General features: G+C 54.6%; 5 protein-coding genes and 1 non-coding gene across 21 annotated transcripts; 2 read left to right on the top strand and 4 right to left on the bottom strand.

Moving 5' to 3' along the window:
* Positions 1-11,731: 11,731 nt before the first annotated feature.
* On the bottom strand, positions 11,732-15,931 carry RING1 (ring finger protein 1). Of its 3 annotated transcripts, XM_009450849.5 has the most exons (7): positions 15,802-15,931; positions 15,546-15,681; positions 14,660-14,820; positions 14,316-14,531; positions 12,902-13,291; positions 12,447-12,720; positions 11,732-12,150 (listed from the first exon to the last, which is right to left on the bottom strand). In XM_009450849.5, the coding sequence occupies exons 2-7, from the start codon at positions 15,621-15,623 to the stop codon at positions 12,049-12,051; spliced, it is 1,221 nt and encodes a 406-aa protein (XP_009449124.1). In that variant the 5' UTR covers positions 15,624-15,681; positions 15,802-15,931; the 3' UTR covers positions 11,732-12,048. The 3 variants fall into 3 exon arrangements, with proteins under 3 accessions (XP_009449124.1, XP_016810147.1, NP_001074951.1); XM_016954658.4 differs by lacking the exon at positions 14,316-14,531; NM_001081482.1 differs by lacking the exons at positions 15,546-15,681; positions 15,802-15,931 and having other exon boundaries at positions 12,049-12,150; positions 14,660-14,811.
* Positions 15,932-16,503: 572 nt separating this feature from the next.
* On the bottom strand, positions 16,504-16,611 carry MIR219-1 (microRNA mir-219-1). The gene has a single exon (NR_035717.1). It is a non-coding gene; the product is annotated as a microRNA mir-219-1 (primary transcript).
* Positions 16,612-17,619: 1,008 nt separating this feature from the next.
* HSD17B8 (hydroxysteroid 17-beta dehydrogenase 8) lies at positions 17,620-19,829 on the bottom strand. The gene is made up of 9 exons (XM_001169236.6): positions 19,733-19,829; positions 19,330-19,547; positions 19,112-19,228; positions 18,910-19,002; positions 18,724-18,809; positions 18,537-18,621; positions 18,275-18,317; positions 18,002-18,076; positions 17,620-17,813 (listed from the first exon to the last, which is right to left on the bottom strand). The coding sequence occupies exons 1-9, from the start codon at positions 19,782-19,784 to the stop codon at positions 17,797-17,799; spliced, it is 786 nt and encodes a 261-aa protein (XP_001169236.1). The 5' UTR covers positions 19,785-19,829; the 3' UTR covers positions 17,620-17,796.
* A 186-nt stretch (positions 19,830-20,015) lies between these two features.
* On the bottom strand, positions 20,016-23,627 carry SLC39A7 (solute carrier family 39 member 7). Of its 2 annotated transcripts, NM_001279850.1 has the most exon segments (8): positions 20,016-20,912; positions 21,347-21,543; positions 21,753-21,893; positions 22,026-22,190; positions 22,325-22,378; positions 22,537-22,705; positions 22,794-23,208; positions 23,512-23,607. In NM_001279850.1, coding segments are annotated over 7 exon segments (1,410 nt in total). In that variant the 5' UTR covers positions 23,205-23,208; positions 23,512-23,607; the 3' UTR covers positions 20,016-20,639.
* Positions 23,628-23,780: 153 nt separating this feature from the next.
* On the top strand, positions 23,781-30,852 carry RXRB (retinoid X receptor beta). Of its 4 annotated transcripts, none has more exons than XM_001168893.8 (10): positions 23,785-24,208; positions 25,034-25,281; positions 25,985-26,141; positions 26,508-26,687; positions 27,843-28,015; positions 28,412-28,541; positions 28,746-28,878; positions 28,994-29,085; positions 29,398-29,503; positions 29,619-30,852. In XM_001168893.8, the coding sequence occupies exons 1-10, from the start codon at positions 23,974-23,976 to the stop codon at positions 29,764-29,766; spliced, it is 1,602 nt and encodes a 533-aa protein (XP_001168893.1). In that variant the 5' UTR covers positions 23,785-23,973; the 3' UTR covers positions 29,767-30,852. The 4 variants fall into 4 exon arrangements, with proteins under 4 accessions (XP_009449280.1, XP_063668943.1, XP_001168893.1 ...); XM_009451003.4 differs by having other exon boundaries at positions 23,974-24,208; positions 28,982-29,085; XM_009451005.5 differs by lacking the exon at positions 25,034-25,281 and having other exon boundaries at positions 23,781-24,208.
* A 325-nt stretch (positions 30,853-31,177) lies between these two features.
* Positions 31,178-61,705, top strand: COL11A2 (collagen type XI alpha 2 chain). 10 transcript variants are annotated; one of them, XM_063812868.1, is made up of 66 exons: positions 31,288-31,416; positions 34,966-35,115; positions 35,247-35,457; positions 35,911-36,073; positions 37,617-37,808; positions 38,647-38,724; positions 39,371-39,433; positions 40,101-40,280; positions 43,256-43,315; positions 43,421-43,462; positions 43,696-43,758; positions 44,094-44,168; positions 44,621-44,707; positions 44,939-44,995; positions 45,142-45,195; positions 45,300-45,353; positions 45,453-45,506; positions 45,694-45,747; positions 45,938-45,991; positions 46,074-46,118; positions 46,241-46,294; positions 46,720-46,764; positions 46,952-47,005; positions 47,192-47,236; positions 47,372-47,425; positions 47,652-47,696; positions 47,931-47,984; positions 48,114-48,158; positions 48,348-48,401; positions 48,741-48,848; positions 49,845-49,898; positions 50,207-50,260; positions 50,370-50,414; positions 50,499-50,552; positions 50,680-50,724; positions 50,870-50,923; positions 51,023-51,076; positions 51,311-51,364; positions 51,788-51,895; positions 52,047-52,136; positions 52,321-52,374; positions 52,605-52,712; positions 52,851-52,958; positions 53,101-53,154; positions 53,258-53,311; positions 53,507-53,614; positions 53,814-53,867; positions 54,048-54,101; positions 54,327-54,380; positions 54,543-54,596; positions 54,937-55,044; positions 55,419-55,472; positions 55,669-55,722; positions 55,856-55,909; positions 56,578-56,631; positions 56,897-57,004; positions 57,113-57,166; positions 57,307-57,360; positions 57,602-57,709; positions 57,863-57,916; positions 58,223-58,258; positions 58,445-58,498; positions 58,613-58,880; positions 59,465-59,577; positions 59,930-60,136; positions 60,585-61,705. In XM_063812868.1, exons 6-66 carry the CDS (start codon positions 38,695-38,697, stop codon positions 60,723-60,725), a joined length of 4,365 nt encoding a protein of 1,454 aa, XP_063668938.1. In that variant the 5' UTR covers positions 31,288-31,416; positions 34,966-35,115; positions 35,247-35,457; positions 35,911-36,073; positions 37,617-37,808; positions 38,647-38,694; the 3' UTR covers positions 60,726-61,705. The 10 variants fall into 10 exon arrangements, with proteins under 10 accessions (XP_063668940.1, XP_063668938.1, XP_016810736.2 ...); XM_016955247.4 differs by lacking the exon at positions 31,288-31,416 and adding an exon at positions 31,971-32,282; XM_016955248.4 differs by lacking the exon at positions 31,288-31,416 and adding an exon at positions 32,299-33,950.
* Positions 61,706-65,645: the final 3,940 nt, after the last annotated feature.

The following is a 65,645-nucleotide window of genomic DNA, read 5'->3' as shown; positions in this document are numbered from 1 at the left end:
TCACCCCTTATCAGATGTATGGTTTACAAATATTTTGTCCCTTTCCGTAGGTTGTCTGTTGATTGTTTCCTTTGCTGTTCAGAAGCTTTCATTTGATGCAATCTCATTTGTCCAAAAAAATTATTGCCCAGACCAATGTCAAGAAGCCAAGATCGCGCCACTGCACTCCAGCCCAGCAACAGAGCGAGACTCCATCTCAAAAAAAAGATCTGAAATTGTAAAAATACTAGAAGAAAATATAGGAGAAAAGCAATTCTCCTGCCTCAGCCTCCTGAGTGGCTGGGACTACAGGTGTGCACCACCACACCCAGCTGATTTTTGTATTTTTAGTAGAGATGGGGCTTCACCATGTTGGCCAGGATGGTCTCAATCTCTTGACCTCATGATCCACCTGCCTTGGCCTCCCAAAGTGCTGGGATTATAGGTGTGAGCCACCGCACCCAGCCATTTCAGATCTTATGTTTAAGTCTTTAATTCATTTTGAGTAGTTTTTTTTTTTTTTTTTTTTTTTTTTTTGGAGACAGTCTCTCTCTGTCCTTCAGGCTGGAGTGCAGTGGCGTGGTCTTGGCAACCTCTGCTTCTCAGATTCAAGTAATTCTTGTGCCTTAGCCTCCTGAGTAGCTGGGACTATAGGTGTGTGCCACCACCCCTAGCTAGTTTTTGTGTTTTTGGTAGGTTTCACCATGTTGGCCAGGCTGGTTTCGAACTCCTGGCCTCAAGTAACCCATTGGCCTTAGCCTCCCAAAGTGCTGGGATTACAGATGTGAGCCACTATGCCTGGCCTGAGTTGATTTTTGTATATGAGGTGAGATACGGTCAAATTTTATTCTTCTACATGTGGATATCCAGTTTCCCCAGGACTGTTTATTGAGGAGACTGTCCTTTCCCCATTGTATGTTCTTGGCATATTTGTAAAGGATCAGTTGGCCATAAAATGTGTGGATTTATTTTTGGCCTCTATTCTGGTCTTATATGTCTGTTTTTGTTCCAGAACCATGCTGTTTTTATTAGTATAGCTTTGTGGCAGCTTCTGAAATTAGGTAGTGTGATGGCTCTAGCTTTGTTCCTTTTGTTCAAGATTGCTTTGGCCATTTTGGTCCTTGTCTTTTGTGGTTCCATATGAATCTTAGGATTTTTTTTCTATTTCTGTGAAAATGTCATTGGAATTTTGATAGAGGTTGGATGGAATCTACAGTTTGGGGTAGTGTGGACATTTTAACAATATTAATCTTTCCAATCCATTAACATGGAATATCTTTCCATTTATTTGTGTCTTTAATTTCTTTCTTCAAGGCTTTATGGTTTTCAGTGTACAGATTTCTCACCTCTTTGATTAAATTTATTCCTAAATATATATTTTTGATGCTATTATAAATGTGATTGCTTTCTTGATTTCTTTTTTGGTTGGTGCATTATTAGTATACAGTAATGCTACTGACTTTTGAATATTGATTTTGTATCCTGCAACTTTACTGAATTTATTAGTTCTAATAGTGTTTTTGGTGGTATCTTTAGGGATTTCTCTATATAAGATCATGTCATCTACAAAGTGACAATTTAACTTCTTTCTTTCCAATTTGGATGCCTAGGGAGCATCAGTGGCTCAAGCCAGCTGTCCTGGTGCACAGGGAGGCAAGGCTATGCGTTCGAGGCCAACCTGGTCAACATTGACCAATTTGGATGTCTTGTATTTCTTTCTCTTGCCTATCTGTTCTGACTAGAACTTCTAGTACTATATTGAATAGAAATGGTGAGAATGGTTATCCTTGTCTTGTTCCTGATCTTAGAGGAAAATCTTTTAACTTTTCATGATTATGTATGATGTTAGCTGTGGGTTTGTCATATATGGGCTTTATTGTGTTGAGATACACTTTTTCTATACCTAATTTGCTAAGAATTTGTATCATGAAAGGATGTTAAATTTTGTCAAACGCCTTTCCCCCATCTATTGATATAATCATATAGTGTTCTTCATTTTGTTAACTGCTTGTACTTTTGTACTTTTAAAATTTTGTATAAGAAATCCTTCTCTATTCTGATATCATCAATATGTGATCTTATATTTTCTTTGAATAGTTTTCAGTTTTGCTTTTTACTCTAGCTACCTGAAATTTACTTCTGGGTAGGATGTAATGTAGAATTTATTTTTTGTGTGTTTGTTTGGATAGCCAGTTAACTCAAAACCATTGAACTTTCCCACTGATTTATGTCACCTCCATTATATGCCAAGTCTCATATCTTTGAGGGTCTGTATTAGTCCATTCTTGCACTGCTATAGATAAATACCTGAAATCAGGTAATTTATAAAGTTTAATTGGCTCATAGTTTCACAGGCTGTATAGGAAGCATGGCTGGGGAGGCCTCAGGAAACTTACAATCGTGGTGGAAGGTGAAAGGGAAGCAGGCATGTCTTACGTGGCTGGAGCAGGAGGAAGAGAGGGAAGAGGTGCCACACACTTTTTTTTTTTTTGAGACAGAGTCTTGCTCTGTTACCCAGGCTGGAATGCAGTGGCACAATCTCAGTTCACTGTAACCTCCACCCTCTGGGCTCAAGTGATCCTCCCACCTCAGCCTCCTGAGTAGCTGGGACCACAGGCATGCATCACCATGCTCGGCTACTATTTTTGTATTTTTGTAGAGATGATGTCTCAGCATGTTGTCCAGGCTGGTCTTGACCTCCTGAGCTCAAGTGATCCTCCTGCCTCAGCCTCCCAAAGTGCTGGGATTATAGGCAAGAGCCACTGCACCTGGCCTCCACACACTTTTAAACAACCGGGTCTCATGATAACTTACTATCATGAGAACTGCACCCAGTGGGAAATCCATCTCCATGATCCAATCACCTCCCACCAGACCCCATCTCCAACAAAGGGGATTACGATTCGACATGAGATTTGGAGGGGGAGGGACACAGATCCAAACCCTATTAGGATCTGATTCAAAAAAGTTTTGTTCTGTACTGTGGTCTATTTATGTGTGCATATACCAGGACTAGACTGTTTTAATCACTCTAGGTTTCAACCAGTAAACTTGTGACATATGGTTAGGCAAGGGATCTCATATTCTTCTGCTTCAAGTTTTGTTTTTTCTTGGCCATTTACTCTTCCATAAGAATTTTAAGGCCGGGTGTGGTGGCTCATGCCTATAATCCCAGCACTTGAGGAGGCCGAGGCGGGCAGATCACGAGGTCAGGAATTCGAGACCAGCCTGACCAACATGGTGAAACCCCGTCTCTACTAAAAATACAAAAAAATTAGCCGGGCGTGGTGGTGCGCACCTGTAATCCCAGCTACTCAGGAGGCTGAGCCAGGAGAATCACTTGAACCTGGGAAGTGGAGCTTGCAGTGAGCCGAGATCGTGCCATTGCATTCCAGCCTGGGCAACAGAGTGAGACTCCGTCTCAAAAAAAAAAGAAAAAAAAAAATTTTAAGAACAGTCTGTCAAGTTCCATAAAATATCTGATAGGAGTTTTGCTTAGAACTGTACTGAATTTTTAGATTTGAGAAAAATTATCAGCTTTATATCAAACTTCCGTCTTTGTGAGTAGGGGATCTCTTCCTATTCTTTTATATCTTCTTTATGTTCTCTAATAAAACTTTATAATTTTCTCCATAAATATCATACACAGACTTTGTTATATTTATTCCTAAGTATCTTATGATTTTTGTTATGACAAATGGTATTTTCTTTTTTTTTTTTTTTTTTGAGACGGAGTCTCGCTCTGTCGCCCAGGCTGGAGTGCAGTGGCGCAATCTCAGCTCACTGCAAGCTCTGCCTACTGAGTTCACACCATTCTCCTTCCTCAACCTCCCCAGTTGCTGGGACTACAGGTGCCTGCCAACTCGCCCAGCTAATTTTTTGTATTTTTAGTAGAGACGGGGTTTCACTGTATTAGCCAGGACGGTCTCGATCTGCTGACCTCATGATCCGCCTGCCTTGGCCTCCCGAAGAGCTGGGATTACAGGCGTGAGCCACGATGCCTGGCCTAAAATGAAATCTTTTATCTGTTTATTGCTGTGGTGTAAGGTATTGATGTTTGTGTATTCTTCTTGCCCCCGGCAAGGAAATTGTTATTTCTAATAGTTGGTAGGTTCTTGTGAATTTTCTTTGTATAGTAAGCAATCTATGTATAGTAATAGTCTATGTATAGTGATGGCTTTATTTCTTCTTTCTCTTCTTGTGTCACTTCAGACTTCTTGGCAGAAAGGTGAATAGAAACAGTAAAAACTGGTATCCTTGTCTTGACTTTGGAAGTTACTTTCTATTCCTAGTTAGCTAGATTAAAAAGATTAAAAAAGAAATAGACAGGTTCTCACTATACAGTGGTTATTCACAGCCTCAATCATAGAGCACTACAGCCTCAAACTCCCAGGTTCAACGAACCTTACCACCTTAGCCTCCCAAGTAGCTGGGACTACAGGCACAAGCCACCACACCTGGCTAATTTTTAAATATTTTGTAGTTCACTACAGCACTATTCACAATAGCAAAGACATGGAGTCAACCCAAATGCCCATCAATGAAAGACTAGATAAAGAAAATGTAGTATGCAGCCAGGCGTGGTGGCTCACACTTGTAATCCCAGCACTTTGGAAGCCTGAGGCAGGTGGATCAGGAGTTCGAGACCAGCCTGACCAACATAGTGAAACCCCGTCTCTACTAAAAATACAAAAAAATTAGCCAGGTGTGGTGGCAAATGCCTGTAATCCTAGCTACTCAGGAGGCTGAGGCAGGAGAATTTCTTGAACCCGGGAGGCAGAGGTTGCAGTGAGCTGAGATTGTGCCAATGCGCTCCAGCCTGGGTGAGAGAGTGAGACTCTATCTCAAAAAAAAAAAAAAAAAAAATGCCAGGCACGGTGGCTCATGCCTGTAATCCCAGAACTTTGGGAGGCCGAGGTGGGCAGATCACAAGGTCAGAAGTTCACGACCAGCCTAGCCAACATGGTGAAATCCTGTCTCTACTAAAAATACAAAAATTAACAGGGCGTGGTGGCACTCGCCTATAGTCCCAGCTACTTGGGAGGCTGAGGCAGAAGAATCGTTGAACCCAGGAGGCAGAGGTTGCAGTGAGCCGAGATTGTGCCACTGCTCTCCAGCCTGGGTGACAGAGCAAGACACCACCTTAAAAAAAAGAAAAAAGAAAAAAGAAAAGAAAATGTAGTATGCGTACACCATGGAATACTATGCAGCCATAAAAGGGAATGAGATCATGTCCTTTACAGGGATGTGGATGGAACTGGAAGCCACCATCTTCAGCAAACTAACACAGGAACAGAAAACCAAACACCACATGTTCTCACTTATAAGTGGGAGCTGAACGATGAAAACACCTGGACACATGTGGGTGGGGGGAACAATAACCCACTGAAGTCTGTCAGAAGGGGAAGTGGCAGGAGGGAGAGCATCAGGAAGAATAGCTAATGGATACCGGGTTTAATACCTAGGTGATGGGTTGACAGGTGCAGCAAACCATCATAGCACATGTTCACCTATGTAACAAACCTGCACATCCTGCACTTGTACTCCGGAACTTAAAATAAAGGTTGAAAAAATATTTTGTAGAGACGAGGTCTCACTATGTTGCCCAGGCTGGTCTTGAACTTCTGAGCTCAAGCAATCCTCTTGCCTTGGCCTCCCAAAATTCTGGGATTTTAGCAGTGAGCCACTGCACCTGGCCTCCAGTTCTGGATCCTGGGTCTTGTGACATTATTCCATGCTGGCTTCTGAAGTCAATGAGGCAAAACCAGAAAGGGGAACTAAAAAGTTAAAGAGGGAGAGGGTCTCACAGGCAAGATGGAGGGAGCCTGGGATGAAGGCAGGGCTGTGGAGCTGAATGATGCCAGGAATTAAGGAGGAAGTAACAGTGTTAGGTAATAGCACATGGGATTCTTGGGCTGCAGCTACAGGAGGGAGAATCATGGCCTTAATTCATCACCTCTGAAATCCTGAAATATCTAGCCTCCTGCCCAGATCCTGCCATGAATGCATCTATTCAACCACTATTTATAAAGTATCCAGTGCTAGGTCCAGGGAGTGGCAAGAGTGAGCATCTGCAGTCATAGTCCCTGCCCTCAGGGAGCTTACATTCAATGGGGCAGACAGACATCAATCTGTACATAATCATCAACAAATGTAGAACTCCAACAGGGCCAAGTGCCTCTGAGGAAAGGTACACCTTAGTGTGAGCGCTCATAACAGGGGAATTTGACCCTGAAAAGAAGGTCAGGAAGCCTTCCCTGAGGCTGTTGAGAAGGTGAGGCCTGAAGAATCAAGAGGAGCTAAGAGGAGAGGAACAGAGGAAGGAGCCTTTCCACAGAGGGTCCAGCCTCCCTGGAGACTCTGTGCAGGAGGAAGCACAAGGTGGACAGCAACTGGAGCACACGAGTGAGGGGGAGTGGTGGGAGATGAGGCTGGAGAGGAGGGGCCACCCCTTGCAGGGCCTTAGAGGTCAGGTTAAGGACTTGGGTCTTTAACCTAAGATCAATGGAAAACCACTGAATAGGTTTAAGGAGGCTGACTGAAACAATCAGATTTGCATTTTTAAAGGATCCCTCTTAGGTGTGTGTCATACTGTAGAGAAGGCCATTCCCAGCCTCTTCAGCTACCGCAATGACTCAGAGAAGGCCACATGGTCCACATGGTGGCTAGCTCAGGGATGTGGAGGGATGAAAGCGAGTGGACAGACTTGAGATATATTAGAGCAGATAAAATGGATAGGACTAGGTGCTGGATTCAATATTGAGATGCTCATTCTAAACCGCCCCTACATCAAATCCTTCGAAGGCAGGGGCCATGCCACATGACTATGATACCCAGGTCCCAGAACAACTCCTGACACATGGTAGACTCAATACACATTTCCCGAAAGGGTGGAAATGATTAGCAGTCTCTCAAGTAACCCTTTGACCACTAAGGGTATTTAATTTCTTCTAGCATGTGTCAGTAATCAACCTCCTTGGTACATCATAGGGAGAAATATTGCCGAGTTCCAAAGAGTATACTCTGGGGCAAGTTAATACAAGAATAAGGTCTCACTTACCCTGTAACATGAAGAGTAACAGTAAACTCGTAAGAACAGGGCCTGGTGAAGCAAGGAGTAGGCACAGGAAGATGGCTCATCAAATAGGGGTGCCGGATGTAGTGTGAACAACTGAGGCAGGAAGAACCCAGTAGCCTCTGGGGGTTGGGTGGGATTAGTTGGGGGACTAGGATTTGATGGTAGGGGGTTGTCATGGAGATCTCTGGAAATTAAGTTATCCATTTTTTTTTCTATTTTTATTTTTATAAAAGAACTCTTAAGGGCATTTTTTTCTTTCTTTGTTCTGTTTTGAGATAGAGGTTCACTCTGTCGCCCAGGCTGGAGTGCAGTGGCGTGATCTCGGCCACTGCAAACTCCGCCTCCCAGGTTCAACTGATTCTCATGCCTTAACCTCCTGAGTAGCTGGGATTACAGGCATGGGCCACCACGCCTTGCTAATTTTTGTGTTTTTTGTATAGCCAGGGTTTTGCCAGGTTTGGTCAGGCTGGTCTTGAACTCCTGGCCTCAAGTAATCCACCTACCTTGGCTTCCCAGTGTTGGAATTACAGCCATGAGCCATCATGCCCAGCCTAAGCTATCTCTTTAAAATGACCCTTCAAGAAAGTCCCAAGGAGTCTAATCCATCCATGACAACAGCACGTCTGAGACAGCCTAGTGAAATTTCTCCGATGGAGGACAGGAGATGGAAAAGTGCCCCAGGACCTCTTATTTATATAAAAAACAAAATTTTTTAAGACCCTGAGAAGTATGGATTCTTCTCCAGAGAAAACTTCCTGGCTTAGGAGCTCCCTCAGGACTTGGCACTTTGGTCTAGAGTGAAGTGGACCTGGCCATTCCAGCTTTGAGTGGGTTCAGGCGAGACACTCGAGCTACCCCTTGTGGTTGCTCTGAAGGTCACCCTGGCTGGGAGTGGGTGGATCTCTGCTCTGTTATGCCTCCCACAGGTGGAGGAAGTCTGTCTCAGAGACTGCCCTGCCACCCTCATAGAGCGCTGCAGATTGGGGGTGGTGATGCAGCCACAGGGGCTCTGATTCCCTGCCTCCCCACTGTGTTCATCTCATTCCTCTCCACATATGAGGCCTGGTGTCATGGCAGGTGGGTGTTCCAAGTGAAACCACAGCCACAGAGGCAAGCAGTAGAGCCTGTCCCTGATGTGGCCCTGGTGATGCTGCACCAGCCTGGGGCTGTATCAGAAACCATGCCTGCAGCCTTTGCTTCTGCAGACTTGCTGGTGCTGCACCAGCCCTGAGCAATGTCCATAGCCCTTGCCTCACTGGTCACTGTGATGGGGACGCCCCCAGGTATGGTTCTGCTGCTGGTGTTGCAGGTTGGAGTGGGGGCCAGCACCCTCATCTACCACAAGAAGGCTTAGGTGGCACAGACGTAAGGCTGCTTGCCTGTGTGTAGAGTGGCAGGCTGCAACGGGCTGGAGCTCTGGGGAGAGGCCCTTGCCACGCTGGTGGCAGTGATTGGGTTCAGGCAGGTGTGTGCCGCAGTGCTGGGCCAGGTGTGAGCTGTGGCAAGAGCTGTGGCCACACTTTCTGCAGGAGTAGGGCCTATCACCTGTGTGAAAGTGTTCGTACAGGGCCAGGTGGGCCCCTTGGCTGAAGTACTTCCTATATTAGGGGGAGGAGAAGGGCCCCTTGCCCAGGCTGTACTGAGAGAGGGGAGAGCAGTGGGAAGAGACTCCACATTCCAGGCAGGAAATTTGAGTGGATTTGTGGGTGGAGATGGGGGTCCCGGGTAGGGGAGTTGGGGAAGGGTTGGTTGTGACAGCTGGCAGGTAAAGGAGTGCCATAGTAGGTAGAGGGCTGGGTCTGTCCTCTCTTCTCCTCCTCCTCTCCCTTTGCTCCCAGCCTGCAGGGAGAGGGGAGAGAGGTGAGAGCAGCATGGGGGAGGAGGAAGCAGAGGAGACAGAGGTGGGAGAGGAGAGGCTAAGCCCCACACCCAACTGAAGAAGTGGTTGGCGGTTTCAGCGGCACCTCCCTCCTCGCTGAGGTGGACTGTGAAGGTGGAGAAGCCCAGAGCACAGCCTCCTGTGAGCAGCTTCCCAGGGTGTTGAGGGCTGCCAGGCAAGGACAGGGCCCTCAGAGTTAGGCCTTGCCTGGGCAGGGGTCTCCTGGGGGAACCTTCCCTCAGGGCCCTGAGGCTCTGGGCTCCAGAGCTCAGCTTCCGCGTTCAGATACATGGTCTGCTCTGCTTTGGAGACTGAGAAGCCTGAGAGGTAAAATCGTGCTGGGTGGTAGGTAGGGTAAGGGAGAGGGAGCTTCCCCCCATCTCCCTCACCCACTGCAGAAAGGCTTCTCTGTTTCCTTCCCCAGCCCAGTCCCACCTCCTCTGTGAGGCTGCTCCTCACCTCCCTACTGGCCTGCAGTGATCCTCCTGCTTGGGAGTCACAGAGCACCCCTACACGGGCCCTTTGCCATTCTTTATAGTATAAGGCAAGGCCGTAACATTTTGTGGGGCATCTTCTTCAGTGTCCTCAGCCTTGTGTGAACATCAGAAGCACTTGGGGGCTTGGGAAAATGCAATTGCTGGCCCCACCTCCAGTTTCTTAAACAGCAGATCTGGGGTGGGGCCCAAGAATTTGCATTTCTAACAAGTTCCCAGGCGATGCTGATGCTGCTAGTCTGGGATCCACACTGGGAGAGCCACTGATCTGTTAGGCGTGTAACTTTACTTGTATTATCTCTAAATTCTCAGGGCAACCTGTTACTCTCCCCCATTTTGCAGGTGAAGAAACAGAGGGAAGACCCAGTGCCTTGTGCAAGGTGGCTCAGTTTGTAAGTGGCAGAGCCGATTTGAACCCAGGTTTGTCTGACTCTAATACTGTATGAACCCTCTTTCCTCTACCCTGTTCCTCTGCATTGTCAACTATTCCACATGTATCTTGTTCCTCAACAAAATAGTAACGTTTTCTTTTGCATACTTTGTATCTCTCACCTTGCCTGACCCAGTAACATAGGCTTGGTTGGGAGGGACTGAAGGACTTGGAAAGGAAATGCCCCAGTGGAGCCAGGATGGAAATGGGTTCCTCTGTGTCTCCCACATGGTGTCACCTAAATAAACAGCCATGTCTGTGAGGTTCAGTCATGGGGAGAGGAGGGCAAGAGAGCACTCGCACCAAGCGATGGGGTTAGGGGGACACGAAAGGAAATGTGATAAATAGAGAGGGGGGCGTGTGGGGCGAAGGTGAGGACTGGGGACCCGGGAGGGGGCAGGCTGTTTCAGAGTGAAGGCAGGACGGGCAGCAGAGACAGAGAAGAGGCTGCCGGGTGGTTAGGGCTGGGGAGGACAAGGAGGGTGAGGACAGACGATCCCGGCAGTCCCTGGAGCCAGAAGAGAAGTCAGGTTAACTCCAGACTTTTGGCTTCCACCTCTGTATCTCACCCGACTCCTCCCCACCTGCTTCTCTACCCTGAAATTCCAGGAACAACGCCCACCTGCCTCCCACTACAACTTCCCCTTATACCGTACACGTCCTGGATGCTTGGGGTCCGGGAGGAGGGGAGTCAGGATCACGGGTTCCAGGGAAGTGAGTGTAGAAAGGGGCTCCTACGAGGGTAGAAGTGGGTGTTGTCTGCTTCTGCAGGAAAGGGACCAGCCAGCCCAACTGGTCCGCAGTACTTGCTGGGGCTGGAGGATGCCCACCTGCATCTACGGGATTGAGGGTACCGGAGAGGAGGCGAACAAACGAGAAATCCCAAGGGCGGAGAAGGGAGCCATGGGATCGGCGGGCGGGCCGCGCAGCTGCGGAACTGGGAGGGCCAAGCGGGCTTTAGGGGGAAACACGGCCGGCTCCTCTGCCAGTGAGACAGAGAACTGAGCAAGGGGGAGGAATTTGGGGCCAGAGGGGCTGGGGGTACCCAGAGCAGAGGAAACAGGAAGTGAGGGGCAGAGAGGTTACGGGTGGTGGAAGGAACAGCAGTCGGTTCTGGAGAGGCGATTCCTCTTCCCCGAATACCTGCACTGCCCCGGACCGGGAGTGCAGTCGTGCGCCCCTGTCCCCCCAGCCTCAGACTTGGTGCCCAGCCCCGCTCGCGGAACTCGAGGCCAGTAAGGCAGCCGCGGCTTTCCTTGATGCCCCCACTCCTCTGCTCTCAGCCGCTGCCTGGACGAGCACAGAACTAGTGTTCCCAGGCGGCCCTCCCTCCGCTCAGCCCCGCCGCCCGGCGGGCAAAGGCTGTGCACTCACACTCCGAGTCTGCAGCCCAGCCTGCCCTTTTTTGGGAGGTGGCCCGGGGACTGGGATGTCGAACAGGGAGCTTCTCCGCAGTCCTCTCCACCTCCCTCCCTCTTTCCAGCTATAGAAACCGGCTGCTCGCAGTGACTTCCAAACATCACGGTCCTTCCCACATCTACACACATCCTTTTTCTCTTTTGAGCCATTTTCCTGCTTTCCCTTTGGTGTTGAAACCCTGGATTTCAGCCTGGGCGACTCAGGTTTTAGGGGGAAAGTTTGGGGTCTAACTTGGCACCTCTGTTTTTTATCCTCTCTTCCAGCTTCATAGATGGTTCCTATTTTCATACATATTTGCTAATTTGGAGTTTCCGACGACATATCTCGAATAACCCGACATTTTATCCCCATTTCCAAGGCTGATTTTACATTATTTCTAGGCCTCCCTCCCCAATCTATTTTCCTTTCTTTTTCTTGTACACCCCTGATAAACAGACACACAGAACTGCAGGTTTCAAAGAGGAAAAAAGCACGTTTGTTGTTGGTAGGCGGGCGTGAATGGGAGGGTTCTTCACCTTCTCCAACACCTTGTATAGATGGGACGTTGCAGGGCAATAGAAAAGGCAGCAGATGGGGGCGTGTTTTGCCCCACTCTGTACAATATAGAAGAATCTCATATAGATACTTTGTATAAAAGCCACGTGTCCTCATTTGTGTCCTCTTGTTGGCTGGCTGGGCTGGGGGTACTGGGGGACAAAGAAGCTGGGGTGATAGACCAGGACACAGGGATACCCCATGGTCCCCTTCCTCTGGCTGTCCCCTGGTGGGGTCACTTTGGATCCTTGGTGGGAGCATAGCACAGCTCCAGTGGCCGGGACACCTTCCAGAATTTCTCATTCACCAGCTCCAGGGTCAGCGAGCCATTCAACGTCTGAGGAGGGGGTAAAAGGGCGAGAGGGGGAAAAGAGAGAGGAAAGTTGGAGAAGATGGAAAAGGAAATGAACGAGAGGCAAAAGGTGACCAAGGGAGGAGGAAAGAAAAAAGGAATAATAAAAGGGATAAGGCAAAAAAGGACATGGATGATGGGAAAGGAGAGGGGACATAGAAAGAGATAGAGGATGTATAGGGGAAGAGTGCTGATGAGTTAGACCAGGCTCATGGTTCTATGTGGTCCAGACCACCCTCCCTCCTCTCCCTTCTTCTACCACTGCCCTCAGAAGCTCTCACCGTGAACGCCCCGCCTCCAGGTGCGATGTAGATGGTGTACTGCTTTTCACTGACGCCCTCCAGGCTGGGCAAAGCAGGCTCCTCAGGACCGTCACCTCCTCCGGCACCCCCACCCTCCCCGCCACCCCCATCAGGTCCTCCGGTGTCAGAGGCGCCCCCTCCAGGCCCTCCTGGCTCCCCTGCTTCCTGCTGTTGCCTCCGCTCGAGGGCAATGCGCAGGGCCAAGTACTTGGAGAGATGGTCCACTGTGGCATTCCCAGTTGTCTTCACATACCTGGAATGGGAGGGAGGACAGGCTTAGAGCCAGAGCGCCTCAGATGGGGACTGGAGGTAGGGGCTTTCCAAAATGGATTCTGGGTTGGGGTGGTATTTTGGGTTTGGGCAAAGCCCACTTCTGATGGAAATCTAGGTGATCTTTGGTTTCTCAGTGGCTGGGGAAAGACAGGGCTCCTTACCTCGTCTGGCAGTATTCTCCCTTCTCCACGAGCAGGGGGTGGGGCCGGAACACGAGCTCAATTTCTCCACCTGGCTCTGGGGGGCTGGGGGCCCCAGGAGGGCTTGGGGGGCCCAGCGTTCCCCCTCCCAGAGTCCCTCCCCGGTCACCAGAGTCTTCCGAACCGGCACCCCCACCCACCCCACCAGTGCCGCCTCCCCCTGTCCCTACACTGCTCCCCCCTGCGCCCCCTCCACGGGGTCGCTTGGGAGCAGGGCCTGGGGCAGAGTCAGGGGCGGAGTCTGAGCTCACATCTTCTCCATCCCCTTCTCCCTCCCCGGGCTCTCCTTCCCCCCCGCTCATCGTTGTGGTCTGATCTGACCCTGGTATCGGCCGCCTCACACGCTGGGCCCTGTAGAAGCAAGTGGTTAAGGTTAGAAGGCATCCAGGATAAAGGGCTTAGACTTTAAACTTCAGAGAATTAAGAGATAAGAAAAATCCTAATGACGATACCTAATATTTATTAAACACAATGTGCTGAGCACTCTACTAAGTGTTTTGCACCAATCCCCTTACCTAATACAATGAATCCTATGACACAGGTAATTATATTACCTCTATTTTATGGCTGAGGAAACTGAGGCTTAGAGAGGTTAAGTAACTTGTTAGTGATCATAGGCTGTCACCTCTCAAAGTGCGGTAGCAGCATACACATCCCCTGTGAGCTTGTGAAATGCAGACTCTCGGGCCCAACTCTAGACCTACTGAATCACAGTTTGCACCTGAAGATCTACAGGTAATCTGGATACACATGAAAGACTGAGAGATGCTGGCCTAGGAGGTGATTTAACTTCCAGCAGTATGAATCCGGGGCTTATTCTCAAAATCGCTCTACTGTTCTAACTTCTAGAAAGTCACGGGGTAAACTACATTTTTCCTTTTTTTTTTTTTTGAGACAGGGCCTTGTTCTGTCGCCCAGCAGGCTGGAGTGCAGTGTGCAGTGGTGTGATCATGGTTCACTGCAGCATCCACTTTCTTCCCAGGCTCAAGTGATCCTCTTACCTCAGCCTCCCAAGTAGGTAGGACTACAGGCATGTGCCACCATGCCCAGCTAAATGTTTAATTTGTTGTAGAGACGACATTTCCCTATGTTATTCAAGGTGGTCTCAAACTCCTGGGCTCAAGTGATCCTCCCATCCTCACCTCCCAAAGTGCTGGGATTACAGATGTGAGTCACTGTGTCCAGCCCTATATTTTTCTTAAGAATAGCAGGGCCAGTTGTTTACTAAGAAACTGCAATTTACACCCATGATTTCCAGCCCTAATGATCAGTCTGTGGTCAGCTCCTAGGATGCCGAGGCTTAGAAGCTAGCAGGCAACAAGGACTGACCCACGGACCCATCCCATCAGTTCTGCTTCTCTCCTGACCCTCACACCTGTGCATGGCCTGCATGCGTAGCCCCTCCTCAATGCTGGAGCTCAATGCCTGCTGGTTGTGCAGGCGGCTCAGGCGGATAAGCACTCGGTCTTGATGGGCCTCGTATTCCTCCCGGCTAGGATAGATCTTAGAGATCAGGGCATCAAAGTTGGGGTCTGGCCGTAGGGATCGCTTGGACACCAGCTTCTTTCGGCAGGTAGGACACTCCTTGTTCCTGGGGTAGGAGAAGGGAAGCCCTGAGTGGTCAGTCAAGGGAACTGAAGCCTAGGCTGAACCAAGACCAGTGAGAGGGCCCTAACTTTGTACCCCTTCATCTCAACTCAAACATGTCTCTCCTATTACCCGCTCCGTAGGGCTGTGACAATGCAGTCAGAGCAGAATCTGTGGAGGCACTCCTTGGTGGTCATCGTATTCTTCAGCATGTCCAGGCAGATAGGGCACATGAGTTCTGAATGCAGTGACCGAGGGGAAACAGCAATCTCTGTGCCATCCATTATGGCTTCCTGAAGGCATCAGTGAGTAGAAAGGTGGTGTGGGTTAGAGGGAAAGGGGTTTTAGAAACAGCAGCCCATAAAATAAGAATTTTGAGAAATACAGTGAGAAGACCCATGTTGGTCTCTATAGGAGACAAGAATTCTGAGAAAGAGAAGGACTGATGACTTGGAGCAAATGGAGAAAAGACAGACTTTAGTGTCCATTAACTAAGAGTAGGAGCTTTGGAATAGGAGGATCTAAGGTGGCTAAGTGGCCTAGGAGTGAAGATGGCACAAATCTGTGGTTGGGAAAAACTATTCAACAAAATTTTTTAAAGTCCTGGTGCTACCTGTATTAGAACCCCATAGGGTGCCTGTTAAAAATTCAGATTCTGAGAACCCAATTCACTACTGAATCAGAATGTTGGGGGGCATGAAGCTCTGCTTTTAATAAACTCCCAAAGTGAGTCTTATATGCACTGACTTATGACACTGAATGAGGAACAGGGAAGGTAATTTTTGTGTTTGTGATCTTTCAAATGAAGATAATAATACTTGTTCCACCTCTCTGGCAGGGCTGTTTTGAGGATTAAATGAGATAAATGCGAAAGTGCTTTGGAAAGATTAAGGTGATTCAAAGGTAGGGCCAGGCAGGGCAGAATAGAGCAAATTACGGAAAAGAAGCTGTGTGATGCGGTCTGTGGATATAAGCGTTTGGGGGAGGGGGTAAGCCTGAAAGGGAGAATGCCTGTCACCTGCGGGGTCCGGTGCAGCTCATACAGACTCAGTTCCCACGTTTTGCTGGCATTCTGGGCATTCGCCGGCGTCGTCATGGTGACCGGGCGCAGACCCCCCACCAGGGCTCCACAGCCGAGGAGAAGGCGAAGAAGGCTGGGGGTGGGGGGAAGGGGAGGAGGGCGTCAGGGGGGCCGCCCCTCGCGTAGACCCCGCCCCTCCAGAAGCGCCCCTCTCCGCCCCCGCTCCCGCCCCCGCGCCGGCACTGCCCCTCACCCAGCTCCAGCCGTTCGCGCTCCCGCCGCCGCCGCGCCTCTCCCTAGGCCCGGGCTCCTGGGCCAAGTTCGCTCGGTCCGCAACCGCCGCTCAGACAGCACCTCCCGCCACCGCCGCCGCCATGGCCCGGGCGCTGGGGCCCTACGTCACTTCCGCCTGCTCCTCCGCTACACCCGCTCCCCCCGCCGGCGGAGACGTCACCCACCATTCGCGGCGCGGGTGGGACGGGACGTGGACGCCGCGGTTCTCCCGCCCACGGGACGGGCTCGTCCCGCGTGAGGATCCTGCGTCCCGGGAGTTCTGCGCCACTTAGGGAACCACGGTCTCCGCCCCCGGCCCAGCACCGTCGCGCGGCCAACAACCTTAGCCTCGGTTCCCTTCCAGAGGCCCCCACGCGGGGCCTCAGCTCCGGGGGGGCGGGGCCTGGAATATCTGGGACCCCAGGAGGGGACAGAGGGCTCGTGAAAAGGGCTACCTCCCCCACTCTGCGTACCCTGGCGACTCTGGGGATCAACCCCCCTCACTTCTCCGTAACCCCCATTCCAGGATCCCGGGGGAAAAGGCTGCAAAAGATCTGCCGCTTTAGCCTTCTAGTCCTGAGAACACACCTAGGTCCCGATGTGCCCGGGATTCCCCCTTACCACCCTGGGGACTCCCTCCACCCTCTGCTTTGGCTCTCCCTAGACCCTCCGACCCGCTCTTCCGCTCGAGGTTTGGGGGCGGCGGCTCGGGACGTCCAGACTCAACTCTCAGCCGGAGCCATAGACTCGAGAATTGCGTTTGGACAATCAGGAGCCGCGGCCCGGGGCGGGGAAGGGAGGGAGGCGCACGGGAGGAAAGGGGGAATGGAGACACCACGCGGAAACAGGGACATACACAAGATGGGGCTCCCATTGGGAAGGGGGGGTGCGCGTGTGGGTGGGGTACACAGGGGCAGAATGTCTGGAGTGGGAAGTGGGCAGAAGCCTCTTCGAGGACTCTAGAGTAAACGAAGGGGATGGGGAGGAAAGAGAAGAGGAAGGGGCAGAGCGATCCCCATTGAGTGTAGGGAATGAGAGGGATACAGGGCGAGGGGGTGGGGGGCAGTTAGAGACCCTGATGGGCATCTTGTCCCCGCCCGAGCTGAGGCTCCCGGACTTGGGCTGCGGCTGCCAGGGGGTGGCCTGTCCCTGGGACAAGGCAGCAGTGGGTGCCCTCGCCCCCCCCCCCCCCCAGTTCCCCCCTACTTCCCTGTCCTCTCCTTCAGTCCGTGGCCAGTCCTTATGTGGGCGCCAGAGTCGATTAGCGCAGACCCCCCTCCCCTTCCTCCTCCTCTTCCCAGCCCCCTCCCTCCTGCTCTCTCCAGCCCCTTTCATCGGCTGGTTCATTCCCCTAATCCTGGCCCCCTCCCCTAATCCCCCCCATCCGACCCCAGGCCGGCTGCAGCTATTGTAAGGTGGAGAGAAAGGGGAGGGGGGGACTCAGAGAAAGGAGAAGGGTGGGGGAGGGCCACCTGTTCCAAGACCCCCTTTCAAGGCCAGACTGGACACCAAGATGGGGCCATGAACAAATCACCCTTGGGGACCATAAGAACCCAGGGAGTTGGGGGGAGGGGACTGGTGCTGCAGAACCAGTGGAAAGGGGTGACGCACGAACCCCTCCCTCCAAAAAGACCCGGAGTGTCACGCATACACAGTGACACATACTCTTTCCTCTCACACCCGGCGGCGGGGGTTGCCCTGGGAGACCAGGCAGAGAAAGGGAACAATCCTTTGGGAAAGGGAAAGGAGGGGGAGGTGGGGAAGGGTCTGAGGGCTTGGACACAAGAAGAGCCGGAGGTGGCAGGGAAGAGGACTTGGAATTTATTAGGGTCACAAGCACCCCTGCTTCCCATATTCAGCATTCCTGAACCATACACTGCCACCCCTTTTGTAGCCTGGGAACTTAGAGTCCTCATCAGCAGGAGGCCAGGCAGAGTGGTGCGGGGGTGAGCAGAGTCCAGGGTCCTTGAGGCAGTTACATGAAAAGACCTCCTGGGAGGGGCAGAAACATTTGGACAGATGCATGGGTGGAGACACAAATGGGCTAGGGGGTACCCACTTCTGTCCCTGGCCTTGGGAACCTCTGCCCTTCCCAGTGGCTCCAGACTCCCCTTACTGGCTTTCTCATATAGTCTGGGTTCTACTTCTCTGCCCTCTCCCTCCCCATGCTGGCCTCATACCAGTGACTTCCACTGAGGTCCCTGTGATGTATCCACTATCTTCAGATGCCAAGAATGCGACCACATCTGCCACATCTATGAGAATGGTGGGGAGAGGGCAGAATTCTGCTCACTCCCATAGACCCAAAACAGCCATAATCTCCCACCAAAGACATCCCTCCCCACAAACCTCTCCACAGACACCAACCACCAGTCCCCTAGAAAATCCCAAAACCTTGGGGATGTCTTCATTCAGGCCCCCTTCCCAGGGACCCCACTACATTCAGTGCTCACCCTCAGGGTCCCCCAAGTGTCCCATCGGGATCATTTCAGTAATCTGTAAGGAAATACTCATGTGGGTGAAAGCTTCTTTTATGGATTTTTTTGAAGACTGAGTCTGTGACCCTTTTTTGTCTTCATTCCTCATACATTCATTGAATATTTAATGTTTGCCAGGAACTGTGCCCAGTATTCTCTCTCTCTCTCTCTCTCTCTCTGTGAAGCCCAGAGAGATTGAGTCTCTGAATGATTCTGCCCTCCACCCACAGCCTCCTACCTTGTCCACCACTTTCTGTGGCACTTTCTGTGTCATGGGTGTTGCAATGAACCCTGGGAGGACAGAGTTACAGCGGATCCCATGTCTGTGGGAAGGAGAGTGGCTGCCGATTCTGGAGAGGGCTGAATGCTGGTACCTCCCTCAGACCCCCCAGGTGCTCCCCAGCACCCTCAAGCATCTGACCAACCGTCCAAGCTCCCGGGCTGCGGTCTGGGTCAGCCCAATCACTCCAGCCTTGGATGCTGCATAGTTTGTCTGCCCCACGTTCCCCACCTATAGGTGAGTCAGAGATGTGGAATGAGTCAGGAGTCTCAAGGAGGGGTTCTCCTTTCTATACCACTTGGCTGGCTGACCTCGTCCAACTCAACCTGACCTTTCCTACGATGCTACTGATGTTGATGATGGAACCACGACAACCATTGGACACCAGGGCTTGTGCTGCAGCCTGAGTGACTAGGAAGGTGCCCTGGCGGGAAAGGGTAACAAGGGAGAAAAGATCAGCTGGGGTGACAGCCCTCCTCCAACTCCCTCCCCAGGCTAAGGGGGCCAAAAGTCGCAGGTTCAGAGATCGCCACCTTGAGGTTGACAGCTATGACTTTGTCCCAGTCATCCTCAGACATGTGCAGCAGAAACTCATCCTGGGTGATGCCCGCACAGGACACAACGACAGATGGTGGGCGAGAAAAGCAGGCCTATGGGAGGGGGAGGTTACGCATCAAAACCCCCCCACAAAAAGCCGGGACAGTGGAGGCAATATTAGAGCTTTAGAGGGGGAAGGTGGCCTGGCGTTCACCTGCACTTGTTCCAGCAGGCACCTGGCGGCCCTGGCCTCAGACACGTCAGCCTGGAAGGCAGCATGGTTCCCGCGGGGCGGCCCCTCCTTGCTCCCTGGCCCGCCCAGCAACCGCACCGTCTCCTGTGCCGCTGCCCGGTCCAGGTCGCAGGCAGCTACGGTGGCCCCCTCTCCGGCCAGGCGTACACTGACCGCTCGGCCGATGCCGCTCCCCGCACCTGAGGTAGGACAGAACACGCCGGACCGGGCAAGGGGAGGAGGGGGCAGGGATCAGAGGTCACAGGGCAGAAAGTTAGTAAAATGTGGGTAAGGGGCCAGAGGTCACAGCGGCCGCGCACTCCAAGGGCACGCCCCTGACCTCACTCCAATACCCCAAACCGCCCGGGGAAAGAACCCCCTCAACCTGTGACCAAGGCCAGTGCGGAGCGGAGCCGGTTCTGGAGCTGAGACGCCATGGCGGGCTGTGGGTGGGTGGGAATCCCAGCACTAAGCCAATCCCAGCGCAGAGGGGCGTGGCAAGGGCAAAGCCGGGGCCAATCAAAGGCCTGCCAGCCTTAGGCCATCTGCGGCCACCAGCGCAGGCCGACCTCCCACCGAGGGGGCGTGGCCCGACACTGCTGCTTAGGGGCCCCGGGTGTGGAGAAGACAAGGGGCCCCATTCCCCCCAAAAAGACAAAGACTGCATGTGGGGCGGAAGATCGGAGGTCTTTATTTCCGGTTACCACCCCTCCCCCTCGATTCAAACACAGTGATATAAAAGGAATAGAAACAAAAAAAATCAGGCCATGAGAATACCAACTAACCCTCTCCCACCCCATCCCCCCAATCACTCCCAAATCAGGACACACGATTGATGTTTGATGTTTATCCCCGACTCCTCCTGTTACCCTCTCTGTCCAGGACTCTGGTCTTCCCTGAAGCCTCCACCAACTGGTGGGAGAAAGGAAACTGGACCTTGGAGAACTTCCTGTGTAGCAACTTGGTTCTCCGAGAACAGGTGGGGTAGGGGACACCAGGTAGGCTGCCATCACCCCCTGTCCCTTCCAGCCTTCTTCATGGCCCCATTTAGCCCTCCAAATGCAACATGGTCAGACAGTGCCCAACACTATGGTCCCTCTGGCCTCTCATTCTCACCGCTCCAGCCTCTGTAAGACTGCCAGCCCTTGAAGGCCCTAATGCCAAAGTAACCATTCTCCCAGGCTACAGTTCCTTCCTTTGGCAGATGTCCCTGGCCAGGGCCCCCAACCTCTACGCACCCCTGACCTGGAGTTAGGGGTAGAGGTTTGGGGCAGGGGTAGTTTATCCACCCCTCACTCAAGGTGGGCAATCAGCACCATCATGATAACTCCCCCCAGCAGCCCCAGCACCTCCAGAAGTGATTGCAATGGTGATGCCTCCCTCAGCAGCTCGGGCAACACAGACACTGTTGCTACGTAGATAAAGCCACCTGCAGTAAATGGCAGGACCCAGCCAGGACCTGCACCACCTGCAATTTCACTGCCCACTGCTCCTCCTTCAGTGAGAAGGGCACAGGCTGTGCCTGCCAGTGCCCCTACTGCTGTCAGTAGTTGCAGACGCATCGCCTGATGGGCAGAAAAGAGAAAAAGGCACTCAACAATAGCTAAAGATTATCAGTGGTTTAGAAGTGGCTGGTGGGGTATAGGTATAGGGGACATGGATTTGGAAACTAAACATCAAAGTAAAAAGAGAAGAGGGAGCAGTCTAGAATAGACAATTTCTGAAAAATCTTAAGAGATCAGAGGTCCTTTCCACAGACTTTCTGATTGAGTAGGCGTATGTGTGTAAGACTCCACTAAACCATTCAGATGGTTTATAGACCAGTTTAAGAAATACTGAGCTAAAGGACAAAGTAACCAGAACTTCTTCCCCCTCATTTCTAGAGGACTTGTCAATGACAGTATGAATTGTTTGGAACTAATAAGAGGCTGTTTGGGTTTAGGGTGAGTGAGGAGAAATAAAGGGTTTGAGGCAGCTGTGTTTGGCAGACATCACCAACCTGCTTTTTGCTGCAGCCAGACTGGACCAAGATGGCAAAGTCTCCGACCTCGTGGGGCACTTCATGTAGCAGGACAGTCATTGTGGTCAGGATCCCTAGTCCCCGGCCCCCTCGAAAGGAAGCCCCAATGGCCAGACCATCAGTGAAGTTGTGTGCCAAGTCAGCAGCCAGATTCAGGTACCCCGACACACGCAGGTCTTGTACAGGACAAGAAGTGAAAATGATCAGAGGCTTCCATCACCACTTGTTCCAGTCTTGGTCAGCTATTCTCACACCTCCCCTCAGAGACCACTTCACACCCAGTCCTTTAGTGTTTCTCAGATACCTGCCATTACCCACAGCACATATTCCATGTGATTTGTGATGACGTCCCTTGCCCAAATTTATCACCAACTCTGGCCCTTACCTAAGCCTCTTTTTTCTTCTTCAGCGTTCTGAGGTCTCACTGGCCCATCTTTGGGTACTGTGCTCCCTCCTCGCCTCTTCTGAACCCCCCTTGTTTCCTTTTCTTCTTCCTCTGAGCTCTGCTTCTCCTTGGTAGAACGCTCTGAGGGAAGAAAAGAGTTGGTCAGAGTGGAGAACAGATCTTCCAACATGTCCTCTCCCTCCTGAGGGCCATAAGATGAGGAGATTCTGAGGCAGGCAAGTCAGCTTTCAGGAATGTTGTTCCTGGGCTCACCTTGTCTTCCATGTCCATGACTTCCACGTGTATGACTGTGAGCGTGTCCATGTCCATGACTGTGACCATGTCCTCCTTTCACATGTCTCACAAATTTCTCCACGACAAGAAAGGCAACAATTCCACTGAGAACCCACAGTCCCACAGACAGAATGGGGCCCTGGCCTGGGAATGGAGGCATTGAGACATTAAGGGAGATGTGCATTCCAGACTCCTCCTCAAGTGCGGGAGGTGAGGAATAGGGAGAGACAGACCTTCCCCAGCACCCCAACTCCCATCCCCATCTGTCTCTTCCTCACCACTGTGGGAGTGTCCATGTCCGGGTTGCTCCAGAGTGTGGTGAGAATGAGGTTCTGGAAGAAGGGGGGAAAACCAGATGAGGGAATATCTGACACAAAGAGTGTGTATTTGGGGGAACATCGAAAGGTCAGGGATCATAAAGGAGAAAGAACCCTTTTCCTCCAAAAAACGAAATAGGTTAGATTTGAGGTAGAAGTCAGAGGTTACTTACCAAGAGCATGAGGAATGAGGTGCAGGAAAGCATCTCCCAGGAGCCCACCGGAAGCAAAACTGAGCAAGATCTGAAGTAGAGAGCGATGCCGGGGAGAGTTCGACTCCACGGGGATAAGGAAGAGGACAAAAAATGGAGCTGCTGAGATCAGCACTGTGGCCCCCAGTGCCTGGTGAGGGAGAGTCAAGGTCAAGTACTGTGGAGTTTCCCAACAATCCAGAACCAGCCCTTCTCTCTCCCATCCCCTGGAGACTCACATAAGCCCAGAGAGTGACAGCATCCAGGTCCTGCTTGATGCCTGGAGCCCCAGACTCCCCATAGCCTCCATGGCTATGCTCATGGTCATGTCCATGTCCTCTGTGGTAGAGGCTCTCATGGGAGTGGCCATGGCTATGGCCATGGTGTAAATCCTCATGTGAATGTCCATGGTCATGATCGTGGGTATGTCCATGCCAGATGCTCTCGTGAGTGTGGCCATGGCCATGGGCATGGCTGTGTCCATGGTGGAAATCTTCATGTGAGTGCCTGTGGCTGTGGCCATGGAAGTCCTCTTGCAGATCGTCGTGCAGGTCGTTATGACCCCCGAGTCCAGCCACCAGAAGCCCCAAGGTCGCCCAGGTCAGCAGTCCGACGGCCACCCAGTGGGGGGCCCCCAGGCCTCTGGCCATCACGCTGACCAGAGGGACAGAGGCAGTGACTCCACTTGACTCAACTCTGTACCTACACAGGGTCCGCTTTACTCCAATCGCGCCCTCCGTCCACCTCTATGGGCCGCTCTCCCATTCCCTTAAGTTCCCACCTACATTGTTCCCAAGACTAGTTCTCTTTATCCCGAACCACCTCCCGGATGTAGGGCCCTGGGACACTAATCTTTCACCAGCCACTTTACAGACTCTCTGGGCCCTCGTCTCTACGACTCATTAGGTGAGGAAAAGGCCTGGAAAGGATGGTAGAGAAAAAACAGAGAATTCTCACCGGCTCCGGGATCCTCTCCTTTCCCGGTTTGCTTGGACGTGGCAGTCCCGCCTTTAGATCCCGCGAGAACAGGAAGTTCCGTTCCACCTTCGCCCTAATGCCTTTACCAATATGGCGGCACTCCGGTAGCGACGAATCCATCCTGCACTGACGCGCATGCGCGAGTGTGGAGGTTATTTGAGGGGAGGGTGGGCGAGGCGGGCTAACAGGCCGGAGGAGACCGCCTCCTCGGTTTCTAACTAGACGAGGGGGCGGGAACTCGCGCCGAGACTTCCCGTCTGTACAAAGATGGCTGCCACATTGGCGCTGTCATTTTGGTACTGAGCAGAGCGACGGGCTTAATTCGACCCAATCCAGGCCAGAGTCTTTCTCTCAGGGGCTTCCTCGTGCTCAGCTAATCCTCCGATCAATCCTTGGGAATCCCTGGGACCTCTTCGGTATCCCTACTCTCAGCCAGGGATCATGTCTTGGGCCGCTCGCCCGCCCTTCCTCCCTCAGCGGCATGCCGCAGGGCAGTGTGGGCCGGTGGGGGTGCGAAAAGAAATGCATTGTGGGGTCGCGTCCCGGTGGCGGCGGCGACGGCCCTGGCTGGATCCCGCAGCGGCGGCGGCGGCGGCGGTGGCAGGCGGAGAACAACAAACCCCGGAGCCGGAGCCAGGGGAGGCTGGACGGGACGGGATGGGCGACAGCGGGCGGGGTGAGTGCCCCAGCAGAAGGGCAGGCGAGCCAGTGACCGCTTTATCTGCAACCCCTCCCCCACACCCTCCCCCGGTGCTCTTTTCCTTGCGCTCCCGCCCCCTTGTTTGTAAACACGCGTCCCCTCCCTCCCGAGGGCCTTAGCACCCTCCCCCCCGGGGCGGGGCGGGGAAGGGGAGCTTCCGCCCTCCTAGCTGTGACCGCTTGAGGCCTTGGGCACCGGAGGTCGCGGGCCTGGGAAGGGCACGATTCCTCTTAAACCTCAGGACTTTGGGCGTTTACAGGCAGATCCTGCGTCTTAGGAGGGGTCTCTCCTGCCTGTCTCTTTCCCTTGCACGCTCTGGCTACCTGGCTTTACGCTGGGAATAGAGGGGCTCGATGGTCTACCCCACGTGCTGCCCCACCCACGAGACAGGTGTGGCTTTGGGATGACCTGGTATTCATTCAAATGGATTGGTTGGAAAATTTTCCTCACCTGAACTATCCTCCTCTCCTTGTCAACTCCCTCCTCTCACCACAATGAGGAGTTACGTTGTTTTTGGGTTTTTTTAGCCAGTCAAATATAGCAGTGGGAGGTTGTATACCAATTTTAGTGACACAAATGTTAATAAGTTCTGATAACCCACTACCATCGGACCAGCCGGAGTTACACTGTTGTTTGACAGCAGGGTGTCTCTGGACTTGGGGATGGGTGGAGTGGGCTGGGTCCGGCACGGTGGGGTATTAGAGAATTAAAGTCTCTAGTTGGATGTTTGAAGACTCATTTTCTTTTTTTGTCTCTTCTGTCTCTTGTGTGTCTGTGTGCCTGTACATACCCCTCCCTCAGACTCCCGAAGCCCAGACAGCTCCTCCCCAAATCCCCTTCCCCAGGGAGTCCCTCCCCCTTCTCCTCCTGGGCCACCCCTACCCCCTTCAACAGCTCCATCCCTTGGAGGCTCTGGGGCCCCACCCCCACCCCCGATGCCACCACCCCCACTGGGCTCTCCCTTTCCAGTCATCAGTTCTTCCATGGGGTCCCCTGGTCTGCCCCCTCCAGCTCCCCCAGGATTCTCCGGGCCTGTCAGCAGCCCCCAGGTGAGAGGTTGTGACCAACTTACTGCCTGGCCACTTTCATTTTCTTGTTTTCCTTGTAACCCCAGATCCTTGTGTGAACTTCCCCATGGCCCATTGACCTTCCAATCCTCTAACCTTGTCAGGCCTGTGGTCTTTATGAGACCCCTTGCCTTTCCTGAGGTGACTGATCTTTCAGTGCATGCTTCCTCCCCTAAAAGAACTCTAATATTCTTTGTTTTTTTGTGTGTGTGTTTTGTTTTGTTTTGTTTTGTTTTTGAGATGGAGTCTTGCTCTGTTGCCCAGGCTGGAGTGCAGTGGCACAATCTCAGCTCACTGCAACCTCTGCCTCCTGGGTTCAAGCAATTCTCCTGCCTCAGCCTCCTGAGTAGCTGGGATTACAGGTGCCTACCACCACGCCCGGCTAATTCTGATATTCTTGATGTCCTTTTCATCTGTCTGATTTTCTGCCCTTTTGATCCCATCTGCTTTCCCAAGACACCTGCCCTTCAGGGTCACTGTGTTGCACAATTTTAGGGGGGCCTATTTATTCACTTCGGGGTTGTGCTCCAGGGATGGCCTTTCACATAGACTGCAGTGTAAATGACAGCCTCTGGAATGTGCATTGCAGGGCCTTGCTTAGTGGTAGGGAATGATTTCCATCACTTCTGTGACATTCTGCTTCCCAATAAGTCTTCCTGTGACTTCCCTATTTCCCCCATCCCAGATTAACTCAACAGTGTCACTCCCTGGGGGTGGGTCTGGCCCCCCTGAAGATGTGAAGCCACCAGTCTTAGGGGTCCGGGGCCTGCACTGTCCACCCCCTCCAGGTGGCCCTGGGGCTGGCAAACGGCTATGTGCAATCTGCGGGGACAGAAGCTCAGGTATGTGGCTCAGAGGATGAACAGAGAGGGAGAGTCTGGGCCATATATCATCACCTGTGGGGTTCCCAGGGCTTATGGAGTTTGGTCAGAGCAAGTGACCTGGGGGAGGCCTGATGAGAGTAAAGAAGCTGAAGCTGAGATGTAGGACGCGATTGGGGGGAAGGTCAGAGGGAAAAGGAAGCAGCGTGTAGGGTTTCTGAACAGTGAGGAGACTGGGACTGGATCATCACTCAGCTCCTGGTTCCCTATCTCTGTATTTGGCAAACAGGGAGGACTTTAAGTTTTGCTAGGGGGAGATTGGGAAGAGACTAAATGGTGAAGGTGTCTCCATGCAACCTTCTTATTGCTCCTCCCCTTTCCCTGTAGGCAAACACTACGGGGTTTACAGCTGTGAGGGTTGCAAGGGCTTCTTCAAACGCACCATCCGCAAAGACCTTACATACTCTTGCCGGGACAACAAAGACTGCACAGTGGACAAGCGCCAGCGGAACCGCTGTCAGTACTGCCGCTATCAGAAGTGCCTGGCCACTGGCATGAAGAGGGAGGGTAAGGACCCGCCCTGCCCAGGCGTCTTAGACCACATGCCCTTCTCCCCTATCCCACTCAGACTGTGTACCTCTCTGGAAGGGTGGACTGCTCTCTCTCCTCTAGAGGGCGATATTTGATTTCTCTCTCCCTTCGCAGCTCTCCTCCCTGTTACCCTGTTCTGGCCCTTGAGTTTCCTTCTTAATGGTTAGGCCTCTGTGGCCTGCACATATGACCCCTCCCTAGACTGATCCTAGGATAGGATAACTTTTCCTTAGCCATGATGGGCTGTCTCCCCATTTCTAACCTGAGTGGTTCCTCCTCTGATTCCATGGACCTTCTCTGGTCTCTGTCTCCTGTTATCTGTGATCTTTCCTCTAACTCCTGGGACTGGGCACTCTTAAGCTTACAGACTTTACTGAAGACCTCAGGGCTTCCCTTCCTTCTTCCGTGTCTCCATCTTATCTTCTTAAGTCAGATTCCTAGGATTCTGAGAGACACTTTAGAGCATATCTTGGTCAAAACACCCACTTTAGAGAAGATGAGCCTGAGGCTTGGCTTTCCCAAGGTCATGCAACAAAGGAGTGGCAGGCAGGTTTGGGGTCAGAACCCACATCTTCAAAGACCTAGGCCAGTGCTCCTTTCACTGCCTATTTGTTGAGTCAGAAGAGCACAAGATTTGCACTCAGACACACTTAGAGTCAGTTGTATGACCTGCCATGTATTATATGAATTTAAGCAAACTAATCTCTTTGAACCCCGAGTTCTTCATCTTAAAAATGAGAATAAATGCTTCCAGCATCATTATGATAATTGAGTGAATGTTAAAATGTGCTTAGCATGTTTCTTGGCATATTTTATTTAAAAAAAATTTTTTTTTCAATCAGCTTTCTCAGGTTGAATCTTGGCATGTTTTTTTTAACCATGTAGTAGGCTCTCCATTTAAATTTCTCCCTAATTCTTTTACCTACCTCACCCTTCCCGACTGACTTACCTGCCCTTTTATAACCCTTCCTTCAGGGCTGCCCCCAGTCCACCCTTTCTAGTGACTTCCCCAATTCCTATAAATATCTCCCAAGGGCCATGAGATCCTGATGAGGCCGTAAGGATATTTGTGGAACCCCTTCATGGCTGGCTGCTGACTTTCCATTTTTTCTCTCCCCCTTCCCCCTGCAGCGGTACAGGAGGAGCGTCAGCGGGGAAAGGACAAGGATGGGGATGGGGAGGGGGCTGGGGGAGCCCCCGAGGAGATGCCTGTGGACAGGATCCTGGAGGCAGAGCTTGCTGTGGAACAGAAGAGTGACCAGGGCGTTGAGGGTCCTGGGGGAACCGGGGGTAGCGGCAGCAGCGTGAGTGTTGGGGTCAATCCACTCTCCTTCGTGATGGGGGTTGGGGGAGGCAGTCTAGGTCTGTTCTATATCCCCTCCCCCTCCTTTCCCCTCATAACCTTCCTAACACTACTTGGGACTGGAGGTGCTGCCAAACAAGGCCTTTCAAACATCTGAGGTGGATTTGATAGCTCCTTCTGTCTCCACTCCCCAAACAACCCACTGGCAGAACCACAGGCATGTCCCAAATAAATAATTGTTTGCACTAATGCCAGAAGAGAAGACTCACTTACAGGGATTGGTTTGGATGGGGCTCACAGGAAGACTATATGTAAGGAGGGGGTGTCAAAAGCCTCTTACAAGGGGGTTCCCAGCATATCTCAAAATCTTCCATAACTCTTACCCCGTCCCCTGCAGCCAAATGACCCCGTGACTAACATCTGTCAGGCAGCTGACAAACAGCTATTCACGCTTGTTGAGTGGGCGAAGAGGATCCCACACTTTTCCTCCTTGCCTCTGGATGATCAGGTCATATTGCTGCGGGCAGGTCAGTGACCTTGGATCCCTTTGACCTCTTGACATTTGACCCCTCTTTGACTTCCCGACCTTTAGTGACCCCAGTGGCCTTACCTTGCGTACCCAGGGAGCCAAACTTGCTGACCTCGCCACCTCTTTTCTCCTTCTCTTCCACTGATGTGCTTTGAATCCCTTGGCCTGATTTCTGGCTCCTGACCCTTGCTGCCCCACCCAGGCTGGAATGAACTCCTCATTGCCTCCTTCTCACACCGATCCATTGATGTTCGAGATGGCATCCTCCTTGCCACAGGTCTTCACGTGCACCGCAACTCAGCCCATTCAGCAGGAGTAGGAGCCATCTTTGATCGGTCAGTGGCCCTCGGCTAGGCTGGCATGTAGATAGAGGGGGTGGGGCTATAGGCTGGTCCGTGTCCAAGGCTGGCTGAGCTGTGACCTTTGAGTGACCTGCAGGTCCCTCTCCAGGGTGCTGACAGAGCTAGTGTCCAAAATGCGTGACATGAGGATGGACAAGACAGAGCTTGGCTGCCTGAGGGCAATCATTCTGTTTAATCCAGGTAAGAGGAGGATTACCTTTGTCTCTCAAGGCCAAGGCAACCTTGGAGCCTCCTCTTCTCCGAGACTCCTAAGTTACCCAGCTATCCCCCTCAGTAAGACCCTCAACCTGGAAATCTCCCAACTGGCCGAGGAAAAACCCACATCCACGGATCCATCCCACAAACCCAGTGGGCCCTGCTTCCCTTGCCAGGCCTCTGGTAAAGGGCAAGCAAGTGCAGCCCAAAAGGGGCATCCTGTGGCTCACATCTGCATGGCCATCCTGATTTGGTTTGTCTTCATTTTTCTTCCTCCTCTCTTCCCTGCCATTCCAGATGCCAAGGGTCTCTCCAACCCTAGTGAGGTGGAGGTCCTACGGGAGAAAGTGTATGCATCACTGGAGACCTACTGCAAACAGAAGTACCCTGAGCAGCAGGGACGGTGAGATGGGGCTGGGGGGCACCGAGGCTCCCTTGGGGATGGGGAGTGCTATGAGGATGTGTTCAGGGCCCGTGTGCTTCCAGCTCTCAATCCCTTTCTCCCACCTCCACCCCAGGTTTGCCAAGCTGCTGCTACGTCTTCCTGCCCTCCGGTCCATTGGCCTTAAGTGTCTAGAGCATCTGTTTTTCTTCAAGCTCATTGGTGACACCCCCATCGACACCTTTCTCATGGAGATGCTTGAGGCTCCCCATCAACTGGCCTGAGCTCAGACCCAGACGTGGTGCTTCTCACACTGGAGGAGCACATATCCAAGAAGGACTCCAAGCCCTGGGGCAGGGTGGGGGGGCCATGTTCCCAGAACCTTGATGGGGTGAGAAGTACAGGGCAGAACCAAGAACATAAACCCTCCAAGGGATCTGCTTGATATCCCAAGTTGGAAGGGACCCCAGATCCCTGTGAGGACTGGTTGTCTCTCTTCGGTGGCCTTGAGTCTCTGAATTTGTCGGGGTCTCCCATGATTTGGGGTGATTTCTCACCCTCTGTCCTTCCCCCAGCACAAAGCGCTGGCCTTGCCTCCAGGACCTTGCTTCCTTCTCATCTTGCCTCATTTTGCTTCCCATCTGAAGAGTGGAAATGGGGAACTCTGGATATTGGGGGGCAGGCCTCCCAAGCTGATGGACATGAGAGTAGGGCCCTGACAGGCCTTCCTCCTCTCAAACCTGGCAGATGGGGGCCTCTCTGGAAGAGGGAGGGGCCCTGTCACTGTCCAGAGTCTCTTTTTACACTTCACCTCCTTCTGCAGTCAGACTGAAATATAAAAAAGGTGGTGGTGGTGGTGAAGGGGCTGGTGGAGATGAAGGAACCGATCTGCTATTTTTAATTTCCTGTGAGGATAGAGACTTGCAGTTAGACTCAAAGAAGTACTGTACTTTCCCAGGTTGACTAAGAAATGCCAGTGGTGGAGGTGGGTGTTTGGGAAAGGCAGGGCCCTGAAATGGCCTGTCCCTAGGGCTCTCCAAGCACTAGCCTTCCCAGCTTCCCACTGCCCCCCCCATCTCTTCCTGTCTAACTTGGGGAAGGGGCCTGGGCTGTGAGGACAGGGCCCCCACAGGGGATGGTTTCACGAGTGTAGTCCCGGAGGCCTTCCCTTCACAGCTCTCCTCCAGCCCTGGGCACCTAGCATAGGCTGGGGACACAGGATCCTGGCCTGAGAATTGAGGGGAGGTGGCCAGCCCGCAGAGGTGGGGTGCTGGGGCTGCATGATTTTTGCCCTGCGTCCCTTCTCTTTGGGGCCCCTTTCCCCTCTCATACATAAAATCGCTTTCAAATTAAAATCGCTGTTTTCTGGACTGAGGTGACTGTATGAGGATGGGCAGCGCCGTTTCGGGCTTGGGGGGGGGTATCCGGTTGGGAGCTCCGGACGCGATCCCTGGACGCCGCCGCCGAGGTTCCGTGGGGCCCAAGAGGTGCACGCAGGGTGGGGGACACAAGGCAAGCTTTGTCGGGGAGGGGGGGAGAGGGTGTGCCAGGCTGGGGGCGGGGCCGGCCGGAGGAGGAAGGGGGGGCGGTGGATTCTCAAAGGCGCCTTGTTCGCTCGTGCCCTCTCCGCGCCAGCGGGCGGCGGCGCCTCGGCTCGCTGCGGCCTTCCCTCCGGCCGCGCTGCGGGCTCCGGGCAGACCCGGCGCCGTGCCCGCTCGTGGGGGCGCACTGGGCGCCGAGCGCTGCGTGCTTCTCAGGCGTTGCCCGCCCGGAGGCGGCCCACGTCCCCGAGTGACCCCATTTCCCTGGACCCTTCCAACCAGAGTCGACTGCTCGCTCATCTTACCACTGCTCCCCCTCTACCTCGGCTCTGGGACTCCCTTACCGCGTCCCCCATTTGCATCTCCTTGGACCTGACTATCCTGTGTTTGTCGGTGGGTCCCAGTCTCTGGCCTCTTGCTCTCCGTAGAACACCTTCCCCCACATCCCCCGCCCCAGTTCGTCGCTATCTATAGCCTTGTCTATAAATACCCCCGCCCCGGCCCGGCTCTGTAATTACACGGGGCGGGGTGAGGGAAGTAATTATGGAGACCTGATTATGGGTGGGGTGGGGACTGCGACCCCCAGGCCCGCCTCTCCCCCTCCCACTGTGCCCTAAATCCCGCCCAGGCCTCTGCTGAAAGGGGGCTCTGGGCCCCCAAGAGGGAGGGAATGGGAGGGAGTGTGTGTGACTGGACGTTTGGGTCCTAGAAAAGGAAGGGGCTAGGGAAGATATTGGGGTTCCCGAAAAGAGAATCTTAGGGTACAGGCCGTTGAGACCTACAAGGGGCAGGAGAGAGCGAGCGATAGAGGGAGGGTTCCCGCCTCCCTCCCCAGGTGGAGACTGAGGGTGGGGTTTCCCTTCGGTGGCTGTGGGCGGGCGGCTGGAGGCGGGGGCCGGGCCGGGGGCGGGGGCGAGGTGGGGGCTCTGGGCGCCAGGGTGGCCGGGGACACACAGAAGCGGCAGCCACCGAGGAGGGAGCAGTGCCGGGAGCCCCGACGGCGCCTTGCTGCATGGAGCTGGGCCGCTGACAGCTGTCGCTGCCCGCAGCCTCTGACCTCCCTGGGACCCCGGCGTCTGAGGCTCATAGTCTGCTCCCTGTCTTCTGTCAGCCTCAGGGCATCCAGCGTCTCAGGCCGACCTGGGTCCCTGGGACCCGGCATTTCGGCTTCTCAGCCATGGAGCGGTGCAGCCGCTGCCATCGCCTGCTCCTCCTCCTCCCTCTGGTGCTGGGGCTGAGCGCGGCCCCAGGCTGGGCAGGTAAGAGGAGTCCTGATGCCTGGGTCCTCGGAGTCAGGCTGGAGCTCTGAGTGTCTCTGGGAAGGGGCCAGCTGATGCCTGGGGCAGCAGCTTCTGAGTCTAACAAGGAGATTTGGGGCTTCAAGGCTACAGGCTGGAGGGCAGGACACCTGTGTTCCTTGGCATCAGGGTAGGAATCTCTTTGTCCTTGAAGTGACTGGGGGAGGGCAGATAGGGCTGAAAGGTGGAGGACCACTTTAGAGACCCTGAATGGGGATGGATGCTTGTCTTGGGTCCTTGGGAAGAGCTGAAGATGGCCAGGGCCAGCCCGGTCCAGTCATTGCTGGTGTGGGGATGGTAGACGCCAATGTTGATGGGTGAGGCGTGTGTGTCTTATGGCCTTTCTGTCGATATCTCTGGGATAAGGGGTGAGCACCTGTGATTCAGAGCAGAGCCCAGTAAGCCCAGAAAGAAAGGAAGCCTTGACTACCTGTCTCATTGGCCTCCTGGACAGGGTCCCCCTCCCGCTCCCTGTGCCCTCGATGCTGCCACGCAGCTGGCTCTGGGGAGCACTGGGGCTGGCTGCCAACAGGACGGCCCTCCGGACAGGCCAGGATCAGGTGTCTGAGGCCAGAGCCAACTCTTTGCATTCCTGCCTAGCCCCTCCTCCCTCTGGCCAGCCAGGCTCCCCTGGGACCCTGGTGCCCACAACCCCGATCTTTTCCTTCTTTTTCCCAGGACCCAGAATTCCTGGCTTCTAGGAAAGGGGATTTGATGTCAAGGAGGGGGCTGTGAGCACCAAGCCCTCAGCAGGCTGGAAAAAGCCCACCATTTCTGGAGACACTGAGGGCTGATTTATATTTAACTTGACTATTCAATTCTTCTCTGCTTTAGAGAGAAAATGGTCAGAATGGCAGCATAAAAGATTTAGATTAGATTACAGAAGGAAGAACTTCCAAGATGTGAGGACAGTGAGGCCCAGGGCCAGGAAATTGAGGCGTATGGTGCCTGTAGACTCTAGGAGTCTTTCTTAGGGGGAAGAGGGATCCTCTGGCATGGAGGCAGGGGGATGGCTAAGATGACTGTTTCTTATTTCAGGGGCTGAGTGGGTAGAGATGGGACTTTAGGGAAATGAGTTACTGTAGAATTCCTAAGGTTAGAGAATAAGGCATTTGGGGGGCCAGAGGTAGAGTGGTGGATGGTAATGGGGCTACCAGTGGAGAGCCTGTGGGGCAGATGAGGCTGGAGACAGGGGGGCAAGTATGTGGCCTGGTGTGGGAAGATGGTGGGCGGACCTGTGGGTAGGTTGTCCATATGATCGAATTGTACTCCCTTGGGATTTGGTGGAGGGTGGGGACCTCCGAGGTCTCCTTGGCCTGGGGTCTCTGTGAGTCTCTGTGTCTCTGTCTCACTCACCCTTCGTCTCTCAAAGCGGCCCTTGTGTGTTGGTGTTTGCGGAGCTGCCACACGCGCGGGGGCCAGGCTTAGGCGGGGGTTGGGGGGGAAGGCCGTGGTTTCCCGGCTCCTGGACTCAAAGGGCCTTTTCTCTGCCTGCCCGCCCCACCTCACCCACCCCACCCAGCTCCACTCTCCTGATTGCTCTGGCCTCTGCCCTGCCCCACACTTCTATGAAAGTTTTGCTGGAACTCTCTTTGGGATTTTTCCAATCTGGAGCTGATGGTGTGAAGAGTATGTATATAGGGGAGCAAGTGAGGGCAAGGTGATCTTTTGTTTTCCAGGCATTTTGAGCCCTAGGAAGCTGAGTTCTAGGTAGACAGGGCTGGTGGGCTGGATCTTGAATCTTTGGGTCCCAGGTGGTGGGGTTGGTGAGACAGGATTGAGGTTCCAGGTGTGGGGAGCTTGCCTGGGTTCTGGGCAAGCACTCTGATGGGATCCACAGATGTGTGGCTCAGGGCCCTGGACCTGTTCCGGCTCCGCGTGGCAGCTTCAGCCCCTGCCCCCCATTCCTCCACCCCTCCCCAACTCATCTCCTAAACCAGGAGGCACAGACTCCTGGGAGAGCTTTCTTGTATCTTTTTCCTCAGCATGGTCAGGGTTGTTCCCACCCCATCCCCCAAACCTGGGATCTGTAGCTGCTTGAAGCCCCTCTCATAGAGCTGCTTCTCTGATCTCTTCCTCGTGGCCCCCCTGCACCTCCTGTGTCCAGGATGATCGATTGCCCAGATGTTGTTTGTGCTGGAGACGGGACAGATGCCAGAGACCCAGAGAGTGAGAGATATGGAAAGAGAGTGAGAGCGAGGGAGAGAAAAAGATGGACAGAATGTGAGAGAAATGGAGGAAGACAGAAGAGACAGAGACAGAAAGACCAACATAAAGAGACAGAGAGAGTAAGACAGTGAGAGAGACAGGAGACAGATGAAGAGTTGAGAGAGGTATTCAGAGAGTACGGAGAGAGACAGATTCATAAGCTAAAAGACAAAGAGAGAGCGTAAGAGAGGCAGATGCTAGGAGAGACAGGGGCAGGAGTGTCATGGGGTTGAATGCCAGCTGATGCTGCCCTGCCTCCAGGTACCTTTGCATTTCCCATCCATTCAGGTACTGTTCAGAAGCAAGTGAGGGTGAGGTGACCTTTCCCTTGCAGGGAGTTTGAGCCCTGGAAAGCTGAGTTCTAGATCCCAAATGTCCCCTATTTATGCCCTCCTGAGGGCATGTCCCTTCTCCTGATAGTCATGGACTCTCCCAGGTGCACCTCCTGTGGATGTGCTCCGGGCCCTGAGGTTCCCCTCCCTCCCTGATGGTGTCCGGAGAGCGAAAGGCATCTGTCCAGCTGATGTGGCCTACCGGGTGGCACGACCTGCCCAGCTCAGTGCACCCACTCGCCAGCTTTTCCCAGGTATGGGTGACATGGTGGGGTAGGCCTGGGGGTAGGTAATGGGATGGGGCCTAGGATCAGACACCAGGAGGAAAGGGGTTGTGGCGGCTCCCTTTGCCTCTCACTCTGTGTGTATCTCTCTCGGATACTAGGAGGATTTCCCAAAGATTTCTCTCTGCTGACTGTTGTCCGGACCCGCCCTGGTCTCCAAGCTCCCCTCCTGACTCTCTACAGTGCCCAGGGTGTCCGACAGCTGGGCCTGGAGCTGGGCCGACCTGTCCGCTTCCTGTATGAAGACCAGACTGGGCGGCCTCAACCTCCCTCTCAGCCAGTCTTCCGAGGCCTCAGCCTAGCAGATGGCAAGTAAGTTTGTTTGCTCCTCTGGTCTGCCTGGCCCACACTTTCAGGAGGAAGTGCCCCCGAACCCCTACACTCTAAACTGTGAAACCCTTGAGACCCTTTGGGCCACACCACACCTACCCACTGCCCAAACTTCAGTCACTTCTAGTCCAGAGTTTGGGCTTTAGAGTGTACAGCCTTCTCTGCATGTTGAACTAGCCTGTACCTTGGGCAAGTTACTTAAAATTTTTGAGCCTCAGTTTCTACATCTGTAAAATGGACATTAAATAGAATTGGCACAAATAAGAAAGGGACGGCATGGTGTCTGGTGCACTGTAAACACTCAATAAATGGTAGCCATTGTTATTACTGCTCTTATCACCATTGGCTTCAACTCTTATCACTGCTCTCCAACCATGTTGACTCCCCTACTTCAGTCAGCCAAGAGTTCACTTGAACCTCTTCCACCATTTCCAGGTGGCACCGTGTGGCTGTGGCTGTGAAGGGCCAGTCTGTCACCCTCATTGTTGACTGCAAGAAGCGAGTCACCCGGCCTCTCCCCCGAAGTGCTCGTCCAGTATTGGACACCCATGGAGTGATCATCTTTGGTGCCCGTATTCTGGATGAAGAAGTCTTTGAGGTAACCAGAGCAATCAGAGGCAGGATTGACTTCTGGTCCCCTATCTTGTGCCCACTACCCTTTTGGCCCCAGCATGTCATCTTCCTATTCCCTAGGCCTTCATTTTTTTTCCTTATGAATTTTCATTTGTATTTTCTATCTTCAGGGCTACTGTTCTCTGCAGGAGAGCTAGATGCCTACCTATATGGCAGGACTGTCCACAGTCACTTACTCTGTCCTTCAGTCTTCATCAGTTCCCTCATCCATCCATCCTTTCAACCCCTCTCTCTCCTCACCCACCCATCAATTCACTCACTCCTCAGCCAACCTATGCACACATCCACCACCCACTCCCCCATCTATTTACTCATCTATGCATCACAGGCCCACCTAGTCATGCATGAAGGCTTATATCCACCCACCTGTCAATCCTCCCCCTGCTTAACCACTCTCCCCTTCAAACCACCCATCTATGCTTCCACTCATCTATCCTCTTCAACTCCTCCATCCAGCTATTCACTCACCCACCCACCCTCCCCATCTACCCATGCACACAAGGATGCATGCATCCATTCAGCCACCATCTATCCATTATCCTTCCACCAACTCAACCACTCCCTCCTTCAATATACTCACGCACCCATCTCCTCACCCACTTACTTCCCATCCGACCAGTCATTCACCCACATAAGTTCACCCATCTACCTATTCACCCATTTGCTTCCATCTACTCTGTAACCCCTGTTCATCTGCCCACCAGTCCACCCTCCCATACGTACATTTATTCATTCACTATTTATCAATGCTCCCATTCATTAATGCATGTAAGCCCCCAGCCACCCATCCACTCATCTATCCATTCATCCATCCCTCCATTCACCCATCCCTCCATTCACCCTCCAAGCCAGTCAACATTTTCTGAATACCTGCTGGACAAGGAGAACAAAGAAGAGAATATAAAGTCTCTATCACCCCCAAGAGCTCCCAGGTGGGCTCTGGAAATGAGACAACATCCCTAAATTACGGTGCAATGGAGAGTATGCTAAGCACCATGTGTGGGCAAAAGTAAATGCCATTAGAACTCAGGAATGGGTTCTCCCCACTCCATTTCTAGAGGTCCAGAGAATTCTCATCATCACTGCCATTGGAAGGCCAAGGCATCTAAAGCTGAGCCCTGTCTCTGGAAGCCACTGTGGAAGGGCTCATGCATTGCCACAAAGCGCAGAGGGGAGGCAAAGAATTCTGGAAGGCCTGGGATCTGGTCCTGATTCTGCCACTCTGGGTGACCTTGGGGCAGTCATTGCCTTTTTGGGCTTTTCTGAATGGAACGTGTCTGAAAAATGGGTAGAAAGAAAGATCCTTGTTCTGCCAACTTTCCTGGTTGTTATGAAGGTCCTATGAGATCCCTTGAAAACTGAAAAGGGCTATGCATATGGAGGACTGACAGTGACCTTCTCCCATCTTAGGGTTTTACCTAGGATTGGCCTCCTATACTCTTTCTCCCGGATGATACCCTCTGCCTCTCTCTGAATCTCTCCGCTCCATCTCTCTCATGTCTTTGCAGGGTGATGTCCAGGAGCTGGCCATTGTCCCAGGGGTCCAGGCAGCCTATGAATCATGTGAACAGAAGGAGCTGGAATGCGAGGGGGGCCAGAGGGAAAGACCCCAAAACCAACAGCCTCACAGAGCCCAGAGATCTCCACAGCAGCAACCATCAAGACTTCATAGGCCACAAAATCAGGAACCCCAGAGCCAGGTGAGGGAGCTGGGAGAACCCCCAAGTGCAGCACACCCCAGAGAGGGAAGACACCCAGGCATCTCTCCTCCTTAGTTGTCCTCCCCACCCTCATCTCCCTATTCCCATCACCCCCTCCTCCTAGTCCTCATTCATCAGCCTTTTTATTTTCATCTAAAAATAAAAAGAGTTGTTAGGAAGAATTTGTGGCTGGGAGCTGTGTTCCCTGGTCTGCGTCTCCTCTTCCAGTCTTCCTGGAACTGTGTCCCTGGGTTTTCCCTTCCTTCTTTGAATTAAGAGATTGGGAGACAGTGGGAGAGGGGTGAGAGCTGGGGAGGCAGGTAGGAGAGGGGACTGAAGCCAGGAGAAAGCGGTCGGGATGGTGAGACCAAGGAGGAGGAATGGGAAGGAGTAGGGATGGAGGGAATATCAAAGGAGGGGTGGGTCTGCAGAAGTGTGGGAGTGGGGAGCCCAGTCTCTGGCCCCCACCTACCTGGAGGGGCAGGAAAAGGGGAGGTAGTAGGGGGAAGGGAAGGGAAGGGAGCCTGGGTTGGGTGGGGTCTGGAGAGTTAGAATACAGATAGGCTCTGGGGTCAGTGGTCTAAAGATCAGAGGGTCAATCTCTTAATCATGTCTGCTTCTGCCCCACATGTGGAACCCCTTCCCTCTGTTCCACCTCTCCCCACCTCCCTCCTGACCCTCAACCTCTCCTTTCATCTTCAACTCTCTGTTTCCCAACTCCACACCTCCCCCGTTTCCCAACTCCCACACCATCTTTATATCTCCCTCTCCCGCCCTTCACCCCACACCTTCCAATTACCCCATCCCCTTCCTGTCTATGCCCACCCCCCAATCCCAGCCCACTGAGTCTCTCTACTATGACTACGAGCCCCCCTATCATGATGTGATGTCTACGGGGACAACCCCTGATTATCAGGTAAACTCAAGGGACCCCTTCATTTCTTCCCTTTCTCCCAGCACCCCCAGCAATCATCTCCTAGGACACCTTCCTCCCCTCCCCCATGCCGTGGGGAGAGGCACACTGTGTTTAGATTATGGGGATTTACTTACTTCCTGCCCCCTCCCTGTCTCTCTGCTGCAGCGCCCTGGGAGCCCCCACCACAGGCCTCCCCCTTCCCCTAGGGGGCATCGGACCCCTCCCCGAAAGCCTACCCCACCTGCCAAGAGGTCAGTGACCTGGCAGGCGTCCCCCTCACCAGGCCGGAGGCCCTCTCCAACTGCAGGCTTTGGCCCAGCATGGGAGCAGCCTCCCCTTTCCCGATGCCCAGCTCGGAGGGCAGCTTCCCCCACTGCCTGGCCCCGCCCCAGGACCAGAGGCAGCAGTTACCGGCAGGTAGAGCCGGGGCATCCAGATCTCTGCCCCCAAACCTCTATGACCTTGGAGGTTCACTCTCCCCAAACTATCCCCCTCCAAAGGGGCTGCAAGATCTGAGATTTCCCCCATCCCCCAGCACAGACAGACCCTGCCCTCGGGGGACAGGTGCTGCTTTGCCTCCCTTCTGCTAACCTTTCTCCTTCCTTCCCACCCTGTGCTACTCTTCTCCTTCTCTCCTTGGGGTCAGGACCCCACCCCAGGTGAAGAGGAAGAAATCCTGGAGTCGAGCCTCTTGCCACCCCTTGAGGAGGTAACTCTATGCCCCACCCTCACCCCATCTGGGGGCAGTGGGCACCTGTGACTCACTCCCCTCAGCCCATGACGTCTTGATGGACCAGCCCCTCCTCTGGCCGGAGGGTTCTTCCTCATTTCCATCGATGGCCTCTGTCTTTGGGTCACTCTAGAACTATGGGCCTGCTTGACTCTCTAAGTCCAGCCAGTTCCCTTCAGTATCCAGGCCTCCTTCCATGATTCTTTGATTCCTGAGTGACTTCGTCTCCATGTTGGTGTCTAATGGTCTTACTTTCTATGTCCTATTTCTGTTCCCGGGAGCCACTTTCTGTCCAATGTTGTCACCTTTTGTCTTCTCTATCTCTTTGGTCATTCCTGGACTCCTTTGTCTGTCATTGTGTCCATGGACTGTCCACTCTGCATCCAGTCCTCCGGCCACCCTTCATTTTATCCACCACTTCTTCCCACTGGACCCACTTTCTGGACATCTCTCCCCATTTTTGGCCTTTGATGGCCCTTCCATTTATATACAACCACTCCCATGGCTATTCTTGGGAGAAAAACTCCAGTTCTGATTAACCTCGGAATCCTTTGGGCTAGAAGTTGTCACACCCTGGGGTCCAGGGTAAGCCTCCTCTCAGCCCTAACATCCCCATCTGCCCCTCTCCCTCCCCATCCCTGGGAAGGAGCAGACAGATCTCCAGGTCCCCCCCACAGCCGACAGGTTCCGGGCAGAGGAATATGGGGAGGGTGGCACAGACCCCCCTGAAGGGCCCTACGATTACACCTATGGCTATGGGGATGATTATCGTGAGGAGACAGAGCTTGGCCCTGCCCTCTCTGCGGAGACAGCCCACTCAGGAGCCGTAAGTGAAAGGAGCTTCTCTTTCATTCTTGACTACCAGTGGGAGCTACAGGAATTGCTTCTTGTTGGTTTCGATCCTTGGCTGTTGGCTGTGAGCTATTTCCCATCTGTGACTTGTCATTTTCTGTTCACATATGATGTATATGTTGCTTGAAAAGATTACTACCTGCCTTCCTTTGCCAAATGTCTTACCTTGTGACTCTTGTGGATACTTCTGCTCAGGGCAATTGGGAATTTTAAAAAAAATTATGTAGCCACTTCCTGTCTTTCTTGATCACTTCCTGTCTAACTGAAGCTGGATTTCATAAAGCTTTTGGTCAATAAACTACTACCTTGTGTCCATTTTCAGTGTTTCTCTATCATTTCTTCTTGGTGAAACAATTTTTTGTTCATGTTTCTACCAAACGATCTAACTTCCTATGTTACCTTTTTTTAACCTACAGGCCACTTATTATCTGTCCCTTCCTGCCTTCTCCAGCTGTGGCATCCATCTTGGTAACTGTGTCAGGTTGGACTGCAAAGGATTTATTATTTCTGTTCTGGCTCTAGTTTTTCATGCTATCTTGTGACAATTTCCTTTGACAATAAGCCGCTTCCTGTATGTCTCAGGTCATTTAAATCATAAAGTTTCCATTGTGGGCCTCGATATTTCTCATGGCTACTTCCTGTGTGTCCTAGCCTTGATGTTTGTGTTTTCTGGAAGAATTACCCTTCACTGTCATGATTCCCTTTGCAGGAGTCACATTCTGCCTGTTTTGTGCCTTTCTTTTCTCTCTGGGTCACGGTAGCCATGTTGTTGTTGAAGATTCACTTCCTGGATCCTCTTTCCTTCGCTGCTTCCTGTCTGTTCAGCCACTTCCTGTTTGTCCAGTTTGTTTTCTAGCCATGTTGGCCATGTTTAATTTTCCTCGGCCCTGGCATCATTCTTGCTTCCAAGTGTTTGTCATTTTGTTCTGTGTCCCTTAGTTGTTCTCATATCTTCCAGTATTCCCTGTCAGTGGGACTGCTTCCTGTCTACTCCGCTCCGTCTTCTGCCTGCCTTGCAGTTCTGGCTGCCTCCTCTACCCTGCTGCCGCATCCCATACCTCCCCTCTCTTGCCTCCCTTGAGCTTCTACTGCCTTTCCTTTATGCTGCTCTCTGGGTATTTGGGGTTGATATGGGATTTCAGAGAATTTTGAAACTGATCATTGCTGTTTGGTCAGAATGAAGGTGGAGAGGGGCATTCTGAAGATCTTTGTTGGGGGGAGTTGGGGTGGTGGTGAATGTCTCCCATTCTCCATGTTCTTATTTTGTTTCTGGCCCTAGAGTTGGGAACAGGTATCTGAGTGGAGGTGTGCAAGGGAGGGAACTGGTGGGCTTGGAATGTGCTTGAGGGCCAGAGGAAGGGCAATGCATTCAGTGGGGACTGCTCTCCAATTTTTTTTTTTTTTGAGGCAGGGTCTCACTCTGTCACCCAGGTTGGAGTGCAGTGGCAGGATCTTGGCTTACTGCAACCTCTGCCTCCTGGGTTCAAGCGATCCTCCTGCCTCAGCCTCCCGAGTAGCTGGGGTTACAGGCATGTGCCACTGCGCCCGGCTATTTTTTGTATTTTTAGTAGAGACGGGGTTTCACATGTTGGCCAGGCTGGTCTCAAACTACTGACCTCAAATGAGCTGCCTGTTTCGGCCCCACAAAGTGCTGGGATTACAGGCGTGCGCCACCATGCCTGGCCTCCAAATTTACTTAGAGTATGGATGCTTAACCTCTGGGGCATATTTAAACTTGTGAACCCTTTGAAATCCTAAATAAAATTCTGTGCATAATAGCATATACTTTCTCATTTCTGGAGAAAGACTCACAGCTTTCATCAGATTCTTTTTTTTCTTTGAGATAGAGTTTTGCTCTTGTTGCCTAGGCTGGAGTACGATGGCATAATCTTGGTTCACTTCAACCTCCACCTCCTGGGTTCAAGCGATTCTCCTGCTTCAGCCTCCCAAGTAGCTGGGATTACAGGCATGTGCCACCACACCCAGCTAATTTTGTATTTTTATTAGAGACGGGGTTGCACCATGTTGGTCAGGCTGGTCTCAAACTCCTGACCTCAGGTGATCTGCCTGCCTCCGCCTCCCAAAGTGCTGGGATTATGGGCGTAAGCCACCTCGCCCGGCCTAGCTTTTATCAGTTTCTCATGTGGGTCCATGCCCTCCTCTTACCCCAAATAAAAATCTACCCACAATCTTAGAGAGATTCTTTTATGATGTATTGGGGTAAATGTGTGGAAGGTTTCTTAAGGTTCTAGGGAGGGAGTTTGGGAGATGGGATAGGGTCCTCTAGAAGAGGGTTTGGGAAGGTGGGTGGTTTAAAAATCCCTGAAAGGGGCCAGGTGTGGTGGCTCACGCCTGTAATTCCAGCACTTTAGGAGGCCAAGGCAGGCGGATCACCTGAGGTCAGGACTTTGAGACCAGCCTGGCCAACACGGTGAAACCCCATCTCTAATAAAAATACAAAAATTAGCCGGGCATGGTGGTGCACATCTGTAATCCCAGTGTAATCCCAGCTACTTGGGAGGCTGAGGCAGGAGAATCACTTGAACCTGGAAGGCAGAGGTTGTAGTGAGCCGAGATCGTGCCACTATACTTCAGCCTGGGTGACAGAGCAAGACTTCGTCTCAAAAAAAAAGAAAAACAAACAAACAAACAAACAAAAACACTGGAAGTTTCTGGGGACTTTCCTGAAAGAGGCTCTCAGGGAGATGGAGAGGTTGTGTTTGCTGAGGTGGGGCTGGGAACTGGCGGGGCAGGGAACCCTGAGGTCTCCTTGGCAGGCTTGAAAGGTTTGTGAAGAGGGAGTTTTAGGGGAGGGCTGTGGGGCTTTTGGGTAGGGCTGAAGTGGTCTCGAGAGGATCTAAGAATCAAGGTTGGAGTTGAGATGGAGAAAGTCCTAGTGTCCTGGCTGCTCACGGGCCCCACTGGGGGCTACATGTGTGTCTCCTTCAGGCTGCCCATGGACCCCGAGGGCTGAAGGGAGAGAAAGGAGAGCCTGCAGTGTTGGAACCTGTAAGTTATGCTGGTCACAGGGCTGAGGCAGTGGAAATAGGAGAAGCAAGTGGGGTTGAGTGTGCTGGTCCTGTCGCCTCTGATTTTTAACCTTTGACTCCACAGGGTATGCTCGTGGAGGGGCCCCCTGGCCCAGAAGGCCCTGCGGTAAGTCTAGCAGTGACCTGGTGGCCATTCTTTTCTTAGAAACCCCTTCTATGTGCTCATCTGAGCCTTCCCCACATATGCCCAGGCCTCCTCCTCAGAACTCGGGAGCATCCCTCCAATCAACGCTTCCCAGATTCCCAGATCTCTTCTGCACAGACCACTCCTCAGCCACAGGCTGAGTGTCCACACCTGTCTGAATGCCCACACCTGACCCCTACTCTTTTGTTCCTCAGGGATTGATTGGGCCCCCTGGCATCCAGGGGAACCCAGGCCCAGTTGGAGACCCTGGAGAGAGGGTAAGGGGGTGTCCTCTATGTGACGGGGGAGCTTCGGGGGAGCTAGTGGTATCCAAGCGGGGGGCTACCATGCCCAGTAATTTCCTGTTAGGTGGCTTGTTAATGAATGGGGGGATGGTTGTGCTTCCCAGCAACCAGAAAGGAGGGCAGACTCTGGTTGGGGAGGGTGCTGATCTGGTTTCTCACCCTCAATTTTCCCCATGGGGGTGGGAGACTCAGGAAAGAGCTAGAGCAGTCTACACTTATTCTATTGAAGAGGATATTTCAAAATCATGCTAAGATCTTGATGTCCCCTTATCTTTCACCCCATCTTTTGCATTCTCTTCCCACTCCAGGGCCCCCCTGGCCGAGCAGGGCTCCCTGGATCAGATGGGGCTCCTGGTCCTCCTGGCACATCTCTCATGCTCCCAGTGAGTTGTCTCTTGGGTTTTGGAACATGCTGATGGGGAAGACAAGGAATTGTGTCATGTTACCAAGAACCAGATGGGCAGGAAAGCTATGGAGGAGTCTCTAAAGATCATCAAAGATCATCACTCCAAAGGGATTCGTCTTTGGGGTTGGGGAGATGGGGCCTCATTAGGTGACCTAGAACAAAACACCAGTCTTCTAGGACTGGGCAGAACAGCCTATATTTCAGGAGCTCTAGAACCAAAAGAGAGTCTTTCTGGAGGCAGAGGCTGGACAGTGGAGGAGGGCAGGAGTTGAGTTTCTGGAATCCTCTAAGTGATTATCTGGAAGCCATGGGAAATGCTGGATGGGCAGAACCTGGGGCAAGGGGCAGAAACGCTGGAGAAAGCCTCTGGCTGGGAGGGTCTCACGGCTTTCTTGGAAGAGAACCTGGACCTTCTCTCCTTGCCCTCAGTTCCGGTTTGGCAGTGGTGGGGGTGACAAGGGCCCTGTGGTGGCGGCCCAGGAGGCTCAGGCCCAGGCGATCCTGCAGCAGGCGAGGGTGAGTGGGGCTGCTTCCCTGGAAAGGGAAGGCTCTGGGGGGCACTGGAAGGGTTGGCTGGAGTGAGTGTGCAGCAGGGGAGGCCTGGGTTGGTTTGGGGTTAACAGGGAGGTTGGGGAGAATCCTGGGCAGTGGATGAGGATCAGGAGAGGAAGGGTGAATTTGGAGAGTGCTGGGGCTGGGGGTTCCCACTGCCTGTCCCTCAGCTCTGCTGTCCCCCTGCTCCCCTAGCTGGCGCTCCGTGGACCCCCTGGCCCCATGGGATACACAGGGCGCCCTGGACCCTTGGTGAGTGAGCAGGGTGCTCAGGTGGAGGATGCTTTAATTGTGTGTGGGGTGTGGATAGTTCTGGAAAGGGGCTTCTTTTGGGGAACACTCCGAGGCCACTGTTGGCTGTGTCCTTCCCTACGGCCATCCTCTCTTCTCTCTCCCAGGGCCAACCTGGGAGCCCTGGCCTGAAAGGAGAGTCTGGAGACTTAGGACCTCAGGTGACCACTTTCCTCCACTGCACCCCCATATCTGTTCACCAGCTCAGTCTCCCTCACTCCCCTCCCTATGCCTCCTAACCCCACCCCATCTCTCCTCTCACCAGGGCCCCAGAGGACCTCAGGGCCTCACAGGCCCTCCTGGCAAGGCTGGGCGAAGGGTGAGTGCCCCAGGGGTGGATGGGTGTTGTGGGGAGACAGGGCCTGCAGGGTAGGGGACTGCGCCCCTGCTTGTTCTGACACTTCCCTTGTTCTCCCAGGGCCGGGCAGGTGCTGATGGAGCCCGAGGGGTGCCTGGAGAACCTGGAGTGAAGGTAACAGGCTTGGGCCCCTCCCTGAAGCCTGTAGCCTTCAGCCCACGCTGGGCTCAGTTGTTTCTTGGGGATGACCTAGTTCTCCAGGCTTCCCCAGGTTCAGCACCCCCCCAACTCAGGGTGCAGTAGGGAGGGGTGGGCTTGGACAGGGTCGTGTCCTCACTCTGGCTATCCTTCCTCCTTGTAGGGTGACCGAGGTTTTGATGGACTCCCAGGGCTCCCTGGAGAGAAGGGCCATAGGGTGAGTACATTAGTGGGTGTGTGTTGTAATTGGGGATAGATCTTCTATGGGAGTGAGGATAGGTAGGGAAGGGAGGCTGGAGGCTTGGCAGGAGCTCAGTGAAAGTAATGGATGGGCTAAGTGCAGAGGTTCGGTGTCTGCCTGTGTTGGGGGCTCTGAGGCCCCTCTTATGAGTTCCCCCATTTTGCAGGGTGATACTGGTGCCCAGGGCCTTCCTGGTCCCCCTGGTGAGGATGGAGAGAGGGTAAGTGTAGTGGCAAATGTAGGGGCTGGGTGCAGGGGAGGTCTAGAAGGCACAGCAGCTTTACCGTGTCCTCCTCCTCCAGGGAGATGACGGGGAGATTGGGCCTCGAGGGCTGCCTGGAGAGTCGGTGAGTGTCCAAGGGCTGGTGCTGGGGGAGGGGGCTCTGGGGAAGCCAGGAGGGGGACATGAGCACTAAAGGGACACAGTTTTATCCATTCATGCCGTCTCCTCCCCTCACCCTGAATGCAGGGACCTCGAGGTCTCCTTGGCCCCAAAGGCCCACCTGGTATTCCTGGACCCCCTGTAAGTGACTCCCTGACTTCTGACCCTGAGGTGACCCCTTGACCTCTCCAACTCTCCACCTTTCTAGCTGCCTTCCTGCTCCCTCTCCTCTCTCGGCATGCTTCCCATTCCCTGTGAGCTCCCCCTGCTCTGGCCCCACACTGCCCTGCCTCAGCCTTCGCTCCCCGTGCACAGGGAGGGCCATGTGGTGTGGTGCCCCGAGGGCTCTGGGCATAGGAAATAAATCTTCAAGAAAAACAAAACCAAAGCCCACAAGCCCACAGATCCACAGTCCCACACACTGCAGGCCTGGGCCAGCTGTGTTTGCTTGGGTTTGGGATGGATTGGAGGTCTAACCGTCACACCCTCGGGAATGGCCGGGCCTCTGAAAACCACAGGTCCCTCCGGGCCACCTTCAGGCTGCTCACACCCATCTTGTGTTTCAGGGCGTCCGAGGCATGGATGGTCCCCAGGGCCCCAAAGGGAGCTTGGTGAGTGATGGATAGGAGATCCCACCCCCATTCTTATCCCCTGAGGTCCCTGCCAGCATCCTGTTGGCTGCCATTTTGACCCCTGCCTGCTTCCTGCTCTTGCCCTCACTGCTGGGACTCAGCTCCATGCTCTAAATGTGTTCTATCTCCATCTCCTTCTGACCTGTGCCTGGTCACCTGTTTCTAGGGACCCCAGGGAGAGCCAGGACCTCCTGGACAACAGGGCACCCCTGGGACCCAGGTGAGCAGTGCCCCTACTCCGTTCCCCAATTTTCGTGACTTCCCTTGGGCTTCCACAATGGGTCAGACCCTGGAAGGATACAGGAAATTAAGGGTTTCAGGCCCTTGTTGCTCATGCTTTGAATCCGGGAGGCTGGATAGAAGAGACCCTGGGAGGCCCCTGTGACTTCTCTTTCCCTGTATGTAGGGTCTTCCCGGGCCCCAGGGTGCCATCGGCCCTCATGGAGAGAAGGTAAGTGACTAAGTGATTTGGAGGACAGGGGGTTTAGAGTGGGGGTGTAGGGAGAACCCTAAATGTCTGCTGGGATTTTGTCTGTGTCCAGACATGACCCCTCTAGTGACCCTGAGCCTCTTTGTCTTCCTGCAGGGTCCTCAAGGGAAGCCAGGGCTCCCCGGCATGCCTGGCTCAGACGGACCCCCGGTGAGTGGGACCCCACTTCCGAATCCAGTTCCCCTTGGCCTTCCACCCCAGTGCATGACCTCAGAGCTCCTTCAGTGACCCTTGCACTGATAGGTCACTGGTGGTGCTTGTTCATGGACAGTTGGCTTCACTAGGTCACAGGAAATTTGGGTTGGAAGAAGTGTAGGGAGGGGTGCAGAGAGGGTGACAGGGGCCACTGGTCACATTTTCTATCCCTTACTCCCAGGGTCACCCAGGGAAGGAAGGTCCCCCTGGAACCAAAGGAAACCAGGTGAGATCTTCCATGTCTTTATCCCCTGAGGGAGTCTCCACCCAGACTCTAGAGCCTCAAAGTCCTTGGGATTCCCTTGTCTCATTATTCATATGGCTCTGCCACATTCTCAATTCCTGTGCCCTGTAACCCTACCCAGACAGCAATGTTGTTACTTCCATTTCTTCCACCCCTGGAGGCCCCCACAGTGACACTCTGAGGCCCCTTTATAAATGCCTCTCTTTTATCTTCCAGGGTCCCTCTGGACCTCAGGGTCCTCTAGGATACCCAGGACCTCGAGGGGTCAAGGTAACTGACCACCAGGCTGGGAGACAAAGGGCTGTGGTCAGGGGAGCTATATGGGGTCTTAGGAGCTTGGTCCTTCCAACCCACCTCCATCCCCTGATCAGTCTACTTCTATCCCCTCTCTAATTCTAGGGTGTGGACGGAATTCGGGGTCTGAAGGGTCATAAGGGTGAGAAGGTGAGCACCATGCCCCCAGCTTCCCAGCACCTCAGTCCTGCCATCTCCTCTCTTCACTGCCTTCCCTCCAGCCTGCCCCGCACTGCCCTCCAGCTCCCGAGCCCCTGCTTCCACCTATGTTCTCAGAATTCCCATTAGAACCCCAGCCCTCTGTCATCTGTGGTGCCCTCTCACCTCTATCTTTCTCAGGGTGAGGATGGCTTTCCTGGGTTCAAAGGTGACATAGGCGTGAAAGGTGACAGGGTGAGTAGAGACCCCACACTGGCCCCAATTCCGTGTCCTACTGAGCCTCCACTCTGGAGACGCCAAGCACCAGTTTATTCTCCTGAGTCTCCAGACTCCACAGTTCCAGTGCTGTGTTCCCTTGGGAGCCTGACCCCTACAGGATGATATGATAACCCCATGGTCTGTGTCATGCCTGCCCTCCCATCACTACACTATCCCTACCCTGTGGGCTTCCTGTCCTGCAGTGGCTCCTGGGACCCCTCTAGCCCTCCTCAGCCTCACTGATGCCCGTTTCTCCTCTGGGCCCAGAACCCACCTCCAGTCCCCAGCACTCACCTGTCCTTCCCTCTCACACAGGGCGAAGTTGGAGTCCCTGGTTCCAGGGGAGAGGATGGTCCTGAGGGGCCAAAGGGACGCACTGGACCGACTGGAGACCCTGGGCCCCCAGGGCTCATGGGCGAGAAGGTGATGGGATGAGGGTTCTGTGCCTGGGTCCTCTGGGGGTGTGGGCACTGGGGTCAGGATGGGCATGGGGGGTGCCCGCCGCTGAAGTCAGCCAGTCAGTTGAAGATGGCCATGCATTAGTCATACTTCTGTCTGTGTAAATGGCATCTCTCAGCTGCTGATGGGCAGAGGGGATATATAAGAAGTCAAGGAAAAGTCCCTGACACGAAGAGTTGGATGGAGACGAAGCTTAGCGAGTAGCTGTTGCTTCAAGGCAGAGTGAACATGCGTTCGGACTCCAAGCAGCAGGAGTTCTGAGATGAGAGAGTCTAATAGCAGTGAGGTCTGTGGTCTCCAGAGCTGACTCTCCCCAGCACTTGCCCTATGCCAGGTGCTGTGCTGATGCGTCCTATCTATCCTATGAGGTAGGCATGTGACGTACTGTTTTGCTGAGGTTTTACAGAGGCACAGGGATGCTTGTTAATTACATGGCCAGTGAAGGGCAGAGCCAGGGGTTATGCCCAGGCAGTCTGGCTTCAGAATCTCTGCTTCTAAGCCCTGCTCTGCAGCTGCCTGGGCAGGATGAGCCCTGGAGCCTCTGGGGAAGGGGGCATGCACGGGAGTCGGGGTGTGGTGGGCAAAGGGCCTGCAGGGGGATTGGTCTTGGTGAAGCAGGAGTGGGTGCTGGGGTAGATCCCACCTCCCTCATGGGGTAGATGGAGCTGAGGTTGACAGGTGGGAAGCAGCTAGATCACAGTGACCCTGAAGGACCTGATACCTCTGTAGGCGCAGGGGAGGTGGGATCCCAGCACTAGAATTGGGGAAAATCCACTCACGGGAAGGAGAGACAACAAAAGTCAGGCAGCTGTGGGGCAAGCAATGAGGGGCTAGAGGCTGGGGTGTGTGGGGTGTGTTGCTGGGTGGGGGCTGGCTGTTATAAGTGAGGGTTGAGGTCTCCAGGGGTGGAGTGGCATCTGGGCCTCCTCTCACTCCTAACTGCTTCCTGTCCCTCCACAGGGCAAGCTGGGTGTTCCTGGTCTGCCTGGCTATCCTGGACGTCAGGGACCCAAGGTGATGCCATGCCCCATACGTGCCGCTCCTCCTCTTCCCTCCTCCTCTTCCCTTCCCTGATCCCTGATTCCAGAAAGCACAGATGCAGGGCAGTGGGGGACCCCAGAGGGAATTTAGCTGACCCCCATTTTACAGATGACCGAAAGAGGCCCAGAGAGCAGCAGGGGTTTGTCCAAGGCCACTTAGTTCTTGGCAGAGCTCGGGTCTCCCTGGCCACTGCCTTTGTGGCCTCTCCTGACCCCCTTTGCCCCTTCCTGAACCCTACCTTTCATAACTTCTCAATTTCCCCCCTTCTCCGTTCTCACCAGGGGTCCCTAGGATTTCCTGGCTTTCCTGGTGCCAGTGGAGAGAAGGGAGCCCGGGTAAGCTGGGGGGTGGGAGGGGGTGAGAAGGGAAGGGCTGGAGAGGTGTAGAGGGGGTCTGTGGGGAGTCTCACCCTGGGTAATGTTCTCTCTGCTTCATTCCCACCAGGGCCTGTCGGGGAAGTCAGGGCCTCGGGGAGAACGGGGCCCCACGGTGAGTGCAGGGGAGAGAAACAGGTGGCTCAAGGTCCAGAGGGGGGCATTTGGGTTTCTCTGACAACTCCTCTTCCCTCTGTAGGGTCCACGGGGTCAGCGGGGACCCCGAGGTGCCACTGGGAAGTCTGGAGCTAAGGTGAGTGGTCTCTACAAGGCTCCAACTGCCCCCTGCCCACTCAGCCCCAGCTCTCCCTCAACATCCTGACCTCGGGGACAGCTGGAAAGCAGCTCTTCCCACTCCTTGACTCTGTTTCCCCCCACAGGGAACATCTGGTGGTGATGGCCCCCATGGGCCCCCTGGAGAGAGGGTGAGTGTGGATCGAAAGTCCCCTTCCCCTGAGGTCCCCAGGGAGCCTGGGTGAGCCAGCTCCCTCCTCACCCCAGGAAGGAAGCTGAGTTCCCCCACTCAGCCCCTGCCCCCATTCTCCTGACTCCCCCCACCTCTGTCTCTAGGGCCTCCCTGGACCTCAGGGTCCCAACGGGTTTCCTGGACCGAAAGGACCCCCGGTAAGTTGACCCCGAGCTCTGACCCACCTGCTTCTCTGAGTCCTTCTTCCCTACCCGCTTTCCAGCTGAGAGTTCACCTGACAACTGAACCCCTTCCAGGGCCCCCCTGGGAAGGACGGGCTGCCGGGACACCCAGGCCAAAGAGGAGAAGTGGTGAGTGATGCTCCTGGCTACCCATTCTCAGGGGGCTCCGTCAGACCCTTTAACCCCAGAGCTGTCTGGAAAGCCCACAGGGACGTTCTCCTGGCAGAGTGGAGCCTGCCCTGGTGCTGCTCAGACCCAGGGCCCAGGGCTCGGTGTGATCCTGCCTGGGATCCTTCCTCCTGGGAATCTACCCCACAGCGCCCACACCTGCTTTCACTGCATTCTCCTCTCTTCCTCGCCTAGGGTTTCCAAGGGAAGACCGGCCCCCCTGGTCCTCCAGGAGTGGTGGGACCTCAGGTAGGTTTGTCCCTAGGAGAGAATGGACCCCTGACCCTAGCATTAGTCTGTCTGCCCCTCTTCTCTCGGTCACACGCCCCTGCCCCTGGTCCACCTGACCCAGACTCCTGGGGCTGGGGTCAATGGTGGGGGCTGGGATTTCAGGCAGGGGTCCTGAACTTCAGTCTGTTTTGGGGTGCATTCTCATCGTCTTGTCCCCCAGGAGAGGCAGTTCCCCAACAGAGACACAAGGTGGTGTAGTTACTCCACATGGGGCAGGAGAAAACCCAGCAGTGGCCCAGGAATGCCGGGGAATTTCCCAGGAGCTTTGGGGCAGGGATAAAGGGGTTCTGAAGGAGTGTTTTAGGGTGGCCAGGGTGGGCTCTTCTGGCAGACAGCGAGATGAAGGGCCTGAGAGCAGGAACTCTCTCTGCTTTTGTCTAGGGAGCAGCAGGAGAAACCGGCCCTATGGGGGAGAGAGGTCACCCAGGCCCCCCGGGGCCCCCTGGAGAGCAGGGACTACCTGGGACGGCTGGAAAAGAAGGAACAAAGGTCAGTGAGGGGCCAGGCAGAGGGGAAGTGGGGGAACTGGGGATTGGGGTGCTGAAAGGAACAGGTAGTTGGAGATTTGAGGGGGGGCTGGAGAGCTCTCTGTTTAATTTGGGAGCATGGCTGTGGCTCATCACCTCTCCTTTCCTTTTAGGGTGACCCTGGTCCCCCTGGGGCCCCAGGGAAGGATGGTCCTGCTGGTCTGAGGGGATTCCCAGGAGAGAGAGGCCTCCCAGGCACTGCTGTGAGTGTGACTCCCAGACCCCTGCCTGTCACAAGCACCAAGCATCCTGAGTCCCCCCCCGACCCTGTCCCTGACCCCCTCCATGTCACTCCCCACTTCCATCTTTTGGAGCCTGTCTTCCCTCTCCAGCTCTCACCCTTCTCTTTTCGTGAAGTCTCATCTTCCCCAAACGTCTGGTTCATAGGGTGGACCTGGTTTGAAGGGGAATGAAGGTCCTTCTGGCCCCCCTGGCCCTGCAGTGAGTCTGGGGTTCCGGGGGGTGGTAGAAAGGACCTGGGAAAGGGGTGGGTGAGGAAGGGTGAGAGTGGCATTCTGATACCACCAGGGGCTGTGGGGCTGGGCAGAGGCTGTCCAGGGACAGCCAGAATGCATCTGATTTTGGGAGCTTTTGGGAATTGTGGTCCGAGTTTCTCTGGTATGGGCGGGCTGGGGTCTCCTTCCTGGGGGTCTGACCATTTGCTTTCTCAGGGCTCCCCTGGGGAACGAGGTGCAGCAGGATCAGGGGGACCCATTGGTCCGCCAGGGCGCCCAGGCCCGCAGGGTCCCCCTGGAGCAGCAGGAGAGAAAGGTGTCCCAGTGAGTGTGGGGGTCCTGGGGAGGGGTACTGGGGAGGGGTCTGTGAGCCTAGGGTTGATGGGCTATGACAAGTTTCCTGTGGGGTGTTTGAGGGTGAGGGTCACCTCCAGGCCATGACTCCTTCCTCCTGTCCCACAGGGTGAGAAGGGCCCCATTGGCCCGACTGGCCGAGATGGAGTGCAGGGTCCTGTGGGGCTTCCTGGTCCTGCTGGGCCTCCAGGTGTGGCTGGAGAGGATGGAGACAAGGTGAGGGGACCCCACAGACCCTGACCAATCTTCTTTCCAGATGAGATGGCTGACCTGGGCATGACCCCTGGCCCCTGTCATGTCATACTTCCCACTCTACCCATCACCTTTCTCTAATATCTTGTCTGCCTTCTCCTCCCAGGGTGAGGTGGGGGACCCTGGACAGAAGGGCACCAAAGGGAACAAGGGTGAACATGTAAGTGTCCATGACCTTGACTTCTGACCTCCTGGCCTTTAACCTCAGTCCCACCTGATCTCTCTCCCTGTTTTGGTGTCTCTGACTCTCTTCTCTTACCCAGGGCCCTCCTGGACCCCCTGGACCCATTGGTCCTGTGGGGCAGCCTGGAGCAGCGGTGAGTGACCCCTCCACCCCCACCGAAGGCCCAGCAGCCTCTGGTCCTCCCTCAGCTCCCCTCTGCCCTTGTGGCTGGGAGTGGGAGCAGGGGCTCTGGGCCTGGCACCCAGCTGTGTGTGGTATTTGTGGATAGAGAGCACCTGACCCATGACCCATCCCTGTGTCTTGTCTCTGCTTTCCCTCAACCCTGCAGGGAGCAGATGGGGAGCCCGGAGCTCGGGGACCCCAGGGACACTTTGGAGCCAAAGGTGATGAAGGAACAAGAGGATTCAATGGGCCCCCAGGACCCATTGGCCTACAGGTGTGTTGGGGGATAGGACAGGGGCTGAGAGGTGGGGTCAGGATGGGGTGATGTTTTGCCCCAGACCCTGCCAGCAGCCTGCCGATGAGGACTGGAGGGCCTGTGGAGTCTGAGGGGAGGGGACTGTGGGGCCTATCTGCCTAGGGCTGTGCTTTGGGTGGGGTGGTCACCTGGGCCCATGTTTTGTATACTTGCACAGGGTTTGCCAGGCCCCTCTGGGGAGAAGGGAGAAACAGGAGATGTGGGTCCTATGGTGAGTGTGACCCCTACTGACCCTAGCCACCATAATACTAGTCACCCCCCTCCCTGGCCAGCCCCCACCCCACACCCCACTGCCAACTCCCTGGCCTGGCTGCTCCTCCTCCTCTCTCCACCATTCATGCTCAGCCATCTCACTTCCCTTCCTCATCTGTGGTGTATCTGTTTCCCCCAGGGACCACCTGGCCCCCCAGGACCTCGAGGTCCAGCTGGACCCAATGGCGCTGATGTGAGTCATCTCAGCCCCTGTCCCTTGAGACCAATGTGTCTGGTCTTCTGCCTCCCTTTCCCAGACCATAAACTCTAGTATCGTCTCAGGGGCCAAGAGAAGCCCTTACTCCCGGGAGGCCTCCACTGCCTCACTGCTGTAACCTTGGGCTGCTCATCTGGGACTTTGCCCCTGAAATGGCACCTCCATCCTAAGCAATGACACCTATTTCTGTTCCTCTTCCAGGGCCCACAAGGTCCCCCAGGAGGTGTTGGGAACCTGGGTCCCCCTGGAGAGAAGGTAACTGGGAAGGGGGTGAGTGGACCAGTCATGGAAGTGGGGGATGGGAGTTGGATTTCTGCCAATTTTGGGTGGGGAGACAAAAGAGAATGAGATGTGGGGAATGTCAGAATTTTTTGGCTGGGGAAGGAGAGGAGGTTTTTGACTCTAATCTCTTTGCAGGGGGAACCAGGAGAGTCAGGATCTCCAGGGATCCAGGGCGAGCCAGGTGTCAAGGTGAGTGACAGCTCCAAGGCCTTACTCCCCAGTCCCCGTCACCCGCCTCAATCCTGCCTCCACTTTTCCTGTGACCTCCTTGAGCTGGAACTCCTCTGCAGCAAGAGTCTCTGCTCCCTGCCATCCTCTATGAGGCCTGATCCCTGGTCTGAGTGAGCCCTTCTTCCCCTTTCTTGAAGGGAAGGGGACTAGGGAACTCCCCTTATAGGCTTGACTTTCTGTGTATGTCCCATTGTCACTGAGGGGAGTAGGGGATGGCTGAAGGTGTCTCGGAAGCAGAGGCTGCATCCCTGATCTTCAAGATTCCCTGGGCCATCTGTGTCCTCCGCTTGTTCTGCAGGGTCCACGCGGGGAACGTGGAGAGAAAGGAGAGTCGGGGCAGCCAGGAGAGCCAGGACCACCAGGGCCTAAAGGCCCCACAGGCGATGATGGCCCCAAAGGGAACCCTGTGAGTTTGGGGCGGTGGGGGCTGAGTCCTCTCAGGCCCTGTGAATGACAGACCTGGGAATATGGGTGTGTGTGAGGGAGGATCTTGGAGTGTGGGGAGCCCTGGAGTTTGGGGGATGCTCTGGGAATGGGGCATCCAGAGGGATGCCTGGGGTCTAGGATCCAGAGAGAAAGTGAGAGATGCCCTGCAGTTAATACCTTGAGGAATTAGACAACACGCAGTGCACGTGGTAGGGAAAGGGGTGCAGGAGACCTCTTCCTGCGGGGTACTGGTGGGCACTGCCTCTAGAGAGGCAGTGGCGTGTGCCTGTGGGCGTCTGTGCTGGGTGGGCTTAGGGAGCTGTGACCCTGACTCTTATTCTCCATCTGGATCAGGGTCCTGTTGGTTTTCCTGGTGACCCTGGCCCCCCTGGAGAAGGTGGCCCTCGGGTGAGTCTTACTCAGAGAAGGGAAGGGGCAAAAAGGGTGGGGCTTCTATGGGGGGGGTCCTCTGTGTGGCTGCCGGGCTTGGGTATTGGGAAGCTGGGGGTATGGCAGGGTGGGCAAGGGGATGGGGTATTGACAGTTTTGGAGGTGATGCCAGCCAGGTTGGGGGCCCACCTCTGACCTTGCTTCACTTCTGCAGGGCCAGGATGGTGCTAAGGGTGACCGAGGCGAGGATGGTGAGCCAGGACAGCCTGTGAGTGCCTGGTGACCCCACCACCCCCCTGAGCCCAAGCCTCATCCCCTTTACCCCTCTTCTGTGCCCCACTCCTGAGGGGTCCCTTGGCTGGAGGATAAACACTCAGCCACCCCAATTCCTCTCTCCCTAGGGATCCCCTGGTCCCACCGGGGAGAATGGACCCCCAGGGCCACTTGGAAAGCGAGTAAGTGAGGTGGACCCCTGAGACCTTGGGAGGCAGTCCCTGGGCTGTGTGGATGGAGGCTGGGCAATGGCAGGTGGGATGGGTGGGGAGGTGCCTGGTGTCTGCATTGCCCTGGGTGGGTGTGTGTGCAGGAGCTGGTGGGTTTAAGGGTGTGTGGTATCTCATTGCCCGGGGCAGGGTGTGTGTGCAGGAGCTGGTGGGTTTAAGGGTATGCGGTATCTCATTGCACTGGGCGAGTGTGTGTGCAGGAGCTGGTGGGTTGATGGGTGTGCGGTATCTCAGGCATGTTTGTTCCTGGGTTCTGGTGTGTATGTTTTCACCAGGGGTAGTGGTGGTTACTGACAAAGCAGAATGGAAACTGGAGGAGGGGCTGGCCAGCTTTTCTGTGGGCCAGGGGTGAACCTTTTTAGTTTCTGGGGCAGGAGATGGGCCACCAGGTAGGGTGTGGGCAAGTGGCCCTTCACCAAATGTACAGACTACCCAGTATTTTCACAACTGTCACAGCTGTATCTGTTCTGCACATCTGTGAATCGGCCCTCGGCGCGTGTCCCTGTGTATGCACATGTGTGTGTGTGCATGTGTATGTGTGTGTCTAGGACAGGAAGGGGGAAGAGTTGAGCCTGGCTGCCCACGGCCTCATGTGCTCTTCCTTCCCACTCCATCTGCAGGGTCCTGCTGGCTCGCCTGGTCCCGAGGGGCGACAAGGAGGGAAGGGAGCCAAGGTGAGGGAAAGGCTGCCCTAGTGCTGGAGCATCCCCTTCGCCTCCCACCCCTCAGATGCCTCCGTCTCCAGATGCCTACCCCATCTCCACCTCTCCCATGTTGGGCCCTTATGGGGACAGGCGTTCCCTGTACTTGTTCCTGCGCTAGGGGCTCCTAGAGTTTGGCCCTTCCTCCCTGCCTCCCACCTCCCACCTTGGACCCTCTGCCCCCTGCCCACACCCCACTCCTCTGCCCTTCAGGACACATTCCTTGTGTGTGTTTCAGGGAGATCCTGGCGCTATAGGTGCCCCGGGGAAGACAGGCCCGGTGGGTCCTGCAGGCCCAGCAGGGAAACCTGGCCCTGATGGTCTGAGGGGGCTCCCAGGCTCAGTGGTGAGTCACTGCAGGGAAGGGTTGGGCTGGGGTGGGAGTGAGGGGCCATGGGAGGGGTGCAGTGTGGGGATGCTCCTCCTGACCCCTGTGGCCCCCTCAAATCTTCAGGGTCAGCAAGGCCGACCTGGAGCTACAGGCCAGGCTGGGCCCCCAGGTCCTGTGGTGAGTGACTGGGATTGGGCTGGGTGAGGGGTGAGGGCAGTGCCCTGGGACAGAGCTGAAGCCCTGGAGGAAGTGGAGGCTGTTGGGGAGAACTTGGTCCCACCTCTCCCTCAAGAGAATGACTTCCCATCTCTCCACAGGGACCCCCAGGGCTGCCTGGTCTCCGGGGCGATGCTGGAGCCAAGGGAGAGAAGGTGAGTGACAGACAGACACGTGGCCAGGTGTCTCTCCCATCACCTCGCCCCTGAAACCTGTGGGACCCAAGTGCCCACTGCTCTGCTTCAGGCCTCCGGCAGCCAGTCCCAGGGGGTCCCTGCTCAGTGAGGGCCACTCACGGACCCTGTGCCCGGCTCCCTCTCCATGTCCTCTTGGCCCTTCTCCCCCATCCACATGACTCCTCTTTGCATTCTCTTGACTGCCTGCACCCTTCTCTAGGGCCACCCAGGTCTCATTGGACTGATTGGGCCCCCGGGTGAGCAGGGAGAGAAGGGAGATCGGGGACTTCCTGGGCCTCAGGGCTCCCCTGGGCAGAAGGGTGAGATGGTGAGTAGAGGGCATGGTCCCGGAAGTTGTGGGGGTTGAGAGTGGGGTGGAGAGGGGTGGAGTTGGAGTTGGGACTCAGCTGTGGGTAAGCGAGCAGGTGCTCAGGAGGGTGTGGGAGGAGGACCCAGTTGAACCAGCCACTACCCTTCCTAGGGTATCCCAGGAGCATCCGGCCCCATTGGTCCTGGAGGTCCCCCCGGCCTCCCCGTGAGTACTGCCTCTGTTCCTCCACGAAATCCCCTAAACCCCTCTGCTGCCCACCCACAGCCTCCCAACGACTTCCATGGAACTACCAGCCTAACAAGCATAGTCCTCAGGGTCCCCCATTTGTCCTGTCACCACCAGTACCTCCTCCCCATACTTCCAGGGCTCTGAATGTCCTGGTATTCCCACAGGACTGCCCCTCCTGTAGTAACCCGAGGCTCCTGTGGACTTGGGACCTTGCCTCCCCGCTCCTCTGAGTCCTGTCCTTCCCCTGCAGTGACCGTCTCTTTCTTGTTCCTCATTTCACAGGGACCTGCTGGCCCCAAAGGAGCCAAAGGAGCCACAGTGAGTGACCCCCTTCAGCTCTGACCTTTGCTCCACCCCCTCTGGACTTGATGATGTCTCTCCAGGACAAATAGACTCCCCCCAAGGAGCCCCTTATTTCAGCCAGGAGGCTGATTTGATCTTTCTGTGACCTTGATCCATGCTTGACCTCTTGACCCCTCCATGACCTTATTTATTCCTTGTCAGGGCCCAGGCGGACCCAAGGGAGAGAAGGGTGTGCAGGGCCCTCCAGGACACCCGGTGAGTGAGGAGTCAGGGCTGCTCCCAGGGCCGTACCCCTCTGCTCCACTGCTGCCACACTTCACCCTCACACCAACCTCGTCTCTTGCCCTCTCCATCTGTCCCTGCACCCAGGGTCCCCCAGGCGAGGTGATCCAGCCACTGCCCATTCAGATGCCCAAGAAGACTCGGCGCTCGGTGGATGGAAGCCGTCTGATGCAGGAAGATGAGGCCATACCGACCGGGGGAGCCCCCGGCAGTCCTGGGGGGCTGGAGGAGATCTTTGGCTCACTCGAGTCCCTGCGGGAGGAGATCGAGCAGATGAGGCGGCCAACAGGGACCCAGGACAGCCCTGCTCGCACCTGCCAGGACCTGAAGCTGTGCCACCCAGAGCTTCCCGATGGTCAGTGCTAGCCTCAGGGTGCACAAACATCTCCCCAACAGCATGGGTACTGAACAAGCAGAATGGATGCTGGGGGAGTCTTGGAGAAGGTGTTGGGTTAAGGGTGAGGGCTGAGGGGCTGGGAACTGCAGCTATTTACCAACCAGGTCAGAAGTATCCCAATACTTTAGCAACTGATCTGGGTCAGTGTGTACCAGTTGGTTATCAGCCCAGTGTCTGCAGGAGCAGATAAACATACATACGTGCACACACCTGTTTGCACCTGAACAGATGAATCTGTGTGAGCGCCTGCAACCACATGTTGTCCCAGTATGAGGCTGTCCATACTCGGACCTCCTCCAGTCAGAGGGCCTGGGGTTACTGTTGGGGGCAGAGGTGTCATGTGATGAAAGTAGGCTGCAGCAGTAGGATGCGGCAGTAGAATCCAGCAGTAGGGCTAGATTCTAGGGCTCTGGGAGGGAGGAGGACCAGGAGACTAAGAGCATGATGGGGAGGGCTGGGAGGGAAGAGGGAATGTGGGGGCAAAGAGCATCTTGGAGCCTGGACCTAGGTGGCCCTGACCTCCCCTCTCCCTCACCCAACAGGAGAGTACTGGGTCGACCCCAACCAGGGCTGTGCTCGGGATGCCTTCCGAGTTTTCTGCAACTTCACAGCAGGGGGTGAGACCTGTGTGACGCCTAGGGATGACGTCACGCAGGTGAGAGCTGGCCCCTCGCTGCCCCTCCCCTGCCCCATAGTGCACCCCCTCAGGGCTTAGTGGTTTCTGGGTTTTGGTGACAGTCCCCTGGCTGTTGCCCCCCCTGGAGCCTGCCACCCCTTCTCCACTTCTTAGCTCTTTCTTCCTTTCCTTTTCACCGGTCCTCTGATGCTCACTTTGCCTTTCGTGTACCCCCAGTCTCCTGGCTCCCACTCAGCCCCTCACTTCTTTCCCAGCCCTTGCCTTCCAGCCATTCCCTGCTCATGACTCTGGCTCAGCTGTCCTGGTGTTGTAGATGCTTCTGAGGCCCGTCTCTGTCTCCCTCTGAGGCCAGCCCTCTCTCTCCTTCCAGTTCTCTTACGTGGACTCAGAGGGCTCCCCAGTGGGTGTGGTCCAGCTCACCTTCCTGCGGCTGCTCAGCGTCTCAGCCCACCAGGACGTCTCCTACCCCTGCTCTGGAGCAGCCCGTGACGGTCCCCTGAGACTCCGTGGGGCCAATGAGGATGAGCTGAGCCCGGAGACTAGCCCCTATGTCAAAGAATTCAGAGATGGCTGCCAGGTGGGAACAGGAAGAGCTGGGTTGGGGGCTGATCTCAGACTCAGGCTGGAGGAAGGAGGTGGGAAGACCCCTTGGGCAGGGCACCCAGGGGGAGCAGGGAGGAGTCCGTCCTGCTGGATTGTCAGGGATGCCTGAGGGAGCTCAAAAGCCGGTGAGGAGGGTGGAAAGGATGGAAGCCATCGGGTGAGGTTCACTTGGGTACAAACACCAGCGTCACACACGGTAATGCAGACGTGTACACAGACTGGCACATGGCTGCCCAGCAGAGGCACACGGTGGGGGAGAAGCAAACACACACGCATGGGCACACAGACACTGCCAGTCTGTACATCCTGAGTCACCCTGATGGGGCCAAGGTGCTCAGAGGAGAGGTGAGCCTGGGCCTGAGGTTAGGGGGTGGGGGGTGCCTCCATCCTGCTCACACTTTCTTCCTTGTCTCCCCCTGAAGACACAGCAAGGCCGGACGGTGCTGGAGGTGCGAACGCCTGTGCTGGAGCAGCTGCCAGTGCTGGATGCCTCCTTCTCAGACCTGGGAGCCCCACCGAGGCGGGGAGGGGTGCTGCTGGGGCCTGTCTGCTTCATGGGATAGGACCGTCTCTGTCTGATCCTGTCCATCGGAACCAGGCCCACCTGGAATCCCACAACATCAGCTCTGTGCCACCTCCCAAGAGGGCTCCTCACTATCTAGGGAGCCCTGGGCCAGGGCGTGGAGAGCCCTCAGTCAGGGGCAGGCCACGGGAGGGGTGAAGTGGTTGCCTGGACACCCCACTGGAGGAGTGGCATCTGGGGCTCTTGGCCCTCCCACCTGGAGCCTGTGACCCGTTAGAGAGCTGACACCCTTATTTAAAACTCACCTCCCAATCACCCCAAACAAATGGAAGAGAAGAGAAAGGACATGGTGTATTTTGTATTTAAAAGTAATTATATTAATTATTTAAAGTGTGGAAAGCAAAATAACAAAAAAGAGAAACGCCAACAAAAATCAGCAGATGTTGGAGACAGGGGTCTCAGGGGTGGGCTCCGGCACCCACATCCTGGAGTCAGGACTTTCCTCAGTGACTGTGTGTAGGGAGGTTTGAGGGCTGAACCCCACCTCCCTCCCACCTTCCTCCCACCTCACCTGTCGCACCCACTGTGAAAGTTGGAATATGTGGTCTCCCTGGCCTCAGGGCTCTGACTCTGCCAGGGTGGGGCTCTCTAACCCACAGGTGTTGGCTGCCTGGCCCATGTGCCCACTGTCTCTTCCACTTGGTCTGGGTTTGGCAGGCACTGCCTGCTACTTGAGGGCCAGGATGCTCCCCCAGGGAAGAAACGGAATAGTGTGGGGTGTGTGCAGGGCTGCATCCCGCAGATGGCTGGAATATTAAAATTCTTCTATATTGGCTGGTAAATTGCCATGGCCCTGAGCCACTGAGTATGTTCGTTGCCACCCTGTCCCTCCCCTGGGCACCCCTCACTTTCCCTGATCCTGCAATTAAAGGGTTAATGTGTGGCATATGGAAGGGACTCCCAGGACCCTGTGCCCAGCTTCCATGCTGACTGATGGTTAAATAATGTGATTGTCTCCTCCCAGGTGTCTGTGTCACTGCTTGTGTTGTTATTTCAGTCTCCCCCGACACCCATCTGATGCTTCCTCTTCCCAGCTAAGTGGTTACCAGAATTGTATGGCTTAATCCAGATACCCTGCAAGCCCTGTCCAGCGGGGGTGTCAGGGCCCAGAGTTTACAAAGCCTGGGTGACTAGCATAAAATTACAAACAATGCCCCAGGGACACCAGGTAGGGGTTTGGGGTCCCTATGGCTCCAGTTTCTGACACCGGTGTGCGATTGCTTCTGGGTGTGGGTGGGACGGTGCTACATAGCCCAGTCTAATCTCTGTAAATGGGGAGGCTGAGGCCCACTTCCAAGACATTTACTGCATCTGTACCTCTGGTCACCTTATCCCTCCCCATCAGCCTTGTGCTGTGCTGTCATGAAGACAGGGCTGTGGCCAAGCCCTCCACACTCACGTGTAGTCACGTGCATACTCTTTGAGTCTTTGTGTTGGGTGGAGTGGCACAGTCCCTACGTGTGTCCCCCCACTCTTGACTGTCCCCCACTTCCCTAGCCTCCCTCTCCTGGGCACTCAGAAGCTCTGCTCCCTCCGGGTTAGGTGTCCAAGAAGTCCTCTCTTCCAAGGCTGGCCGCGCAGCCGGGACCCCCTAGCTGGTGCCCATGGGGCTTCACATTCCCAAGCAGCATTGCCTGGCTCCTGCCTGTCAGGGCGCTGCATTAAAACGTGTTCCAGGGCCTCATCCCAACTTCCTCTTCCTCAACCCTCTTCCTCGCGGGCGCCAGACTCAAGAGTGCGCGCCTTTGTGTCCCGGTTTCGCATCCGCGGCCTCGGGGCGGGCCTGGCAGGGCTGCCCTTCACCCCGAGCCCGAGCCCGGGGAGGCTGCGCCCCCGCCCCTCCTCCCCGTACTTCTTCCTCCCAGCGTGTCCCCGACAGCATCGGCTTGGCCGTCCCGGTCCCAACTCATTCTCGATCGCAGGAAGCCCCGCGTGGGCGTCTAGACGGCCACTCTGGCCCGGGCGGGTGCGCGGAAAAACTTCTCGAGGGTGGAAGCCTCTCCTCGGCGCTGGCGCCTCCGCCTCTGCCGCCCCCTAGTGCCCGCGCTGAGACCGCGGCCCCGCACCGGGTCAGCTGAATAATCCCGGTCCCTCAGACGCCTCTCCCTTGTCACCCGCTGAACCCCCTGACCCCGAAGGCCGAATGGAGGAAGAAGCCCCTGATCTCATCTGTCAGGGGTCCGGTGGTGGATAGGTTTTCTGGGATCACCCATGCTCTCCATCTCAATATCCAAGGCCCAGGGGCTTCAGACACCCCCTTCCCTCCCTCTCAGGGTCACATCAAGAGAAGATCAGATCTAAATAGGTGCCCCCGATCTGTTTCTCCCGCACCCACTCCCAGCCTAGCCGGGCTGGAGCTGAGGTTTCTCTGGCGCTCTTTCTGCAGCTGGAGCCAAACCCGCAGAGGTCGCCCCCCGAACAGCAAGAGGACTTTCCCAAAGGTCACGTTTGGTCAGATGCTCTGAGTTCCGAGGGCTTTTCTGCATGGAAACAATGCTGTACAGTCACTCGAATAACATTTATATACGGCGGCTAAGTCCCCAGGCCAATCCACAAAAGCCTATTTAATTACACAGTGCTGCCAACCAACCCCATCTAACAGTTTCATGAGGGAGTCTGTGCCAAGTTGCTGTTGAGGAGGCCAGGCCCACAGCCTTCTCTTGGCAGCTAACTTCTTCCTCCCCTCCAGAAAGCTAGGGCCAGGCTCTAAGGAAGGGTGGGAGGGGTTTAAGGGCAGGGCTGTAGAGGCGGGGTTTTGGGGTGGGGCTGGGTGTGAATAGGGCAAGTGCCCGGGCCTCTGGGCCTGTGGGTATTGGCAGTGTCTCCATTGGCTGGTGGGCAATGGAGGCTTCTGGGTGGGGTGGGAGGAGATAGGGAAGAGAAAGGCAGAGGCTTTAGGGAACTACTTTGGGTTTGATTGGGGCAGAACATAAACTCTTGTTGGAGGGGCCAAATTCTGAAAAGTATTGACTGCTTATGGAAGGAGTTGAACTTGAACCCAAAAACTAAGAGTCATAGATGGTGTTTGAAAAGGCAAGTGATATGATGGAATTGTGCGCTGGCATGGTGGCGAAGGAGAGGAGGGTTTGGGATGGGGCGCACAGGGAGATCATGTTTTTTTTTTGTTTTTTGAGACAGAGTCTCGCTCTGTTGCCCAGGCTGGAGTACAGTGGCGCCATCTCGGCTCACTGCAGCCCCTGCCTCCCAGGTTCAAGCAATTCTCCTGCCTCAGCCTCCCGGATAGCTGGGACTACAGGTGTGCACTGCCACGCCTGGCTAATTTTTATATTTTTAATAGAGACGGGGTTTCCTCACGTTGGCCAGTATGGTCTTGATCTCTTGACCTCATGATCCTCCCGCCTCGGTCTCCCAACTGCTGGGATTACAGGCGTGAGCCACCGCGTGGGAGATCATGTATAGAGGGAGGGCTGTGGGGTGGGTCCTCTGGCCTGTCACACCCTTGGAGCTGCTTTTCAGCTTTGGGCTTATATTTTTAGCATCTGTAACTTATGGTTAAAAAATAACTTGTGAAATAAAATAAAAATAACTTACAGACCACTTACATCACTGTACCTGGGAGCACCACATATCCTAGAAGGCCATGGGCTACACAGAGCTGTTCTTGCCCTCCCTTGGCTGTCTTGCATGCTGAGGTTTGTAGTTTTGAATGGACCAGGGCAGGTGGGGGTGGAGATGAGACAGAGGAGGGAGTGAGTCAAAACAAGGCTCTCAGCCTGGGCAACAAAGCAAAACCCCTTCTCTCTCTCTCTCTTTCTCTCTTTCTTTGAGACAGGGTCTCTGTCACTCAGGCTGGAGTGGAGTGGCAAGATCATGGTTCACTGCAGCCTCGACCTCCGTGGGTTCCAGCCATCCTCCCACCTCAGCCTCCCGAGTAGCTGGGCCTCCAGGCATGTACCACCAGTTTTTGTATTTTTTGTAGAGACGGGATTTTGCCCTGTTTCCCAGGCTGGTCTAGAACTCCTGGGCTCAAGAGATCTGCCCATCTCGGCCTCTCAAAGTGCTGAGATTACAGGTATGAGCCATCACGCATGGCCCTTTTTCTCTACAAAAAAATAATTTAAAAATTAGCTGGGCATGGTGGCATGTGCCTGTAGTTGCAGCTACTCAGGAGACTCAGGCAGGAGGATCACTTGAGCCCAGAAGTTTGAGGTTGCAGTGAGCTACGCTCTTGCCACTGCACTCCAGCCTGGGTGACAGAGAGAGACCCCATCACAAACAGACAAACAAACAAACAAAGGGCTCCAGCTGCCTCAGAAATAAGTTTCTGTGTAGTAGCTGGTGGCCACCTTGTTTTGTGGTTGTTTAGCCTATTTTCCTGCAAGTGTGGTGTGGTCAGCAGGGAGCATCAGGGCCACACCGGAGCTTCTTTCTGTCGAGCTGTGCAGTTCACAGACTGTACATGTGTAGGCCATAGCTATGTTTCTCAACTCAAACCTAGAGTAAGCAGAAGTCACCTTGAGTGCTTATAATTGGACTTCTGTTATCTTTTCTTTCATCTTCAGAGTAGTTTCATGGGAACTGGCACTGACAGCAGACTGCCATCTCAGTAGGGAAGACCTGTCCTGCTAGTCCTTGAATAAAGACCAAGGATATCTACATGGGCTTCTCCTTTAGGGCTCTCCCCACACGGCCAGGATGGTAGAATGAACACAGCTCTCAGCTTCAGCGAGAGCCAGCATATCACCCTGTCTGGCTTTCCCTCAGTTGGCAGGAGCAGGTCAATCCATTTTGTGTACTTTGCCCTGGCCTCTCTTTTTTTGATTGTTTTTTGTTTTTGAGATAGGGTCTCACTCCCCTTGCCTAGGCTAGCACGCAGTGGTGCAATCATGGCTCACTATAGCCTTGACTTCTTATGCTCAGGTGATTCTTCCCCCTCAGC

The sequence above is a fragment of the Pan troglodytes genome, chromosome 5, assembly GCF_028858775.2.
Source record: "Pan troglodytes isolate AG18354 chromosome 5, NHGRI_mPanTro3-v2.0_pri, whole genome shotgun sequence".
NCBI classification, from domain to species: Eukaryota; Metazoa; Chordata; class Mammalia; order Primates; family Hominidae; genus Pan; species Pan troglodytes.
This window is presented reverse-complemented; position numbering and strand designations above follow the sequence as displayed.

What these genes read in the sequence shown, in the direction of transcription:
- COL11A2 (XM_016955247.4), top strand. Translation starts at nt 32,201, where the DNA reads ATGGAGCGGTGCAGCCGCTGCCATCGCCTGCTCCTCCTCCTCCCTCTG. An exon ending in CTGGAGACTTAGGACCTCAG is followed by an intron (nt 45,196 to 45,299) that starts GTGACCACTTTC and finishes TCCTCTCACCAG; the next exon opens with GGCCCCAGAGGACCTCAGGG. An exon ending in ATGGGCCCCCTGGAGAGAGG is followed by an intron (nt 50,725 to 50,869) that starts GTGAGTGTGGAT and finishes CTCTGTCTCTAG; the next exon opens with GGCCTCCCTGGACCTCAGGG.
- HSD17B8 (XM_001169236.6), bottom strand. Translation starts at nt 19,784, where the DNA reads ATGGCGTCTCAGCTCCAGAACCGGCTCCGCTCCGCACTGGCCTTGGTC. An exon ending in CGCACTGGCCTTGGTCACAG is followed by an intron (nt 19,548 to 19,732) that starts GTTGAGGGGGTT and finishes GTCCTACCTCAG; the next exon opens with GTGCGGGGAGCGGCATCGGC. An exon ending in ACACTTGGGGGACCCTGAGG is followed by an intron (nt 18,077 to 18,274) that starts GTGAGCACTGAA and finishes CCATTCTCATAG; the next exon opens with ATGTGGCAGATGTGGTCGCA.
- RING1 (XM_009450849.5), bottom strand. Translation starts at nt 15,623, where the DNA reads ATGACGACGCCGGCGAATGCCCAGAATGCCAGCAAAACGTGGGAACTG. An exon ending in AGCTGCACCGGACCCCGCAG is followed by an intron (nt 14,821 to 15,545) that starts GTGACAGGCATT and finishes TGATGCCTTCAG; the next exon opens with GAAGCCATAATGGATGGCAC. An exon ending in CGCATGCAGGCCATGCACAG is followed by an intron (nt 13,292 to 14,315) that starts GTGTGAGGGTCA and finishes TTGCTTCTACAG; the next exon opens with GGCCCAGCGTGTGAGGCGGC.
- SLC39A7 (XM_063811927.1), bottom strand. Translation starts at nt 23,204, where the DNA reads ATGGCCAGAGGCCTGGGGGCCCCCCACTGGGTGGCCGTCGGACTGCTG. An exon ending in CCTCATTCCTCATGCTCTTG is followed by an intron (nt 22,191 to 22,536) that starts GTAAGTAACCTC and finishes CTCCATTCCCAG; the next exon opens with GCCAGGGCCCCATTCTGTCT. An exon ending in TCATGGACATGGAAGACAAG is followed by an intron (nt 21,894 to 22,025) that starts GTGAGCCCAGGA and finishes TTCTTCCCTCAG; the next exon opens with AGCGTTCTACCAAGGAGAAG.
- RXRB (XM_009451003.4), top strand. Translation starts at nt 23,974, where the DNA reads ATGTCTTGGGCCGCTCGCCCGCCCTTCCTCCCTCAGCGGCATGCCGCA. An exon ending in GATGGGCGACAGCGGGCGGG is followed by an intron (nt 24,209 to 25,033) that starts GTGAGTGCCCCA and finishes CCCCTCCCTCAG; the next exon opens with ACTCCCGAAGCCCAGACAGC. An exon ending in CTGCGGGGACAGAAGCTCAG is followed by an intron (nt 26,142 to 26,507) that starts GTATGTGGCTCA and finishes CTTTCCCTGTAG; the next exon opens with GCAAACACTACGGGGTTTAC.